The 60,948-nt window shown below is 45.8% G+C and overlaps 2 protein-coding genes across 32 annotated transcripts; one reads left to right on the top strand and one right to left on the bottom strand.

Moving 5' to 3' along the window:
• Positions 1 to 926: 926 nt before the first annotated feature.
• On the bottom strand, positions 927 to 6,430 carry THAP9 (THAP domain containing 9). 2 transcript variants are annotated; one of them, XM_075090331.1, is made up of 5 exons: positions 6,258 to 6,430; positions 5,784 to 5,979; positions 5,395 to 5,695; positions 4,450 to 4,600; positions 927 to 3,387 (listed from the first exon to the last, which is right to left on the bottom strand). In XM_075090331.1, exons 4-5 carry the CDS (start codon positions 4,566 to 4,568, stop codon positions 1,437 to 1,439), a joined length of 2,070 nt encoding a protein of 689 aa, XP_074946432.1. In that variant the 5' UTR covers positions 4,569 to 4,600; positions 5,395 to 5,695; positions 5,784 to 5,979; positions 6,258 to 6,430; the 3' UTR covers positions 927 to 1,436. The 2 variants fall into 2 exon arrangements, with proteins under 2 accessions (XP_074946432.1, XP_074946431.1); XM_075090330.1 differs by lacking the exon at positions 6,258 to 6,430 and adding an exon at positions 6,067 to 6,244.
• A 780-nt stretch (positions 6,431 to 7,210) lies between these two features.
• SEC31A (SEC31 homolog A, COPII component) lies at positions 7,211 to 52,045 on the top strand. Of its 30 annotated transcripts, none has more exons than XM_075090303.1 (29): positions 7,211 to 7,350; positions 7,993 to 8,075; positions 8,588 to 8,711; positions 11,684 to 11,882; positions 13,213 to 13,308; positions 15,229 to 15,369; positions 16,664 to 16,806; positions 17,787 to 17,886; positions 19,128 to 19,289; positions 19,471 to 19,623; positions 21,076 to 21,309; positions 21,909 to 21,983; positions 24,405 to 24,455; positions 25,173 to 25,250; positions 27,618 to 27,690; positions 28,342 to 28,520; positions 30,356 to 30,482; positions 31,491 to 31,636; positions 33,430 to 33,603; positions 34,164 to 34,337; positions 36,980 to 37,072; positions 37,751 to 37,880; positions 38,921 to 39,232; positions 42,766 to 42,804; positions 44,567 to 44,625; positions 46,766 to 47,038; positions 47,418 to 47,537; positions 50,458 to 50,529; positions 51,450 to 52,045. In XM_075090303.1, exons 2-29 carry the CDS (start codon positions 7,997 to 7,999, stop codon positions 51,627 to 51,629), a joined length of 3,786 nt encoding a protein of 1,261 aa, XP_074946404.1. In that variant the 5' UTR covers positions 7,211 to 7,350; positions 7,993 to 7,996; the 3' UTR covers positions 51,630 to 52,045. The 30 variants fall into 30 exon arrangements, with proteins under 30 accessions (XP_074946404.1, XP_074946401.1, XP_074946399.1 ...); XM_075090300.1 differs by having other exon boundaries at positions 42,766 to 42,813; XM_075090298.1 differs by having other exon boundaries at positions 38,921 to 39,277.
• The last annotated feature ends 8,903 nt before the right edge of the window (positions 52,046 to 60,948 follow it).

Below are 60,948 nucleotides of genomic sequence, written 5' to 3'. Positions count from 1 at the left end.
AATAGTTTCTTGCAGTCTTTTGTGGCTGGCATGGCTCCATGGCAGTGATAGATTCAACTAGCTTTGCATTAGGTAATTGGACTGGAAAAAAAGTCTAGAGGTTTTGGTTTGCTACTCCCAGCAGAACAAGTGAAGTTCTGTGGTGCTGCTGCTCTCAAAGCAGAGCCTGAGGAATTGAGTGCAGCAGCTGTGCTCCCACAAGTGGGTAGGACTAAGGGGAGGAAGAACCCAAACCAATGAGGGAAAGTTTTGTCAAGTCACTGGTAAGCAGGATGGCACCTTGAATATTATTCCTGCCCTGGGACATGGCAGTTTGCCATTTTTCATCTTACCTCCAACATGCAACTTGGAAGTAACCAAACAGCCAGAGTTTTGTGGATACCAGTTGCCTTCCATCTCTGTAGATGCAATTGCTGTTCTGTGTGGCAAAGGGAAGCTGCTTAGCAGCAGTTATGTCAAACTATTCCAGGTAAAGCACTGCAAACCAAAGCAGCTTCCTTGCCACAGAAATGAACTAAGAAGCCTGTCCTACTTGGTGGCATCAAATCTGTGATTCAAGTAATCAGTGGAAACAATATCTGAAAAGGAGACTGCCTTGTGCCCTGGGCTGTGGGATACATGCCAGCTCTGAGAAGATGGGGCCATGAGGCACAGTTGAGTGGGTGACCTGATGGGGCCATGTAACAGGACCTGAAACACTCACCCTCCAGCAGCATACCCACATGCTGGTGCCTGGGGCCCCTGGGCACAACAGCACTGCCACCTCACCTTCATGGACAACAGCCTTTTTGCTTTACCTCATTTGCAAAAAATGAGGCTTTAGTGGGTACAGTTTGATAGTGCAGTCCCACCTTCAGAGGATCTAGACTTAAACAGTTTTAGTGGTTTGAGACATGTAGGAGTAGAGATCAGAGCTTGTGTACAACTTGAGTGCCATTTTTTTTCTTTACATCTTTATTTTCCTTTTTAAGTAAAAGCTCTGCAAGCTTTCTGGCCTCCAGCTTTTTTAAAGATCTGCTTTGGTGAAATCGAATTACTAGCATGTGTGATCCCACCCAACTGCATGGAAGATGGATCAGTTTTCTCCTGGCAAGAGCACTCACAGCACTAAGCCACCTAGCACCTCCAGGTGACACTGCAGTGACCCCTACCACTTTCCCAGGCATCCTGAGCAACTGTTGCTCACCCTGACCTGCCATACAAGTCTCATGAAATACGTAGCTGCTTTGCAGGATTGGTGGATAGAACACAGGATTAGATGAATTTCCTTGCTTTGATCAGCCAAACTCTGATCAGATGGTTTGCAGTTACCACTTATCAACACCAGTTTTGCTGGCCAAATTATGGGAAGACACATCATTTCCTTGTGTGTTGTCTAGATGTGACCGTTGCTGAGCCTCAGTAAGGGATAGTACTCCTTGGAACAGCAGTAGTACTCATGACCCTGTGTGGGTTTGGCTTGACTGACAGCTGCCTAGTGGTGATGGAAGTAAACGTTTTCCCTTCAGTCTCTGCCTTCCACAAGGGTATTTCAAGTTGAGGTATTCGGCATGGTTTGTTCTGATGTTTAAATAACGTCGTGTTATTGCCTTTACTAAGATTGTGTAATGATTGTTGACACACAACTCACCATCAAATAAGTGGTTTGTGAGGGTGGGGAAGAGGGGACTTTCTCCCAGAAGCTCCTGGAAGACTTTCTGTTCTAGAGACAAATGCCATAGCTTGGTGTTGTTGCTGTCTCCTACTTTGCCATACCGGTTTAGGCCTTGTTCCAAAATGCTTGTTATGTGGTACACACTTGCTGAGGGCAGACTCACTCCACCTATCTTTTTTATGTACAGCACTGACCCACATCTTAGCCTGCTCTCATCTGACTCAAAGAGGGAAGCAAGACAAGCCTCGCATTGCAAGTCAGAGGCTAACTGCTCAGCAATGAAGCCTGCAGTGCAGGTGATGCTCTGTGCATGCAGTGATAGATCTGTCAGTGCATTACTCAGTGCAGAGCCACGCAAAAGCAGGCCTGCACAATAGGGGTACTCTGTTGCCAGTGTCCTCCCACAAGCTGGGTTATACTGAGCACGAATGCTGCCAAGGGTCAGATCTCTTCTACGAGACAGGGATATGTCCAAGGAACTCATGTTGTCTGAGCCATTGCTGTGTGGTGAGCCTGGTGCCAGGCTGCAGCTGGCCAGCAGTTTGTGATAAGCAGCCTGGAACACAGTGCAGGTGGGGCTCCCGCTGCTGCCACAGGCTTGCTGGAGGGCCCTGAGAAACACCTCCAGTGGGTCAAGGCTGAAGGCACAGGTCAGGAGGTGGTGGGAAGGATTCCCTTCTGGACATACATAGTTAGCATAAAGCCACTTGAGGCTTTCAGCATTGAGCAAGAAACTCAGAAACCCTAGTTTACGTTTGCTCTTAATAACGTATCTCCCCATGGAGTCTGTTAAGGTGACAAAGAAGCTCTTGGCCTCATTAAAGAGGTAGCTTATTTTGGTGTAATTTGTAGCTAGAAAAGGCCCTGTAAGTCTCCTTCTATAGGGACCTTTGCCATGAAATACATCGCACAGACAGCTCATCAAACGCACAAACTTGACAGTCCCACTGCAGTTCTGGAATGAGGCCAGACCCAGCTTCTGGAGGTGTTCCAGGGCATCAGCAACACCCTCACTGAACAACAGGGTAGCAAGGTTGACCTTAAGGTGGTAACTCTCCTCAATTCTAGGTCTGCCTGACTTAGGACTGCATGGGTCTAATACCCTCTGTTCCTGCAAAGCTGCCAGCTCCACCACATGCTGCCACCACACGGCATCACTGAGCCACTCTATCTTCTGGAAGCACTGCAGAGCATTCCTTATCAGCTGGAGCGCATGGCAAATGTCAAAGAAGTAGGTGATGCTGTGAGCAGAGCCAGGTGGATGCTGGAAAGTGCACTGAATCCTTTCGGGATCTATCCTGATCCCCAGAGCTCTGGCCGTCTCAGCACCACAAGCAGTGGCACCTGATGTTACAGCCAGCACCGTGATGCCTACGTTGTTCAGCTTACTGATGGTCTGACGAAGCAGCTGAGCAAGTAAGCAGCCGGATGTGCTGTTCACAAAGAAGTAGCCGAGTGGAGCTGTCCAGGGACTCGAGATGCCGACTGCCATGAGGATTATCACTTCTGAGGCCAGTGGGGCTTCATCAGCATCAAGGACGCCTGCTCCCAAGTCAACAAAGCCTGTCAGGTGCTGGGTCTGTGGGTCCCACTCCTGCTGCTTCTGCAGGGACATGTCTTGTACCATCAGAGCACAGTAGCAGTAGGCCTGTTCCCCTCTGTCCACCTTTTCCTGAAGGCGGAGAAAAATGTCATTGCTGAAGCCTGCAGCAGCCTCATTATTAGACAGCCAACTGGAAAAAAAGGGAGGGTGCCATTAGGAGATGTGATTCTGAGAAAACTGAAGCAACAGTCAGCACCTTTTACCACTTAGGACATGGTCAGCCATGTCCAGAGCTGTAGAGCAGGATAAGGCACAGAGTATAAAGCAAGCAGCCCTGCCTTTCTTAATGCACAGTCTGAGTTTCTTTTCCTCACACCTTAGTGTGGGTAGTAAATGCTGAGCCTACATACTTGCAATGGGTTACACAACTGAGTTGTGATCTAGAAATATCTCCCTTCTGTAACTTTGAAACAAGACACTTGTCAAGATTCACTAACTTCCCAGAGTCCTTATGAGGCAAGGTGAGGAAAGCCAAAGCTCTAGTCTAACTACTTTATGCAGTCCTTCGCTTTCTCATGTTTTGTTCTTGACTTCTCCCTTGTCCAGAAAACAGGCCTAAAGTTTTCCATGTATAGTCCTACTGGTTTTGATTTCCTCTACTGACACTTATTCCTGCCTTTATCTCCTCACTCAGTTTTGGCTGTTGGTGGAGTACTGGTGGAGCACCCTTCACACTGCCTCCTGCTGCTTCTTTTCAGGTCACCTTCCTTGTATTTGCCCTTCCTTCCACCACATGGCTCATCCCTCCCCTCTCACAAGTCTACGCTGGCACATACTCTTGCCCTGTGATGTGCAATGTGGTAAAGCACCTCTGCTTTTTTGTATTCTTCCTTCTTCCCCAGTGAAGTAAAACATATAGACCCTAGAGCAGCTGAGGTCCCAAAATGAACCTTTTTTCACACCCATACTCATCTGGGAATACTTAGCAAACTCCACGCTTACTTCAAAATTGTTAATGTGAGGAATGTGTTATTGTCATGCTGTGATCCACACACATAACCACATAGCAGCTCTCTGAGATGAGGGGTATCAATATTTCTTGACATTTGCTTTTCACTCTACTTCTGTCACTAAAACAAAGCAGGGAAAAACTACTACTCCCACTGAATGTTTTCAGGACAGATCTGCTACACCTATTTCTACATGAGTACCTGGAAACACATTCAGAAGGAATGAATGAATAAAAACTTGCTTTGTCAGGCTGTAAGGATGAGGGAGGGGAAAAATCTTCCGTAGATAATCATAGGCCTTAATATGGTAGAGGTGGAGAATACAAGCAAATTGCCTCATTTCTGGTGAGTAGTCTGCCATCTGCCTCCAGCTGTGCAACTCACAAGGCAAATCTGCTTGAAAAAAAACCCAAGAGGTCAGCTTTAGTAAAGCAAATAAATAGCTGATAACTTAAGAAGGATGAATAATACAGAGATATTGCAGAATACAAGGCAACAGCATAGCTGTTCTTCTCTTCTCCAAGCAACTGGAACCACTCAGTCCTGAAGTCTGGTGTGAAGTGTACAGCTCAAAAATGCTGCCGTCGTGCTTCGCCTCTTCCTCGGGATGGGCAGTGGCCAGGGAGTCCCACCATGCTGTCTAAGGCCAAGTTCCTGACACACCTTTCCCCTCTTTTCCTTTTGAATGTCATTCCACAGTTTTGAGTAGACTTGCGTCTTACATGTAGGTGCTGCTTAAAAATTGATATAACAGGAGATAAACCATTAACTTACAGTTGGCTCTGCAACTTGAAGTGGCTTCTTCAGGTTATATTATTAATGTTAACAGAGATTGCTTCTGGATAGTGGGAAAGACAAGGTCTTCCTAGCTAAATATACTATATTCTTGAGCCATCTGTCAGCTGAATGGTGGCATGGTTGTATTTAATAGCCTTAGTTACAGGTCTGACCTGAGCACCATAGCCAGCCTCATGTAATTGAATTTTTCAGGGAGACTTTAATTGTTTGCAGGATTGGTGGTTGCATTCCAGACCTACAGATTGCAAAGCCTTTGCACTATACCACTAGACATAGCAGTCTAACAATCAGGGATTATCGATACCATAAAGTCCAACAAATACATAAAACTGGGGTGAGGGAGTACAGACCACGAAGCACTCTGCCTTAGCAAACGCCCCCAGCAGTACCTGAAAAGTGGGCCTGCAGCAAACTCACGGTTTCCTCTGAAAGCTGCTGCCGATCTGCCAGTTCCCGGAGGACCGTCGCCAGCGTTCTGGGCCTGTGTGCGGGGGAGCATCTCCCATCCGCAAGGAGCTGCGGCTGCTGCTGCGGGGCCTCCAGCGGCGGCCGCGCCTCGCCGCCGGCTGCCTGCTGCTCCTGCAGGCTGTAGTTGTGGTCCCCAGCGGTGACTCCGGCGGGGGGGCTGGGGAGTGGCTGCTTCAGAGCTCGGGCGGCGGGCCCACTCCTCCGGCCGGCGCCCGGCGGCTCCTGGAAGGGAAGGGAGAGGGGAGGTCACCGCCCGCCGCCGCGGCCCGGCTCGGGGGAAGAGGGGAGCGCGACCGCCTCCGGCACGCACCGGCTGGGGGAAGCGGGAGGGCACGGCCCCCCGTCGCAGCTTCCGCCGCAGTCCGTAGCGCTCGAAGTCGGCCTCCGCGAAGTGCCGCGAGCAGAGGATGGCGCCGGGGCCGGGCCGCCAGGCCTGGCGGCTCCGCGGGTCCACACGGTTCACGGCGCGGATCCACTCGCGGCGCTGCGCAGCGTCCACCGGGAACCTGCGGCAGAGGGGAAGAGAGCGGGAGGCGCGGGCGGGGGCTGCGCAGGCGGCGCCCGGGGCTCCCGCGGGGAGCGGCCGCACTCACTGGTGGAAGGAGATGCCGCGCTCCCGGCTCCGCCCGTTGTCACGGGCGGTGCAGCCCAGCGCCGAGCAGCTCCGCGTCATGGCCGCCCCGCAGCCACCGCCGCGGCCCGCCACCACGCCCCACCACGGAACGCGCCCGCCCATTGGCTGCCGGCGCTCGACCTCCCAGTTTCCTCCTTCCCATTGGCTCACTTGTGAGCCACGACAGCCGAGCCTTCCCGGTGAAAGCTACTTCTGCGTTGGGCGCAGCGGCCGTTGCTGGTTTTCTTGTGGCAGTTCCGCCTCGGTTTGACGTCACAGAGAAGCAGGCGATGGGAATGAGAGGAGAACCAAGCCAACCGGTAGCGGCGGCGGAGGAAGAAGCAGCCAATGACAAGCAGTGATCCTTACAGCCAATAGGAGCAGCGCTTCTAGTCCCTATATATAGCGGGTGGGCGAAGGAAAAGATCTTTCTGGCGCCGCGCGGCGGTCGGTGGCGCGTAAGGGGTTCCAGGCTAGGGGATGCCCGCTAGCGGGGCTGCTCTCCGCGGCCCCTCGGCCTCGCCGGGGCAGGAGCTGCAGCCGCGCCATGGGGCCGCGACAACGCCCGTCCCGGGCACAGCACCGGCCCGCTGAGCGGCGGCGGAGTCCGGCAGCGGGAGGCGGCAGCGGAGCTGTGCTCCGGCTGCCATGAGAGGTGGGTCAGGGGCTGCGGCCGGAAGCGCCCCCAAGCCACGAGCCGCCCCCGCCGCCCCGGGCTGTGAAAGCCAGCAGGTCGCCGGGTGCGGCGGCTGGGTCGCGGCGTCACGCGTGTTGGTGCTATTCCCCCGCCCCGAAAGGCGGAGGAACCCCACCTCTCGTGGGCCTGGCCCCTGTCCAATGATGAGCCTTACTGCTGTTCACATCATGACCACGCCGTGATTATTGTCCATGAGCTGAGGAGGACAGGCGGCACCGGAGCCCCCGTGCTGCAGGCGCTTTCCCCCGGTCCGCCTGAGCCCCAGCGGGGCGGCCGCCCCTAACGCCTGTCTCTCTCTTCCCTAGGGCCGATCGCTGCTCCTGCCCCGAGAAACCCGGAGCAGACCCCGAAGAAGGAGGCTGCCACGTACACCCGTCCCCCCCCACACTGCCCTCCCACCGCGCACACACACCGTTCCCCCGTTTCTCGCCTAGGGCAAGGCGGAGCCCTGCTCTGCACCGCCCGGAAGCCGCGGGGCGCGCCCGGAAGCCGGCGGCGGGCGAGGGGCGGTGCCGCGGCTGCCACGTTGGAGCGGGCCGGGGCCGGTTGAGCGCCGGGAACGTGGAGGTGAGAAGAGGTGGGGGAAACCCTCGTTGTCCACCTTTTTTTTTTTCTTCTCTCAGCTCCTGTCGGAAACGGGGCCTCGGTACCGGTCGGCACGGCGGCGTTCAGGCGCCGGCGCCCGCTGGCCGTGCACCGTATTTTCGAGGAGGGGGGAGCCCCAGGGTGTTGAAATCAGAGCAAAAAAAATGAGAAGGTGGAGGCTTTTAAACTGTTTTTCGTCCTCTGATCTGGCTGGCTGCTGAGGTTGTTTGGTGGCGACGGTCTAGCGTGGGTTTTCTCGAGGGTGGGTTTCTTTCGCGGGTTAAGGCTGAAAGCTCTAAGAGCGACCGTTGTGTGCTGTGACGTTGCTCGAAGACGGTTTTTCAGAGCAGCTGAAGTTTTGCCCACATTATCGTGCGTTATGGTCTGTTCAGCAACCATCAGTCTCCTCTACGTGTCAATGTTATCCTGTCAGCGGAGAATTATTCCTCCCCTTCCCCCTAGGTGTCCCCTGGGGAGGGTGGCTTAGGTGTCTGTCTGGGATATCTTTAGGAAAATTATCACTCTTGCTGCATTTACCAAGTTCTAATGCAGCTGCTGGATCTCTGGCAGTGCAGTCTCTCCATGCTCTATTTAAATGTTACTTTTCTTGGTTTTATTTTTTAGTGAAATGAAGCTGAAGGAAATTGATCGTACTGCCATGCAGGCATGGAGCCCTGCCCAGCAGCACCCCATTTACCTGGCCACAGGTGAGTTTCTGGGAAGCATGTGCTAGCAGGCCTTGGGCTATGTGTGGTGGCTGCAATGAAGTGGTCATAACTGAAAGTTGTAGGAGTTATTTCGTGTCCTGAAGGCTGGAACAAGTATATGGTGCCTTTAGTGGAGTTTGCCAGTTGTGCTGTGCATGAAAACACGCTTTGCATTCTGCAAGTAACAGCCAGCATCCTCTTCTTTTTGCCAGGGTAACGTGACAGCAAGCCTAACCACTAGTTCACTGTCCCTTGCTGCTCGTTTGTAGCTTTGATCATTTTCTGTGCATCATCAGGGAGAAGCAGGCACTTGCCCAAAGCTTCTCCTGTTCTTATTGGTTAAGAAACCCCCAAAGGGGGAACCATGGGGAGGAGATGCAGAACTACATCTTAAATAACAGAAACCTGACCCCATCTTAGGGTCCTTTTTGCAAGGATGATGTTTTTAATGCCCCTCCTTGTGCTGCTTTTGCCTATCATGGCTTTCTCACTCCAAGCACACTTCTTTGTAGGTACATCAGCTCAGCAGCTGGATGCAACCTTCAGTACAAGTGCTTCTCTAGAAATATTTGAGCTGGATTTATCAGACCCTTCACTGGATATGAAGTCCTGCGCCACCTTCTCCTCCTCTCACAGGTAAGCAGTGGGGTTGTAAAGGAAAAGTAATGGCTCTGGTACTGTTGTACATGGTGCACATGGAAAGGCCGCTTCATGAGGTTTATCTACAGTTGTTAAGGAGAGGAACAGTGCTGAAGGATGAAGGCGTGTGAGTGCCACTGATGTGAGACAGTGAGGTGTCATTGTGAAGGCAGTGAGCTCGGACTCCAAGAAGTTGTAAGCAGCTCATGCTCTGACTTAAACCTAAAAAATATTATGTTGCCTGGCAGGTTTGAATATGTGCGCACATCGTTTATCTTGGGGAGCCCCTAGGATTCTCCAGAGAACAGAAGGAAATGTGAGATTATGAAAATGCAGTGGCAACTTTTCACATTGCCCCATCCTGTTTGCATTTAGGTATTTCAGGGAGATTCCTGTAACATAACTAAACGGGGTCATATTGTGTGTGTAGTGTCATACCTTGCCCCACAGCTGAAAAGTCAAGTTCCCGACTGTACAACTCCACTTAGCTCTTAGTTCCTTACCATGTGCTTGTCCAAAGAAATATTGTTAGCATCAGTGTCCTATTTCCATCGTGGCAGCACTTGTAGTGGCTCTCTGGTGGCTCGTCCAGTGGCTGCGCTCATTGTGGGTGAGCTGAAACAACACAGATGGAAGTGCAGGACCTTTCTGTGGGTAGAGAAAGGGGTGAAATTTTTCTCTGCCATTGGATTGGGTCCTTGAGTTTTTCATACCATCTAGTGTCATAAACACTCTTTCCCCTGGTGCTTGAAATGACGTGACTGGAGGTGCAGGCTATTACAGTATTTTGCTAGGACGGTCAAATGAGAATGTGCCGCTTCTAGAGAAGCAATTGCCATCTCCCCCACCCTGACATGAATAGAAATTAATTGGACTTGAGTCTTCGTTATCTGTTCTAAAGCTGTAACTTCAAGGCCTAAGGACCTATAACTGTTTCCTAAAGTTCTTGGCTAAACACAGTTTGCTGGGTTCCTAGAGGTTGTGTTGCCTATAAACAACTTGAGAGGCATTGAAATAGGGCACCTTTGCACTCAGTAAGATTGTGACCCTGCTTAGGGATGCTCTCCTGATTTGGGTAAATAACAGTTGTGGTAGCTTTTGCAGGAAGAAGCACAAGGTGTTAGGCAGCTGGCTTTGTGCCATGTCATTTTGGTTGTAATGATTCGTGGGGCTGGCAGAGCAGTTGTGCTGGCAGGCAGCTCACAATCTGTGCCCTGCAGTTGTCTGTGTTTCAGTATGTGGGGCTTGTGAGAAACAGCCACAGTCTCTGTTTAATGCCCTGGACTGTTGGCAAAGCTGATGTTAACACATCTTACTGACCCGCTCAGAGCAGGATGAGGTGTTTGATCTTTTAAAATTTCCTTGTTCTACCTTGTTTTAACTATGACTGTTTTTTCAAGGCTTGCCAAGTGACATTTGCTTACTGAATTTCAAAAAACATTCCTTGTAGCCAGGATGCAATCCTCCTTTGAAAGTACTTCCTTTGGTGAGCAACACGATTTGACTTTGCCCCAGAAAATGCATTACAAAGGGCATTGATTGTTGATTTTTATTTTATTTTTTTAAAAGATAACAAGAAGTGCTCTGACTAGCAATGTATATGTCAGGCTTTATTTTGGTTTGCAGCAAATGGAAATGTCCAGGTAATTAAACCCAAAGAGATGAATCCTGCAGTAGGCTTTGTTAATCGTTCTCCAAGGAAAGTTTTGCACTGCTTTTATAGTGCCATAGTTTGTCTTGGAAAGAGCAGAGGGCAAGAGGAAAGTAATTGCACAGTTAACTTTGTTTTTTGTTTATGACTGTTGTCTGCTTTCATTTTGGATTATTATAAATCCTGTTGAATGTTGCTGGCAGAGTGTGGACAACCCTTGCTGGTCACTCCATTTCTCATAACCTTGAATAGTTAGGTGCAGAAGTATAAAAATCGTACTCAGGGAAGGGTTCTGTCTGATATCACAGACCAATTTCCGTTCATAGCGTTGTTCTTTGGTTTACCCCCACTGTAATCTGAACACTATGCTAGGACACTGAGCATTTGGCTGTTACAGTATTTCTCACCCAGCATATGCTCAGCTTTCTGCAGTATCACGCTGAAGTTGCTGTGATTTAACTAAATTAATTTAAGGTTGTCCAGAGACATTGAAGAGATTAATAATAACATGGTGAATGCTAAAGTAACTCCTTGCCACCTTCCAGTCAATGTGGGTTTGCTTTCTGCTTGCATGAGAGCTGATATGTGACAGTGTGTCTTCTTATGTAGAAGAAATTCCTTCCTTGCATGGCTGAATACACAGGAATGCTATTTTGCTTATGCAGCAAATTCACTGAGTTGAAGGAATTTTGGGTATTTGCAGATGGTGTGAAAATGCTTCATTTCTGGAAGTATGTTTAATTCCTCTTAATTTAGCCTGGAAAATAGATTGTGGTCCAAGAGACGCATGTCTGTGATGTGAATAAACTACTTGCTGAGCCTCCAGTACGGCAGATTAAATGTTTGTACATCCAGAAGTACAGATATAGAAAAAGATGTGGAATTTTTCTAGTTCAACCTTTTTTCTCTCTTGTATGAAGAGTTGCTCACAAATAGTAGAGGTTTATGTCCAGGCAGTGGTTGGATGGGCTTACAGTCTTACTTTGATTACTCCTATTATTTTGCAAAGGTGAGCTCAAAATCAGGTGCAGTTGGGAGCGTTTACCTGTTTTTGCAGCCTGGAGATGAGAGATGTTGCTGGTTACCAGGTTATTGGTTGCGCATATTGTGACCCTGTGTCTGTTGCCTTTCTGACAGAAGGGGTTGCAAGTACAGAGACTCATTCCTAGAGAAATGCAGGCAGTGCTTTTCTCTGGTGTGTCTGCTCTGTTAGCAGCAGTCTAGAGGCTTTAGCTGGGGTGAGCAAAATGGGGTGCATCAGTGTTTGTGGAGCTGGTGGTGGGTGGTTGTAAACTGTGGGGACCTCTGTGTCTTACAGATACCACAAGCTGATCTGGGGGCCATACAACATGAGCTCAGGTGAGAGAGTCTCTGGAGTCCTGATTGCCGGAGGTGAAAATGGGAATGTCATTCTGTATGACCCAGCCAAAATCGTAGCTGGAGACACTGAAGTAATAATTGCCCAGAAGGACAAGCACACAGGACCAGTAAGAGCGCTCGATGTGAACATGTTCCAGGTTGGTTTTCTGCTGTTCTTCGTTACATACCGTCATAGATGAGTGGCCTGTCTTAACTTGTAACCTTAAACGTTTCTGTCTCTTTCTACTCCCCTGAAAAGCATGAACTAAATTTGGTGTTTGAGTGTCTGTTTGTATTTAGTTGGAAAAACCTGTCCTGTTACTGGAATTTAAAGGATGGGGAATCAGAGAGTTTAAAGTGTCTGGTTCATTCCTTCCCTTCATCAGTTTATGTTGTCAGTTTAGTGGGTCTTTTTAGCTCAGCGTACATATAAAATAGAGGTAGTCTTCTGTGGTGTTTTTAGCCAGTCTCATTTTTTAGGTCCTGTGTACCGTCCCAATATTGTTCTCATCACATGGGCAGTATTTACATGCTCTCACTAATGTTTCTGGTGACATCAGATTTTAGGTATCTCCTTTGGGGGTTGGGTAAAGTCTGTCTTCAAGACCTCTAAGTATTGTTACTTAGAAAGAGGAGACAAAACAGGAAACACAGCAACGTGGCCTCTTTAGCAGAAGAGCTCTCAAAACCAACAAGCTTTCCTCCATCACTAATGAGCGTTTACTTCCTTCTAGATTCAGTGGGTTGGTTTTTCCTTTTTTTCACCAGTTGTGCAAGAATTCATTTGAACTCATTTCCTAAGTAGCACTTCTGTCCCTACACACTTGCTTTTTCAGCAAGGCCACCCTGTGTTCATTGTGTCCTCTCTGAATTGCATCCTTTCTGTTTCTGCCTGTTATGAAGACAGGTCTTGCTTGTCACCAGCCGTGGGATGTGATCAAAGGGCGTTTGGTGCCCTATGCTTGTGTCGCCCTGCCTGGGCTTTTGCATCCCAGACACAGGATTGCTCTGGATGATTGCACTCACTGTGGGCGGGTGCTGTCCACTGTTGGAGGCACAAATGCCACGCTCCTTCCAGCCAGTCCCACGCATGTCGTGGTCTGCCTGGAGCAAAGCTCTGCAGTGGCAATAGCCTTGTCTGCCCCTGCCAAGAATTGTCACTGCTTTCCACTCACCTGTCTTTGGCTGTGCCCCCACAGCCTCCTCATGGGAGTTTGCTGTGCAGTGGAGGAGCACTCCACAAAACAGGAATTTTGGTCTTGGCATCCCAGTCTAGTGCACTGTATGGATTTTTTTAATTTACTCAGTCTTACCTGCAATCTCAAAAAAACCTTGTTTTTTCCCTAAGCTGCTCTCTGTGAGCCAAAGGCTATATCCTGAGCCGATAGGAGAAATAGGCACAGTCCTGTGGATCTCATGCCTTCCAGCAGCTAAGACTGTGAACTGATGCAGAAAATACTCTTTAATATCTATTAATGTGTCTTACAGACTAATCTGGTGGCCTCTGGAGCTAATGAATCTGAAATCTATATCTGGGACTTGAACAATTTTGCCATGCCAATGACACCAGGAGTGAAGACGCAGGTACCAGATTTGTATTTGTTACATACTGCAGAGCAGGCTAATGAAAAATATGCATGTCACTTAAGTTGAGAGCTCTTTGAAACCTGCAGTTTTAAAGCTCTCTCCAGGGAAGGGGAAGCCTTTTGAAGTCTAACTTGTGTAGCAGTTAATTGTAGTTAGCCATGAGCTACATTTCTGGCAATGTTAGATACAGTCCTTAAGGGGTGATAAAACAGATCTCTCCATATCAAAATAAAGAAAAATATATTCCTGCATGCTGTTCTTCAGTGGCTTTCCTGAAGGCCAACATAAATAGGCGTTCTATTGGTACTTAGTTTTTGTAATGTGCTTCTAGACTGTGGGGTTTGAGATTTTTCTCCTTGTGACATGCCTGTGACTGAAAGCATATGGCAGGAGCCCATGTCCTTAAGGACAGTACGCTCTGAGCGGCAGTATAGCTAGCTTTCAGTGAACACTTTTGGAAGTCAGTCAGTTGTGACAGCACTATTTTGCCACACTTTGTGTCTAGCTGTGATTTTTTTGCCCAGCTCCATACAAGGGTGACTGGACCCTGGAGTGCAGTTTCCTGGTTGTGCCTGGAAGTGCAAGCATGCAGAGGTCCCATGCAATGAGTGGTTTGCTCTGCTTCCCATGCAGCAGCCCTGGATGTGGAGTCAAGTTTATCCACAAGACACCTGCAGTTTCGGCTGGCTGCACAAGCAGTTGATTCATGTCTTCACATGCTGGGATTTTTTTCTAAAAAATTGTATTTGGCCAGGGAATGCTGAAGTATTCCCTTAGTCTTTGAGAAATGTTCCATTTTATCAAGCAACAAGTAATAATGAGCCAAGTATCTTAGGTTACACCACTTTTTAAATATCCATAACCATTACACATCTTCTAGTTTTCCTCTGCATGTTTCATTGCATACATGAATCTGAAGATCATGAAGGTACAGACTGAGGAAAATAGGAGGAAGACAAAAAGTAGCTACTGAGAAGTTGGAAGACGAGGCAGTAGGTTTGGCAGTTACCTTCATGGGTTTCAGGGAGTGTTTAATTGCTATACTTAAGGCCAGTGTTTAGCCTGTGTCTCTTAAATAAGATCTATGGGGAAAAACAATAGCCTTTTGTACTTTGTGCCTTGTGAAGAAAGAAGAATGGGAGGAAGTTGTTTCAATGAGTGTATGATTGTGTAGCTGTTACAAAATTGCACAAGAAGTTTGTGGTTACTGGCAAACGGGTTTGTTACAGCATGATAATTTGTAGACAACGAAGTGAGGAAATGGGGTAAGAAGTAATTTTCAGTTTCAAGATTTTTAGTTTAAATTCTGTGGGTTTGCATACTTGGTTTTATCTGACTCATTTATTATCATGTGGGAATTTTGGAGGACACTCACCTTAGAGATCCTCGTATAGGATTTTTTAATATTTAATAGTCATTTTTTTAGGCTGAGAAATCTTTTAGTCCATATGCCTAATGACAGCTGGAAATAATAGTGCAACAATGACTGGGTTAACTTTGGTTTTAATTCTCAGAATAAAAATAAGCAGTTAGAGGGGAATAAAAAAGCCCACAGAATTCCTCCAAGCAAACTTTTTTTGTAAGTCAAAACCTAGTAATTCAAGGCAATAGGGCAGTTCATGTACCCGCATATGCTTACATGGAGTAATTTCCTGTTCTTGAAGGCAGTTGTGCTTAGTCTTCTAATGTATCATACTGTAGATCAGAAAAATGCAGATGTTACAGAGAAATCCTAACAGCTTATAAATCAGGGTTTTCGGGCGTTCTACCCTACAGCATGTGTACATAGGAAACCAGAACACACATAGTACCTGGGATGAGTCTCCTTGCAGATTGGTCATTTAGCAAGTCCTGAAAATAACAGGTTTTGAGTCTTTGATTTGGAAAGGTTGTGACAGGCTGTTCTGTGTGCAACAGCCTCTTGAGGACATCAGCTGCATCGCATGGAACAAGCAAGTCCAGCACATCCTGGCATCCACCAGCCCTAGTGGCCGAGCTACCGTGTGGGATCTCAGGAAGAATGAACCCATCATCAAAGTCAGTGACCACAATAACCGGGTGAGTTAGCTATTGCATGGCTGCACAGGTCCTTGTGGAGAGGTGTGGGGCCCCACTTGGCATGTGGGGAGAGGTCATGGCACCCATTCTTACATGATATAAAGATACTGGTGTCTGGCCCAGTTTTATACAACATGCTAAATATCTAATGCGTTCTCTTAAAAGGCTATGTATATACAGACGGATTGTTAGCGTTTTAAACTAAAATGATCAGATGCAGATTGAAGCAAGGCACTCTGATTTCCTATCAGTGATAAGTTAGTTTGGAGGAAGCCATTACTGATTTGTTTGGGGCTACCACAGAAAGATTTTATTCAGCTAGGCAGAAATTACATGTTTTGTGTGGTGGAGACATAAGGTCACAGCTGATGTGCACATTTAGTTTCGCAGAGCAGGTGACGTCATGACTTAGTGCTCAGGCAGAGAGGGCTTCATTGACATTACGGGTGGGATGAGCACAAACGCTGAGTCCTGGCAGGACACTGATGACTGATAGAGCTGGGCCTGTGCTTCTGCTGATCTGAACATGGAAATGGGAGCAGGCTGCAGCAGAACTTGGGGAGGGCACGGTCTGTGGTAAAGAGTGCCACAGAGGAGTGTTGCCATTGAGCAGGTTACAGGGGACACTGCCTCCTATAGTTACAACCACCACACCTGCTCCTCAGGCAGTGTAAATGTAAAAAAGAGCCTGTTGAGCTTGTGGAGAGTGACATATTTGTATAAATCCTGTATATTTTAAATGGAACCTTGCTATTACAAACTCTGAAGATACAGTAAGAGTTCAAATCAAAATTTACTCATGGGTGCTCCTGAAGTAGCTGCTCAGTCCCTGCGCTCTTATTCTTATAAGTTGTGTAACTCTTAATGTTTTATGTATTTGTTGCCTAACATAACAGCAGCACAGTAGGCTGTCTTCAGCATGTGTAGTCTAGTGACACAATGTTCACGTGACAATAACCTCTGCCTAACAATGGTTTTTATTAAAATATCAATAAAAATATTAGAGAAAAAGGTTTGTACAGAGGGCTTTACAGTTTTCTGACACTAAAACATAGGATTGTGAACAAGACAGCACAAAGACATCTGTTTGAGAGGACTTTGGGAAACTAACTGCAAGTATCTTCACTCATGGAAATGACTGCAATCTGAATGCAGTCAGATATAATTCCCAGAAACACAGCTGCAAATTCCCTCGCAACTGTTGTACCATGCATGTAGGTGTAGGCTATTTGTCTTTTGTTTTGCTGCTTAGTTATTAGTTTAGTTTATACTGTGGCACGATGTTGTCCCTCAGATGCACTGCTCAGGCCTGGCATGGCACCCTGATGTTGCTACCCAGATGGTTTTGGCCTCAGAGGATGACAGGTTGCCTGTGATTCAGATGTGGGACCTAAGATTTGCCTCCTCACCACTTCGTGTGCTAGAAAGCCATACAAGGTACGAGCCTTATGTAGCCGGCTGTTCCATGGTGTTTGCACTGTTGATGACTGCGTACCAGTTTGTACATCTCGGTTCTTGCTCGGTTCCCTGTGAAGGCCCCTGTAGTTGGAGGCAGCAATTCCAGCAGTAGGCAGTGTTATGTGCTGGCTTGCTGGCTAGCCAACTCTCTGTCCTGAAAAGCTTGCCTTTTGGGGGCCTGCTGGTTTGAAGGGAACACACCTCACCCACCCACCCACTGACCCCCTGGCAAAAACCCACCTTCCTACTGAAATACTGAGGTTGCTAGTTTGTTTCTGTGCTTTTCGAGAAGGAGCTGAGCAACAAAGAGTTAGTGGTTGATTTTGCCTGAATACTGGACTGAGGGTATACCTGGGCACATCCTCACATGTGGGCATGCACAGTCTCTCTGCCCCTCAGTCCCGTAAATGCCTTAAATTTGGGTATAAGGAAATATTTTGTTAATTTTTTGTCCATCCTCAATTGTTAGTGAAACTTTCCTTATTGCCCAAAACCAGCACTTGATTTAAGGAGAGAGAACAGCAATTGAGTCTGTGTAGCTGCTTCTACCAAAACTGCTGCTGGTGGTTCTGCTGACTTGAATCTCCTGCTAATAAAAAGAAGCTGACAAACTTTGCAGTCACTGACCTTACCTACAGGTTTGCACACTGTATGTTAATGATACTTCAGGCAAGCCATTTTGTTACATTCGTGTCCAGGTTCTCCCACATGACTGTTGCATTTAATTTTCAGGTACAATGGCTGCACTTTCATACCACTTCATGCAGAAAATAGAAAACATCTATTCCAATAAATGAAGTGCTGATAACATTGAAAAGTTTCTCCTTTTGTAAGAGGAAGGAAGAGAAGGGCATTTTGAGGTGGAATGCTCAGTTAATGTAGAAACTCAACTTATAAATATGCTTTATCACCATTTTGCACTTATATTCAACTTTTTTTGGTTATGACATTTCACACAGGGGTGTACTGGCCATTGCTTGGAGTATGGCGGATTCGGAGCTGCTACTTAGCTGTGGAAAGGATGCTAAAATTCTCTGCTCCAACCCTAACACGGGCGAGGTATTATACAGACACCGGTTTAAAAAAATCTGTGTTCAGAGGTGGCACAATGGCATATGCAAAGCAGGTGTTGGTGTGCTTGCATTCCTAGGAATGGTGCTTCTGTGGGATGTTCCTCCCTGTCCTGTGTACTTGCATTTGGTTTGTGTGCATTCTGAGCTTGTTTTTGTTTCGGTGGTGTGGGATTCCTTCCTAGTATTGCCCATATTCTGTATTTGTCCTTACTGCTGCTCTCCTGCTAAATAGTAAGATCCCTGCTCTTTATAAGGGATAGGAAGGGCCCCACTTAAACTAAGTATTTGCTTCCTACTCCTTTAGTTTGGGCCCAATGTGGCTGAATTACTGTTGCAATTGCCTTTCTTCTGTAAGTGTAAGAACTTTTATCCAGACCAGAAGGATTTTGTAGGTTACTACAATAGTGGCAGATCAGTGACAGCTACTTGAATGTGTTCCACCCAACCCTTTTGGGCCTGGGATACCTTTCAAAGGGGATGCAGATTCTTTTTTCAGACAATTTGAGTGTTTGCCCCTAGACCACAAGAAAGGGCTTCAGGCACACTGGAGGGCTTCTTGCCTGCAGTGGGCAGTAATCCCACAGGACAGTGAGAAGTGTTTCTAAAATTCAGACGTTGGCCCAAAAGTGCAAAAGCTGTGGGGTGGTAAATGAGTTATCTGAGCTGGATCCTGTGCTGTTAGGAAGGCTCTACATGTGGAGGAATCACACTACATGCTTTTATTAAAAATAAAAGAGTCTCCTGGGAGACAGTGAGACAGCATTTTGCTCTTCGAGTTTCTCCTAGTTTATGGTTAAATGTCTGCTACAGTGGTGGGTTTGTCTGTTCCAGGGCAGGAGAGCATGTCTACCCAGAGTGCAGGTTTTAACTTTCCCAATTTTCCTCCAAAACCGTGTCTCCATGTAGTGTGCAGAGGTACCCTGATTAGCTCTGAATGAACTAGTAAGCTCACAGCATGCAGTGGGACAGCGCAGGCATACTGGGCCTGCGTAGTTTGTCCTGTGTGGATTAAACAGAAGATTTAATGGGAGGAGAAGGAAGTTGAATCGTGGTGCATGATAATCTGTTTGGCAATTGTCAGGGTTTGCCCACTGTTAGTGGAGTGGTGATGTGGAGGCTGCTGGGGAGGAAGAACAGACCAGTCTCAGGGCAGGCAAGAGAATTGCTGCTGTTGGATTTAGTGCTTCAAAAAAGCCCTGATTTGTCAGACTTGTTTTTGCTGCCCAGGTGCTGTATGAGTTGCCCACAAACACACAGTGGTGCTATGATATCCAGTGGTGTCCCAGGAACCATGCTGTCTTGTCTGCGGCTTCGTTCGATGGGCGGATCAGCATTTACTCCATCATGGGAGGCAGCATGGATGGCTTGAGGCAGAAGCAAGTTGACCAGGTATTGAGAAATGTTCAACTCAACATAGACAGAACAGGTGGGAGAACATGGGTTCATAGGAAGTCTTCAGGGACTGTATGCAGCCTTGCTTGCAGGAGTACCAGTCCAGTGCAAATAAATGCCTGTGGTTAGTTGATTGGAGATATATACCACTTTTGTTTTTTCTCCTATGTTATCGAAGCTTTCATCGTCTTTTGGCAACCTTGATCCATTTGGTACGGGACAGCCCCTCCCGCCCCTGCAGCTTCCCCAGCAGACTGTCCCACAGAGTGTTCTTTTGCCCCTAAAGAAACCACCCAAATGGATCCGGCGACCTGTAGGAGCATCATTCTCGGTAAGCAGGAGATATGGCTGGGCATGGTTAGCCAGGCAGGGAGGGAGATAGTGGTGGCACCTGCAAAACACTTTAGGAAGAGAAGGGTTCAATGTTGTGTTCTACCTTGGGAGAACTTCCCATGTTTGTTGTCATGGTGGGAGATGCTTGCAGCAGCTTCCAGACTGAGTGCTTGGGACAGCAAGCCAGCAAAAGCATTGACAAAAATGCTTGGGAAAAACAAACGAGGTTGTGTCTTGCCAACAAGCACCTGTTTCTTTCTGTTTGGGATTAGGACTTTGCTTTTATTTATGTGCAGTGCCTGCTTGGGAGTAAACAAATGTACATTGGGAGGGTGGAAGTATCTGACATGTGAGTGCAGTTTGAAGCTATTATGTGAGAGTCGGTGTGGTGGAGAATACTTAGGTTAGTTCTGATCAAGGTAGCAGGAGTTGCTGTAGCAGCACAAGGATAGACTCCTCCATGGCTGGTTGATTTACAGAGGAGCCAGGTGACAGGGTGGCAAGACCCTGCTTTTTGTGAGAGCAGTGTCATCTGCTTTTTGGCTCCACCTTTGGCTTATGTTCTAGACTCGTAGGCCATTTCTTAGCGATCTTCTGAAGACTTTAGTCTGTCTGCTTGAAATTGATTTCTTTGCTGAAATACTGCTCAATTTTCAGCACTGTATGTCTGCCTATTCATGATCTGATGCACAAATTAAATGCACTTTTCTCACATGAAAGAGGAGTGATGTCCCCTAGCCACTGAAGACTCTGTCATTTTATAATGGTGTTTATTCCCTTACGCATCCTTGTCTTCCAGCTGTCAGTATTTTTCTTGGCTAGTCTTTTTCGCTTTTTGTAATGCTGACTTTGTTATTTATTGGGCTGACCTGTGTAAATTAACTTTGAGCTATAGAATGAAATAATATTATAAGCCCCTTCCAGTTTTTTTTCTTCTGTTGATTTAATTTCTCTCCAAATGGTGACACTACGTAAGTAGTGCCCATCTCACAGTAGGTTTTTAATTGGAAAACAGCCTGCCAAGACCAGGGCAGACATCATGCCTAAGCATTTATTAACAATGCATAGATTTCTTTGGTGATTATATTGCAGTATCATTAGATAGTCCATTTATGCTGGGCACTGTACAGACCCACAGCCCCAGTTCTCAGTTTCTAGTCAGTCTTTTGCCTGAGGAAAAAAAACAGGTACAGGAGTAGCTGTACTCATAAATCTTATTAAATGTGTAGCCACTTATCCAGCAGCTTCTTACATGTGTAGAAATACGGGGTGGTAGAAAAAAAACCAATTGATGTCAGGAATGTTTGTCCATTGGATGATAAGCCTATGCTTATCTATATTATATTCTATGTAAGATCATGTGTATACTTATGTGTATGTGCATACTTTTTCATATACACTCTAGTGTATACTTTTATTTTTATATACTGCATGTGTGCCTCAATTCTAGTTCGGAGGCAAGCTGGTTACATTTGAGAATGCCAAGTCTCAGCAGCAGCCAGGCATGGAGCAGCAGCAGCATCACTATGTCTACGTGAGCCAGGTTGTTACAGAGAAGGAGTTCCTGGCCCGCTCGAACCAGCTGCAGGAGGCTGTGCAGTCTGAAGGCTTTGTCAGCTACTGTCAGAAGAAAATCGACACGGCCCAGGCAGACTTTGAGAAAAATGTGTGGGCCTTCTTAAAGGTAACAGCAGAACAGCAGTTCAGGAGTTCCCTGCTGACTTGGAAAGCCAGTGCAGAAATGGTTCCTTCTGTGCATTATGGTGTTTTCACAGAAGATATGCTGGGAACCAAAAGCATAGGCTGTGGGAATAGTGCCCATAAGCCCTGTCATTGGAGGTGGCTCACCAGAAGGAGAGGGTCCTCAGGGCCAGGGGTGTTTGCAGGGTTTATGAGAAATCATGGCAGAAGCCCAGGCTTGGGAGAAGGTATCGTTTGTTTTTTGACATCCCCCATCAGTACATCTTTGTACAGGGAGCTGGTGAGAAGGGATAAAACTTTGGGACAGCTTTAGATGTGCTTTTCCCTTCTCACTATGAACATTTAGAGGTTTCAAAGTGAAGCAGGTAAGCAGATTTTTCACATACGTAACCAGATTGAAGCCTGGCCTGCCTGCTTGGGTGACTGAGTCGCTGAAGACCTTTTCAGCTCTCTTTATTACACACAGTCTCCACAGTCACTAGCTCTCACTGGGTAATTTGTGCCAGTCAAGTGAAGTGCCAGTAACGGAGAAAGTGAAAAATTGTGAATTGCAATATATTCTTTAACTTCTGTTTTTTAAAGGTGAACTTTGAAGGAGAGTCACGTGTTAAATACCTTGAGCTCTTGGGATATAGGAAAGATGATCTGAGAAAGAAGGTAAATGTGCCTGGAAGCTGTGCTTGTGTTAAATGCTTTACTGTTGGATGTATTCGCAGAGTACAGCCTAAAATGTTGATGATGTCATGTATGGTTGAAGTACTTGTTTTCCTGTGGGACTAGACAAGCAATTACCAGTATCCACAGGCTATTCAATACAATAAACATTCTTATACAACATTATTTTCAGTCTGTTTCCCAGCAGATATTATTTCTGTGTTTCAACTCTCCTAACAGCCATAATACAAGTGTTAAACAGAAGCTCTGGCACCATGATTAAACATGGCTGACTTGAATAGTTGTGTTGTTTAAGGAATTCCTTTGTTCCAGAGGACACTAGAAATCTTCCTCTGCTCTTGAAATTTTGTCTAGATAAACAACTTGAGAGTAACTTCAGAATTCTTATCGCAAGCAGTTTGCTTTGTTGGATTTTTTTGTTAGCTATGTCATCTTGCAATATGGATGTTCAAAGAAAATGTCAAAGCAGACAACAGACTTCACAGGCATGTCTGTATCTGACTGTCCAATGTTGATCTGAAATTCTAACCCATCAAGAAACTTTGATATTTGTTGCTTCAAGCTATTTATGTAACTTTATTTGACATCCTTCTACTCCAGCATCATGGAATTTGATCTTGTTTTAGGCTTTCTAGTTGAAGAACATGTAAGCAGTCTTCAGGGTTTCACTAACTACCTTGGAAAAGCTAGAGTAGTCCCTTTTTTGTGTGGGTTGCCATTCACTTTTACCAAAAAAAGAAAATAAAGATCAAATCTAGTTGCATTTGGAAAGGCAATATGTGGATTACCAGGAAGCAACTTGCTTCCTTAAGTATAGAGCTTTGTTCCAAGTTGGAAGAAGATTCTTATCTCAGTGTTACAGGGGGATACCTGCTGTGTGTTTTGGCTCTTTGTTGCTTTCAATGCTGTACCCAGGAATTGTGTAGTATTTCTTCAGTTCTGATTCAGTGGGTTTGAATGTTTGACTCATTTTCATTGTATAAAGCTAATGTTTTCCAAGAGTGGCTCCATAAAAATGTCATTATGGTTATGAATTAAATGGCCTCCAGGGCAAACTTAATATGATTACAGAAAAAAAATCGTGGTTTTACTAATAGTCTGTCCTCAGCTTCTAAATTTTTGTTGTATGAGTCAAAGGCAAGCACAGCAAGGGAAATTCTGTTTTTTGAAAAGCAGATCTCAACTAGAAAATCCAGCTGAAATTTAGTAGTGGTCCTGCAGAGTGGCCTCATGCAGACTGGAGCCCACTGCTGCTGTTGCTCTAGGTTTGATATGCCCTGTGCATGGAGAGAAGCTGGGAAAATGGGCATAGCTGAACTGAGTGGCCTGAAATGCAGGGCCTACCCCATCATTTCAGTCTTTGAGAAACAGATGAGGGGAGCTGCAAGGCCATATTTTCATGTAGCTATTTCTCGACAAAGCATTCCACATTGAAGTTGAATCTGTGTTTTTTAGTTTCAAGAAACAATGCAGGACAGCTTGTCTGAAAATTTGTGATACCCAGATGATAAACTCACTAAATCACAACTTGTTTTTCATGTTACTGGTAGGGTAAGGAAAGTAAAAAAGGGTCACAGATTTCAGATCCTTAGAATAAGCTGTTAAGAACATGGTATTTTGGTTTTATCTACTTAAAACCTATAATTCTTAAATGCAAGTCCTGGATTTCTTCTTTCTGTTGTAAATCAATGATTAAAAAAATAAAGAGAAAATGATCTCCAGCAATTTGAGCTCAGCTGTTTGTGAAAACGAGCCTACAAGGGTAAAATAAAGCCTGTGATACTAAAAGCAGTAGATTAACATTAGCAGCATTAGGAAACCCCAACTCCCAGATGTTGAACTAACGTATTTTCTGCCTTTATTCTAGATTCTATACATTAAATTGGTGTTTTTGGAAGCCCTAATTGAATCTGGAGTCATGATTTGCTTTGCAAAGCAGTAAAAGCTGGGCATTTTAACTCTTCCATATCTTGGAAAATCCTAGCCCACAGCTATATGCCTGCTGTGCTTGAAACCACAACTTCCTGACAAGCTCCCTGCTCCACAAGGATTTCACTGCTTCATTTTCCCTAATCAGAGCAGACAGTTTTGTCCTGCATACTCTGATACTATTTTTATTAATTTTTAGTTTCCAGCAGCTCTAATGAGGTTTGTGGCCCCTGACTTTAAAATTTAATTGTTAATTCATGGAGCAGCTGTTGGTTTCCATCAGAGCTTGGGGTGTAGGGGGCTTAGCAGTAAATCCATCACCAGGCTGGGAAAGGAAATGGCTTCGGTTTTGTGTTAACTGTTCTGCAAGCAACATATTAGCTACATGCGCCAGTTTTGCAATCCAAGAGATTAATGAGAGGTTTACCTCTCTGAAATAAAAGGACACTTACTTAAATCTTGGTTGTTTTCTAGATTACATCTGCTCTGAATAAAGAGGGCCTTGCAGATGGTGACTTGGGAGAGGTAAGCAAACACAATTTTTCTTTCCACTTGGTAGCTGTCCCAAAGTAAGTCACAAATAACCCAGCCTATGACAAGTTCCTACATTCATTAGGATGAAGGTAGGTACTTAAAAAAAAAAAAAAACAACCACTTTTTTCCACTCAAATGTCACCCCCACCTTTCTCAGCAAAGGGCTCTCAGTGATGTCCCTCCACCTCTCCTTTTTGCTGCCTGTGTCTTGCCCACTGTGACACTTTTTGCTGCCTGTGAGGCAAGGCAGAGCCTTGCTGCTTGGCAGCTGGTTTCAAGAGCAGCACCTTTCCTAGGCTTTAAAAAAAGCAGGACTGAGAGTGTGGTCCTGTATCACTTGCCTGCAAGAGCGATAAATACAGTTCAGGTGTTGCCTGTTGTAATTGCCTGAGTCTACAATGGAGGGACTGCATTGCTTTTGTGCCATAGACATTTCAGATGTCATCTGTAGTTGCCTAATGAGGAAGAAAAGTTTTGCTACATGTTTTCAGGTAGCTAAATGAAAACAGCACAAAGTACTGTGTAATGACAAAGCAAGGAAATGGAGGGCCTCTACCATGTTTGTCATACTCAAGCATATATTGCCAATGCATTTCTGTGATTTGCAGTCTGGTTCTGGCTATTGTTGGTGGCAAGGTGGCTATACTCTGCACTGCAAAGTATTTCTTCCTCTTTTGCTTTTTTTATGGCATCTTCTCTCTGCTGAAGGCGCCCAAAGAATCTGATGAATCTGAGCTGAACAAGGGGGACGAAGCCCAGGCTACAGAGGAGCAGTTCTTGGGAGAGGTATCTGTTGCGCTCTAGACTGACCCTGTTGACCTCCTTCCTGTGTATTCACTTCGTTACTATTAATAGCATTTTCTTTTGTTGGCTTTTCCTAGTGCTGAGGTTATATGGAAACACAAGAAGTTATTTAGAATAAGTAAAATATGGGCTATTGTTAAGTTGCTTGAGATTTTTTTCATCAGCCTCAGACATCATGTGAACAGGTTTTGGTGGCAATGAAGAATGAGCTCATTTTGTAACAGTCCAGTTGGCACCAGACTCAAGGACTCTATCCTGCTGTAGCTTTTACTCTGACATTTCCCTAACACATACTAAATGATCTGCTGCCACAACTCTAATGCATTCCCTTCCCTGCCTGCCTCATTGCTTTCTTCCCTCCCTCTCGTTGATTATTACCAAGCCATCAGCTTATTACTGTGCCGTTTCTAGGTATAACTGTTTGCAGAGACATAGCTGTGATACTGGAGGAGTGGGGGAACATTCATTCTCTAGACTGCTCTGACCAAGACCACAGTGCCATCCATCCCCTTTGCACCTGAACAGCAAATATCAGGGTTTTGGCAGCTAGCTGTCTCATGAATGTCTGTTGCAACAGCTCAGCCAGGTTTACCACAGGTGGTTTGTGCTCCACCACATCTGCCTTTGGCATCCTACAGTGTTTGTTAATTTCTGTCCATTTGAGCAACATTGTTTTCAGTCCTGTTTTAAATATAGGGACAGGTCTATAATTAGAACTAAGGACACAGCCTCTGCTGTGGGAGCTTAATAGCACTGAAAATACTAGTATCACTGTGTTGAAACAGCCAGCTTCATTTTCCCCCATTCCCTTAGTCTCCCTCTTGGGTTAGAATTTGAGCTGTTAGCCCAAAACTGCCTATGCTCCCTGTGCTGAAACCTGTGCTTGGTGCCTGTCTGCAGTTGTCTGAAGATGAGGGCAGTGGTTTATGGCTCATGCATTTTTGAGAGGTGCACTTGTTGACTCCATGTAACAGCCCATTTAAGGACACCAAAACAGAGTGCTCTCCTTAGTTTTGGTTGCTTGTTAATTCATTAGACACTGTAGTGGCAGACACATGTATCTGACTGCGTAAAGATTTTGCTGTATGCAGTCATGAAGATATTAGATGTCTCATAACAAATGTCTCTTCTAGGAGAGAATTCACAGCCAAACATGAACTCAGCCTACCAGCATGGGTAGTAAATATTTGTGAGATTGGCCTGAAGCCACTGATGATGCATCGTGGAGTACTGTCACATCCATAAAGTAACTGGATAGTCACAACATGCTCTCAGCTGATACCAAACACACATCACGCATTATCTGACAGCAAAATAATTTTCCTGACACAGCCTCCTTTCATGACCCAAACATAAAGGTTGTTTCAACTTACCTCCCCATCCCAAATGCCTGTTCTTGGTTGAATGTGTACTTGTTTTTCATCCTCAGAAGTACAATTTCACTTGTCAGCGTATAGGCAGGGTGTTCTCAGCACACTCTTGAATTCCCACTGCACGTACTAGTGCACTGGCTTATGACAGAGGAGGCAGCCGTTGGGACAGTTTTTGCACTCTTCCCAGGCTGTGCTGTGAAAATTGATGGTGGAGAGAGACTTCCCTGACCTGAATGTTTCTAGAGATGTGGCATCTACCACCTCTCTGGGCATCCCATTCCAGTGTTTCACCACCCTCCTAGTAAAAAAATTTTTCCTTATCCAGTCTAAATCTACACTCCTTCAGTTTAAAACCATTACCCCTTGTCCTGTCACAACAGGCCTTGCTAAAGAGACTGCCTCCGTCTTTCCTTTAGTCCCCCTTTAAGTACTGAAAGGCCACAATAAAGTCTCCCCGCAGCCTTCTCTTCTCCAGGCTGAGCACCTCTAACTCAGCCTTTCTTCATACATAGATGCAAGTATGCAAGTCAGTTCCCAATACCCAGATGTTTGGTTGCTGGTGTTTGCAATCTCTAGGTATGCACACTTGTGTTTGCCTTCGCTGGTGGTTGGAAATCTGGGGCTGCCAGCACTTTTTCTCCTTGGCATCCATTTTAAAAAATTGTCCACTCTGCCCAGAACAATGATTTTTTTAATGGTGTGTTTACATGCACTGGAGGTCCTTTGATAAGCCCAGGCCTTTCTCAATGTGCTTAGGAGGTGACTGTGCAGGTGCCAGGGGAAGTTGACTATCCTGTGCTGAAACAGTGTTCTAACAAATGACAGGGATACTTTTTCCTTCTAAGTTAATTACCTCTTAGGTAACTGGTAGTCTGAAGGTCTATCTTTAAATTGTAGTGCGAGAGCCATATTTTTGTGTGTGTATATTCCAAGTGCTTACATAACATCAAAAAATTATGCTTTTCCTTTCTCTTAGAGGGTAAAGGACCATAAACAAGAAGCTGAAGATTTGGGATCTGCAAAGACATTTAACATCTCTGTTAGTGGAGGTAAAAAACCCCTTTATGTTGATTTCATTGTATGTGCTGGTATTTATAAATATTGATGTTGATACTGGTGTTCCAGTGAGAAGGCAATTTCTGCACAGATTGTGAAGGCTTATCATGGCTTACCTCTAACTCCAATTCATTTCACAGCAGTCTAGAGGCACTTGAAAATACAGCTTCTTTAGGGAAGGGAACGAAGTATACAGCACTTATATAGCCCATTGCTGAAATGCAGCTACTCTGAGTGATTTCTGGTATAAAAGAACACACATGTTCAGGCTTGAAGTGCTAACATCGCTGTATGTACAGAAACTCCCATGGGATCTTGAATAACACAGAAGCCATTGACCCCTGTCTAGGTTTGACTTTGTTTCTTGCACTGTATGCAGGGTAGCTGTTTCAGAAGTCATTTAGGCCTCTAGCATCTGCAGCAAGGTAAGTGATGCTTGACAGTGCCCCACCTGATGTGGCTGTGACCATAGTGTGTTTGAGACTGGAGCTGAACTTGAGCATCCCTGAACGTACCTGACCTGGAGCAGGCTGGTTTGCAGAGAACCTTGCACAGCATTGTACAGTTGGACAGAATCACCTGATGTTGCACATTTAACTGACTTCAGTTGCCATCATTTGAAATGCACTTCTCTCTTGTTGCAGATGTGGATGGTTTGATTACCCAGGCTTTGCTGACGGGTAACTTTGAGAGCGCAGTAGATCTCTGCTTGCACGATAACCGCATGGCTGACGCCATTATCTTGGCCATCGCAGGTGGACAAGAGCTGCTTTCTAGGACACAGGAAAAGTACTTTGCCAAGATGCAGAGCAAAATTACCAGGGTATGTTTTTTTCAGTTAAGAAACAACATGCATGTAGGCCATGCAACTCCTTTTTTCACCTTAAGAGTTTTCTTGCCATTTCATAGGTCTATTTCTGTGAGAAGCTGGTAAGTATTCAAGTCATCCACAAGATCTCAGAGCTGAAGGATTTCTGTTATCCTTTTTTAATGCATTGATAAGGAGAGAAGAGGCATACTACCTAGATATCAGTACACAAGAAGAGTATTCTTTTCCTTGTCTTCGGTGACTCTTGAGTTGCATATACCCTAATAGATTCTTGTTGACAAATATCTTAAACAGCACATATTTCAGTCTGTTATCTTGTCGCATTTCTAGAGTCACACATGACCCGTGCTCAGTACCAGCAGCATTATGTTGATTTCTGCCTGTGATCAGGCTTAAGGGTCTTGGTGGTGCTTCATTTCACTGCATGCACAGAAGAGTGCTAAGTATGCCCAGGGAAGATCAGTCACCCTTTGTCTGGGAGATAGTATGTTATGGCCAGCTGATTATTATTATTTTCAGCTTTTTGCAATGCTAGAGATTGCTGATGCTGCTTGGTCAAATCTTTCTTCATTACTACTGGTGTAAGAAAATAGCAACAGGAGGATGAAACAGGAGAAGTGGCCTTAAAAGACAAATGGCCACTTTCAGAGAAAGTTGCTCGTGGTTACTTTTTAGCAGTCCATTGTCAAAGAAGGGTGTTTTATACAGTAGCAGGAGGCAGCCTATAAAATGGGCATGTGCTTTCCTGGAGCAGGGCTGAAGGCCACAAAGCACAGTCACTAGGGCATGCAGCACCACAGGCTGGGGTCTGTAAGTGAGATTTTGCTGGTCATTGCTTGTGATCCAGTTTGAGATAGGAACAATTTGCATTTCTGATAGTGGACAAGTGAAAAGAGGAAAATCTCAAGTATTAAGACTGCAGGATTTCTTCTCCAACCCCAACTCCTTTCCTGCCTCAGGCCTAACCAGAATTTTGTAGTGCATGGGAAGTTTTTTCATTGCAGTTCATCCTTTGGGAAGAGATATTTTTATGGAGAGCTAAACAGTTATCTGTGCCTGTGCTAACGAGTGTTGACCTTGCATTTGTTGTTCAGGTGTGTTCTTTTCTTGTCCCAAACTGCATGCTTACTGCTTGTTCAGCTGTTTCTGAGCTTGAAGTCTTGGCATGACAAGGGTTTTGTTCACTAAATAGCAGCCCAGTTGCCAAGTCTGTCTTTTGCCTGAAGCGAAATAAGCAGAGGCAGACTCTGAGATGCAAGGAACTGGAATTTTGTTCTGAGAGCTTGTGGACAGGCAGCCTGTGTGCATGGGTGCAGGGTAGGGATACTGCAGCCAGCTCAGGTTGATATTGCTGTCAACTTGCTTCTTCCTTCAAGCAGCCTTTTCAACTGCCCCTCACTGGTCAGACTGAGGCCAAGAGCTTAAAGCTGAATTAAACAGTTTGGCAAATAAAATTCATGCCCCTTGCTGGGCATTGTGTAGAAAGATTTATAGCTAAATACTTGGTATGTTATCTTTGTCTGCAGAAACAGTGCTGAAAACCATCTGCAGCAATCCCAGCTTGCAGAGATTTGTGCATTCTTTTCTTGCATGTTTTGTAGCAAGAATAATTGGCCTGTCTGTGTTAATCTCAGATTGTTTTGTGATTTTCACTGAACTTTTGAAGTAAAATGTACTCTTGTGCAGCTATTGAACTGGAATGCAGTATCTGCTGTGACCATGGATACAGCGGGGATGAGTACACTTGAATAGATACAAATTATACTATCTCCTAAAAACCAAAGGAAATCCTACCAAGATCTTAACTGTGGTCTCTCCTTCTGGTCTAGCTCATCACTGCAGTGGTAATGAAGAACTGGAAAGAGATTGTGCGGTCCTGTGATCTGCAGAATTGGAGAGAGGCTTTGGCTGCTGTGCTCACTTATGCTAGGCCAGATGAGTTTGCAGCCCTTTGTGGTAAGGACACTTTACACGCTGGATGTCCTTTATTCCACTTACAGCAAAACTGAACTTTACCATGGTGGTCTTCCTTCCAGTAAATTATTGTAATGCCTCGCTAGCTTCTTTGATGGATAATTTAGTTCTTTGGTCCTGTTGCAGAGGAGGAGAGGAACATCTGGGGTGCTGTGTTTCCAGTATGTTCCCTGATTTTCTAAGCACAGAACCCAGACCCTTGTGAGCAGCTGTGTCCTGGCATCACCTACGTAGTGCACAGCTCTGGTCCCTTACTGTTTCCAGATGGGTAATGGTGATGATGATGTGACAGGTGTCTCAGTCAAGGGGCAGTGTCTTGAAGTGTTTGTGCATGGGACACAAGTGGAAATGTTTCAGGGAAGTGCTTCACTCTTCTTTCACAAGAGAATTTTCACCTCTTGGAAGGAGTAGTCTCTCACAGGCAGTGACCATGCCTGCCCTCATGTGTGCTGCGTGGCAGCAGCTGGCTGGGTTGAATCCACAGGGAGGTTATATTACCAATAGCTGTATGTCTGACACCCCTGTGACTCTCAGATGCCAGCCACGGTGTCTACGGAGCTGTACAACTCACTTAGCATACATCAGCCCAGAGCAGTACCACAGCTTTGTTGCTCACAGTTCATTGGCCGATTGTACACTTGGGTCACGCTCCTGCAAAAAGTGGGTGGCAGAGGTGAGAATCAAACTCTGGCCTCCTGTCCTTTGTCATGTTGGCAGATGGACTGTCCCCTCTGATGTGTCTCAGGTTTGCAGACATTTGATAAGTCCTTGCTGCCATGACATTAACTGCTTCTGAAGAGCCATGGGCTCCCATGAGATAATCTGTGCTAGATATCCAAGTATGTCCTTACTGGTGGAGCCCAGAGGCAATATCCCTTCTCACTATGCCAGGCAGAGTCACAACAGGCATTGCAGGATTCCCCAGCCTCAAGAGTGGCGGAGGGATTGCCAGTGATTCACCAGCATCATCTTTGTTCATATTTTTCCTAGATCTCCTGGGTAACAGGCTGGAGAGTGAGGGAGACACCCTTCTGCAGACACAGGCTTGTCTCTGTTACATTTGTGCTGGCAATGTGGAAAAACTCGTTGCTTGTTGGACCAAAGCTCAGGATGGAAATAGCCCCTTGTCCCTTCAGGTTGGTAATTCTGTTAAGAAAGTTTTGGAAGTAACACACTGCAATTATTTGGTGCTTAAATCAAATGATCTAGTGATGCTGTCTGATATCTGCATGCGTCTCAGGATGCAAACCTCTTCCTTCTGGAACAGGTGACTTTTGTAGAAATAACACATAAGTATGATATTGGAAAATGTGTTGTGAAGCACAATGGCCCTTTTGTCTGCTCTGTTCTTTGGGTAGTCATGCTAATATGCTTCTTGTGTAAAAAAAGTAGGGCTTAAAGTGTTTTGGTAAAGAAGAGGCTTTGAATGCTTCCATCTTTTGCAATAGGGGAATATTTGGATGGTTTTGCTTTTGAAAGGGATGGCTTTGGTATTCAGGGGAAGAAATCTAGTAAATTAGAGTTAAATCGGAGAGAAAACCGTAGGAAGGCTCTCATGCAAGTTTTCTCTAGGGCGTTGTGCGTACAGGGTTTGGTTTCCAACAGTGAAATATATTGCATATAGCAAACATCTTGGGGGAATAGGATTGATGACAGTGAGATGAAGCTCTTATGGATTAATTTATTTATAGTATACTCTTAGTTTCTTCCATCTGCTTAGGGCCTTTGAAGAAGTTTTAGAAAGTACTTAAAGTAATGTTACCTGGCAGTGCTGAGAGTCTCTGTTTAGTTAATTGAAGGATTTTTGCTTTGCATTATTAACTGTTTCCATTTTTGAATTATCAAAATTACTTTCCAGCCTCTTGATTGTGTGCGCTTCCTTTACAGATTTACCTTTGGTTTGAATTTGCATTTTGATTGCATTGCATTGCTTTGCTCTCTTGGACAATAAAATTGAAAAATATTGTTGGAGTCATAATTAGGCTGCTTGCTTAGTGTGATGTGGAATTGCTGAAACTCGTAGAAGCTGCTGGTTATCTTTTTTTGGTTTTGCCTTTTCTGAAGTGCTGATTTGTTGGGAAAAACAAAAATGTATTACTGAACAGTCAGTTAACGGTCCTTATCAGTGACGTATGGTTGAAATCCTATGTGGTACCCTCATTAAATCTGTTACAAGATTTTGAAGAGGGATTGCATGTTAATACTCCAAATATCAATTTGCCAATATCTTCCAATATAATAATGAGAACATCATGAGAAAATGGACTAGAAAATGTTCCTGTAACTTCGCACTAGGAGGAAACCCAACCAAGACCAGCTCTGGTGTTTGGGGTTGTGCAAGGAAGACAAGATATGGAGTATTCCTGGTTAATATCAGGAGAACCATCTTGGTAGTAATAACCAGAAAACCATGGACAATTCTCCCACGGGAGTTGTTAGATCCTTTTGATTAAGATGGTTAAGAACTGACTGACTAAAATGCTGCAAACAAAGTGCAGCACCCCAGCACTAATAGTGGTGATGGTCGTGATGTTTTCCATTCACTCTCATGGCCCTCACCAAGTATTTTTCTGAAAGCATACTCTTTTGGAGGACATGCTTAGTGCTGATAGGGCTCTGAAACCCTGTTTAAAAGCAGTTCTTTTGGCTTTGAACTGTACCAGATGTGCTGCTGGCTTGGGTCTGTTAGAAGCCACTTGGTGCGTGGTTGCTGTTCTATCATCTCACGTGCTAGGAAAGTCATGCCTTTGTTGCAGCTGTAACTGTCCAAGAAAACTGCACTTGTCTTGGGCTTCCTGTCAGGTGAGAGGGGTTCTGCAGGGCTGCCCTGAGGAACAGCTCTCAATGACAGTTATTAGCCAGGTCCTACTTTACCCTGTTGTTCTCATTTGTGGGGTTGTTTTGTTTTGTTTGTTTCCTGAACTTCCAGGATTTAATAGAGAAAGTCGTGATCCTGCGCAAAGCTGTGCAGCTCACCCAGGCTGTGGACCCTAATGCTGTGGGGGCCCTTTTGGCTGAGAAGATGAGCCAATACGCCAATCTCCTGGCTGCCCAGGGCAGCATTGCTGCAGCTTTGACCTTCCTCCCTGTGAATACCAACCAGGTACAGGGCCTTCAGGTTTTTTACTCCCTTTCTCTGTGTGAACAGGTGTACTTTGAGCAAAGGTCTCTGTATGGTGCAGTTAGTAGCAGGACTGCCATTTGAAATGCACCTTGGGTTGTGGCGGTCAGGCTGTTTCACTTCTCCCTGCATTGGCCTCAGTGAGCTGCCAGAAGTACATGGTCTTGTTCTTCTCCCTCTTTGTTTCACACCCTTGTCCTTACAGCCAGTGCCTGCCAGAGGGGCAGCTGTCCTTCCTGGAAGCCAGACACAGTGAAACATATACCTTGACACTTGTTTGTTTTCTGTTGTTTTCTCATCTTCCATCAGCTGGTATTTATAGACAGGCTGGCTTGGGAATGATACAGCCCAAGATGGGAGGCAGGCACACATAAGGCAGTTCCAAAGGCCCCATGTCTTGTGCAGAAAAGACTTATTCCAAACAAATAGAGCAGGCTTCTGAAAGAGAGCTCATCAGTGTGTGGCCAGTCAGCCTCTTGGTGTGATGCACTGGTTGACAGGTAGTGCCATTAACCTTCCTTCACTGTCTCTTCTGGTTGCAGCCAAACATCACGCTGTTGCGGGACAGGCTTTGCAGAGCCCAAGGGGAGCTCCCAGTGGGACAGGAGGCCCTCAAGGCACCGTATGAGAGACAGCCCATGCCCAAAGGACCAGCTGGCCCTGTGGCTGGACAGATGCAAGGGCCGCAGGCTCCAGCCCAGCAGTATTACCAACAGGTAAATGGGTTTGGGCAGTTAGGGAGGGACATGGTGCTTGAGTTCTGGAGAGTGATGGATAGAGGGATTTTTTTCCTTTCTCTTGACCTGAGCTGGGGCTGTATGATGTACTTCTACCGAGAGCCTTGTGGTGAAAGTCATTGGTGCTGCTTTTGAATCAGTACAGATGCTTCCTTTACTCCTTGTCTGGAAACATTGGTTAAACATCTTGTCATGTAGCCTGCTTCTGAAGATTAGGTGTTTTCCCCCTTTGTTTCAAAATGTGCTTCAGTGTGAAGAATGATTATGTGGGAGAGCACTGCAAGATTTTTCTGTGCTTGCTCTCATAGTCCCTGATGTCATCCCATCCCTGCAGGCCTTGGGGCTTGCTCTTGCTGCTCACCAACCTCTTCCGGGGCTGATTATTTCCACCCCCAGCTCCGATGTTGGCTGCAGAAGTTGCTGAGCAATGGTAACAGCAAACTGAGGGCATGTTTTTGCAGTTGTGGGTACAGCCTACTATGAAAACACCTTCCCAGCCAGGTGTAAGGGGGCATAAGCAGCATGGGCAGGGCGTGAGACAGGAGTGGGGAGGCAGGCCTGGACTGAGAGTGAGCTGTACTAGAAGACAGACTTGGTGAGTATGGGACTAATAAGGGAGCTGGGGGCTGTGCAGGAAGGAAGGGGAGAAATGGGGGAGGCAGATGCCCTGGTTTTACCTCTAGCCTGAAGATGACACTGCATGATGCCACGTTGGCTGTTACCAGAGTGTGGTTGTGGTGGGCAGCCCTGGCTGTGTGCATGCTTAAAGAGCATTGCCAAGTCCTTAATCCCTCAGCACAGTGCTGCAGCTCACCCGACGTGGCTCTACACAAGGGCTCTGGACTGGGCTTTTCTGAGAGCAGAGCTGTATTAGTGCTGCAGGTCTCCTTACAGAGAGGAGACTGGCACAAGCAGAGGCATGTCTCTGTCAGTGCTGTCCTTCAAGCACTGCCTGCCAGAAAAATGAGGGCAGGAAGGAACAAGGGCTGAAAAGTGGGGGGGGAGTTGGGCTTTGTTCTGTCTGTCTTGATGTCAACAATTTTGTGTGCCTTCACTTTCTGTCCATGGTGTTAACAAGGTAGATTTCAGAAGGGACAAAGCCTTCATCCTGTTCATACAAGACTACCTTGCTAATGCATTTAAAATCATATGCAATGGCATTATTGTTAATAATTAACTACTATTCTTTCCTGTGTCTTTGACCTTCCTCCTTGTAACCAATTAATTGCCTTGAGAAGCAATGCTGCATATTTTCCATTTGACTGTGGAAAATAGCAGCTGTCCTCTAGATGGTGTGATCTTAGTAATGTGTTTTAAACCAGGGTTCCCTCTTTCTCCTACTATTTCAGGAATGTCTTGTGCTATTGTTTAAGCAAGCCCTGCTCATTAATAAAAGGCTGGGAGTATCCCAACCCCACGATCACACTGTGAGTTACCCACCCCGTGTTCGTGGCTTTCCAGTGAGTTATGCTCAGCAGGAAGGGCTTGAAAGGGACAGGTGCCATGTCAGAAAGGTGCCTAGCAGTATGCTGATGAACCAGAATGGAATGAAATTACATATTTGAGTCTTAGGATACTTGTTTTGTTTGGATTCCTTTTAAGGTGTTCGCAGGGCTTGTTCTAGCTTGAGGCAGCCTTTAATTGCTGTCCCAAATGGGAACATGTACTTAAAACTCAGTTTCCTTTCAGCATAGGTTTTTTGAACCCTCTTTTTCGTCTGAAAAAAAACAGGCATGAAAGGGGATGGAAGAGTCTTTTAGATTACTCCAGTGATGAGTTATGCAGACATTAGTAGTGGTTGTTGTACGGCTGACTGCACCATTAGCCTTGCACTGCACAGACAGACTGAAGCCAGCTGAGGCAGCCAAGACTTCAGGGCCACAGCTTTCCCTCTGCCTGCAGTCAGGTGGGCGTCAGGCTCCTGACCCCAGCTGTGCATCCCACTACTAGGCAGCACACTCTCTCCTTGCTCAGGGATGTCACAGGCATAGGAGTTTCTTGTTTTCTGTCCCATCAGAAAGGTGGTAGTGGTTGTGTGGAAAGGAAAGGCTTTGGAGTGGCAGAGAAGGAAGACAGAGGAAAGGAGATGTGGGAGACTGGCTGGGAAGCAATTAGCATTAAGGTGTATGCTTGTGCATGTGCAAGAGCTGAATATCAGATTTTTAACCTTTTTTAATTCATCTTATGCTTGATTTAAACAGACTGCTTTTGTGTGAGGCAGTATGTTTGCATTTAACATGGAACTTGGGACTTCCAGCTGTGGCTAGAGATGCTCAGTGTCATGCAGTATCCAGCGAGGAGCTTCTGCAATAGGAAGATGTGATGAAATAGGCAGACCTGGCTCACTGACGTGTGTAACACTGCACTTGCTCCACAGCCTGTTGTAGCCGTGTCTCCACAGTGCTTCATCTTCATTCTGCAATTGACTTCAGCTCCGATGCAGAGTGATTTTGTCTGTCCTGAATGCACTTTTCCTTCTTCCTCTGAGATTTTATGGCTGTGTTACAAGTGCCAGCATGCAAACCTGTTTGTGTTCACTTCTTTGCATCTCATTTTGTGAAACCCTTTAGACTTTTTTATTGTTTTGTTTTCCATGATTGGTATTTCTTTGTTCAATTCAGGTTAGAATTGCCCCTACTGTCACTACCTGGAGTAACAAAACTCCTACTGCCCTTCCCAGCCATCCTCCTGCAGGCTGTCCCTCTGACACACAGGTATAACCTTCATTATTCCTCTCTGAGCCCCTGCTCCACCCCAATATGTCCCCGATGTAGTCTGTGTGCTTGACATAGTCTGGTGTGGATAGGCGGAAGGAGCAGATATGTGCTCTGGTTTTGCTCCTTTGCATCTCATGTTACATTTTCTTTTTTCTTTTTTTTACCAGCGCCCAGATGAGTGACTAGAAAGCCTTGAGTGGGAGCTCAGTGTGTTCTGAGCTCCCCCATCCCCCCCACCCCCAGGCTTTGCTCCACACTGGAATATTTGAAGTGTGATAGTATTTTTCCTTTCCCTCTTTTCCATGGAAATTAGGAGCTTTAAAGTTAACGTTTAAGTTGTTGAAAGCTGTGGATGGAGGGTGGTCTTGGACTGCCTGAATAACGGGCAGCACTGGCAAGGACCATTCCTTATGCAGGAAGGTACGTGCTGCTCTGCTGCTGCTGAAGTCACTGCACATACAAGCTGTGCTTTCAGTGTTATGCTGGGCACCCTAAGGCGCTGGGGTGGTTGGAGGCATTTTCCCCTGTGCTAGCAGCTCTTCCAGGGAATGATGTTTCAGGCCTTGAAATGTGAACTGATCATTTTGTTACAGTTTTCCTTCAGCACTGCATTACCATTGCTGACTAAATCCTATCTCTCCCTACCCTTTATCCTGCAATCTTTTTTTTTTACAGGGGGACAACGCACCTCCTCCAGGGTTTATTATACCAGGTGCCGTTAACCCTAACATGCCACCACAGCAAGCCACATCTTCCAATTACAGCATGTACTCACAAGCAGGGGCCCGGCCAACGTACCCACAGAGTGAGTAGCAGCAGCTCCCCTCTCCCTCCCACCTGGATGAGCCAGCCAGGTGATGAGGCTGAATTTACTTGGGGATAGCCAGTCCCCTCTTTGGGGTTGGGAGGGTTCAGACGGAGCTAGTTCCATGCTTGTTGGGGAGAAAAAAAGCTCATGAGATGACATCTGAGGATAGCAATTTCTTGGTGGGGTCCAGACATCAGGCACCCTCTGTCAGACACCATCTCCTCTGCTGAGAAGGTGTCTGCCCACAGCTTAGATTCACTCCTCAGCTGGCCCTTCCCAAGTGTGTGCTAGGGTCAGAAATCCACCAGTGTGAGTCCTGAAGAAGCAGTACGGGCCTGGCAAAGAGGGACCCATCTCATCTGTGTGTGGCTGGGCCGTCCAGTTCTCACTGGGACTCCATGAAGATGAGAAAGGGGATGAGGAGACAAGGGCAGTAGTAGAGGTGAGTGAGGAAGCAGGCAGAGCACTGAAACACTCAAATCAGGGGGCTGAAAGTACAGGCACCAGGAGGAAAAATGGACGTAGATGAGCAGAGCAGAGAAGAGACAGTGAAGTTAAGCTGCAGGGCCCGCAGTGAAAGGCTGTGAGCTTACATTCACTTCCAGAGACTGCTGTTCACTTCCTTGGCCTAGGCTTTCCCTTTGTGCAAACCTGGAACAGGGGTTTCCCTTCCCTGAGAGGCACTGTGAGGATTGCAGTGGTCCAGAAAACATCCAGAGCAGCAGCATCCATGTACCCCAGCCCCACCCTGAGTGGCATGGTGGCTCTGGGCTGGAGAGTGTGGGGGAGAATAGGAGTCCATACAACCAATGCAGTTCTTTCTCTGGCTCCCCGCTCCCAGTGGCAGGCTGAGGTTTTGAGCAGTCCTGCAAGTGCAGCCAGAGTTGTGGGAGCCGGTATTTGGCTGGACAGGTAAGTTGTTTGAGGGGGAAGAGGCAGGAGGAGAGGAGATTCAGGTGGAGACGAAGCAGAGGCAGATGAAACCTGCTCCTCTGTTATGAACTCACTGACTCAATGTCTTTTCTCCCTCTTTGTAGTGTATCAGGCTGCACAGCAGTACTCTTGTGGAACAGAGGGACCAGCTCTCTATCAGCCCCAGCAGCCTATAGCTGTCCCTGCTTCAGCCTCTTACCCGAACCCTGCCCCTAACACCACCCCTTCCTACCTGCCCTCTGCCGCTGCCCACTCAATGCCCTCCATGCTGTACCCTGGGCAGCCTCAACTCTCCCCGACAAGCCTGAATCCCATCTCTTCCTTCCCTCTTCCTTCTTCTGGCGCATCCTTTCAGCATGGCAGGACAGGACCTCCAGCAACTTCTGTGGCTTATGCATTACCTACTGGACCAACAGGTACTCTGCCTGCAGCCAGTGACCTTCCTGCATCCCAGAGAACAGGTCTGCGCTTGGACTGGGGTGGGGCAGGCAGGGGGAGGGAAGGGTTTGCTCTATTACTCAGCTAAATATGCACCTTTTCTTTGTGACTGCTCTGTACAAAGTTTGCTTGTGCTTAGAGGTCAATTCAAAGCATTTCTAAAACACATCATCTTCCCTGTGCATCTGGCGTTGATACAGCCATGTTGCTGCAGTGAGCACTTGATGAGCAGCGTGAGCAGTCGTCTTTTTCTTGCAAAACAGACCTTGCCACAAACACAGAGCTTTTGTCTTGCCCAAGACAGGGTGCTACAGCATTGTCTTTTTATGAGGCTGTCATATATACTGTGGATGGATGGTGGCACAGTTTTAACCTTGTGAGGCTGCCATCAAAACCTCTTATGAGGCTGGAGAGCAAAATACCAGAATGATCAAGTTTTCCTAACTGCTGCAGAGATGATGATCCCAATTCTCCTCGCAGAATAATTTTGCAGATATAATTTGTCCCTAGTCTGTGAGCAGCATTTCAAGGCTGGGATTGGCAGCGTATTTAATTCAAACAGCATTTCCTGTGGCATCAGTTCTTCCATTATTTTTTTTCCTAACCATTTAGTGCAATGGGATTTACTATAGCTGTGAATGCCTTAAAAGATAATTAGAAGTGATTTAGAAATGCTTTGACATGTCTCTTTCATGAATGTTAATCAAAAACATGTGTGGCTGACATAAGAGCATGTTTGAGCACGTACTGTGAGAGCATTCACTGAGGTGGGACTTGGTGTCTCCTTGTGACTGCCTGCGTGTAACTGTTTGCCATGGGATGGTGACCTCGCTTATTGTAACAAACCTGTCTCTTCATTTAGCGCCCTGTGAAACAACAGCTTTGCATATGTCAGACTGTGCAGGAAGTATGGGCTGTCCTTTTCTAAACCTGGGCATAAACATACTTCACATCCAGGTGGTCCAGCTGGAGAGTCAAGGACCAGACCTGGGAAGCAGGAGCAGAGGGAATGTTATGCAGGATTTGAGATATGTTCCAGGGATGCTGACTCTGCTGGCAGGCCCTAAGGACTGCACTGTGACTCCCTTTCTTCTTTTAAAAGTCTGTTAGGGGTGATACAGTGCAGAAAAAGCATAGTTAGTGTCTTTGTGTTGGCAGCAGCAGTCCTATGAGTGGTACTCCTGGCATCTGTGAGGCTGGGAGCTCACATCTTTCATGGCATTGCCTTTGCAAACACAGTTGTGTTTTGGGGAGAAATGGTCTTTAGCTCTGTCAAGAAATAGAGAGGACTGGTGTAGGGCAGCCACCAGGGCTGCAAGAGGAGAAGACGCCTTTTCTCTCCGTCCTACAGCCAGATTCAGTGTCTTCTGTTCCTGGAGATGCTGTACTGTGACCTCTCCTGACTGCATGTTACAGGGTATGTCAGACTCATATCTCTAAGCCAGAGAAATTATTAAATTGGACAGAGGAAGAAGTGTTGGATAGGGTTCTAGGCCTGGGATGTGAAGCAGCGCATCATAATGTAGACAGCATAGTTCCTGCATCTCCAAATAAATGCAAGGAATACGAAGATTGTTCTTTATCAATTTTACTACTATGCTTGTGCCACTGACAGGCACTTCAGATCTGTCACTTGCTAAGTTTCTTGCGTTAACAGCGAAGTAACATGGTCCATGTGGCGCACTCAGAGCAGGTGAAGCTCTGTACTCTGGACAATAGAAATTAGGGACATTAACGGCAACACCAGTTGATTTGTAAAATTGTGTAATCCACATAGACAGTAGTCTAACACACCGTGCCTATGTCATTTTAATGTAAGGGGAATTGAAGCAGTCATTATCTGCATTGCCTTGCAAGATTTCCTTTCAAAATTAAAAGTTGTCCATACTAGGCTTTTTATAAAACTTTCTGAGAACTGTCAGTGCTGCTTGTGTTTTTCCCAGCAGCTGTGGTGAGAAGGCAGCCAGTACAACCTTCAGAAACCCGAATGCGGGCATCACCTCTGATTCCTGGCAAACACCAGCCTTGGGCTGAAATGCAGGGGTGGACTCCAGGGCACAGTGAGGTGCCAAGGCCAGGTGGCTCATGCATGTGGGTTGCTGGGACGCAACTGCTGCCTGCAGCTGGAGAACTGTGGAAAAAAGATAAGAGGTATCTGAAGAGCACACTTTTCCAATTTTTAGATTACACCATTCAAAAAACATATAAACAAGAACTAAAAAAACCTTGCTTTGTAAATGCAGAAATTATAGTGTACATGCTTAACATGCTTAACCACCAACATATTTTCCAGAGTAACTGCATTGCTCATTGGCATGAGGTCCCATAGAACCAGCGAAATCTGCAGCCAGTAGATCTCACCTGTAGCTCTGAATGTTCCAGTGCAGAACAACAGCGATGCTGATCTTGGCTTTGAAGTGGGGGGTGTGTGTGTGTGTGTGTGTGTGTGTGGTGATGATCTAGTCTGGGAACATCATGTTTCACTTTGCAAATGTGTAAGGGAGGAAGGAAAAAAGATCTCAAATTTCAGGTCCTGAAAAGCACCTGACCTTTGAACTGGCTTAGATTTAAAGATGCACTTAAAAAGAAACAGTTCTATGAATATCTTCTGTTTTAGGCAAATGCGTATAACATCAGTATGTTAAGTTGTGCTTGGAGCTTCATTAAGCAAGAAAAGCCCACGTTTAATTTCATTTTCAACCTATCTCACTTTGTTTTGCAATAGATCTTTGAACCTGCTTTCAAGGGTGTTTTAATTTTCAGAGTTTTGAATATTGTTCAAAATTGCGATAGAGCAATTCTGAGCTAAGGAAAGGGTTTGCACCAGAACTATAAGCGCATCAGACCAAACCCAGGGGCAGAAGTTATCACATCACCGATATTCCTCTTCTCTTTGAAATGACGAAGGCTTTGTTGGCTGTTTTGCCATTTGGATTTGTTGCTCAGTCTGAGCAGGCAACGTGTCTTTTCACATGGCTGTAAAGCTGCTGTGTGAACATACCTTTTTTATTTTTTTTTTTCCCCCCCTCACTGGGCTGGATGCAGTTGAGAGTGTGCCTTGATTTGGGAAAATAGTTGGCATCCACCTTGAAGTCAAGTACTTTACGCATTTTCTGCAAAGCTTTCTGGAATGGTCAAATGATGGTGAGAAGATACGTTGCTAAGAGTAATGGTCTGTTGGCTGCACTGGCTGGTAGCAATAGAAAATGAGAACACAGGAAGAGATAAGAAAGTGGGCCAGGACTCTACAATATGTGTTAGGAACAACTAGAAACACTGATTTACTGCATGAAAAGTGCAATAGGCTTGTTTTAAGGGAAGGCAGACAAAAGCAGTTCCATGGGATGGTTTGGACAAATGACTAGTCTCTAAACTGGCATTGTAATTAGGCTTTTTTTTTTCCTGACTTCTTGTGCTTATTGGAACTAAATCGCTGATCAAAACTTACAGACCAATTGTTTTATTATTTTCAAAGAAAATCTTTTTTTAGTTCTTTGCATTTTATCTGCAGAAAGCCTACCAACTCAAGACCAGGCCTCTCCCTTCGCAGGTGAACTAGGTACAACCTAACCTGAGAACAATTACAGCCACTACATGAAATTAATTGAACAGACACCAATAATGCATATGTTCTTCAGAGAACGTTAAGTGCAATGCTGTTTGTCAGTTAGACTTTAATCAAATCAATTTTTAATTCCTTAATTAAAACCAATAACATATCTGGAGTTTTTAACCACAGAAACAAATGCTGGTTTTTCTTCTTTAAAGCAAATTATTCCAGGAAATTAACAGCAGTAACAGTCTGGGAGATTTTCTTAACATGTTGCCATTATCAGCACTGCAGAAGTTAGACTTCCTAATCAGAAATACTCTGGAATTTTCTGGATGGGGAGGAACAGAGGAGCCCCTGGGGCACATGGCTGTTGGGAGATGGTACTGGCTTTGGTTAAAGAGAAAGCAGATGTGAAAGGGGTTTTAAATGGTTTTTCATTTACCCCTTTAACATGCTCTGGATGGGGAACTTGTTTAACAAAAGCTCAGGAGCAAATGAAATTTGAGACAAATTGAGCAAATTCTGCAGTGACGTTAAGCTCTGCTGTCTAAGGTGAATTCATCATCTGCTAAGTTGAAAAACACTGTGGTGAAAAAGTCCATTGAGTAGGGATTTGGTGTTGTTGGCTTTTTACGGCTTTGTGCAATAAATCCTGATTACTCAGGGAGGCTGCACTAATGCTGAGACAAAATGCTGTGGTCCCAATTACACACACTCTGTGATGAGATGGGGAACTACTTCTAATGCATGAACGTGAGCTTTGGTGTACAAATCTTGCAGCTGCACAGAGTGTGCTTTCCTAGAAGAACAGAAGGTTTGGTACAGAACAACACCCTGGACGCAAAGTGAATCTGCTCAGGCATCCTCAGTGCTTCTTCCTGTTTCAAACCTGTTTTTGCCCTTGGTGCAAAAAGCTAGATTTTGCCACCTTGCTCCAGCAGCTCTGCTCTGCTTTTGGGACACAAAGCACCCATAAACATGCTGTAGCTGGCAGGGGAAACCTGCTTTTATGGCTATTTCGTGTCTCCAGGGTGGCTGGGTGAATCTGGCCTGAAACGTTTAAGGCTCCTGTTGCCTCTTATGCCTCTTCCTTCTGTATTTTCTTGCTGGGGAACATGTCTTAACTGTCACTTAGAAATCCATCCCAGTACACAATCACCGCAGCAGCTTTTGGGAAGTGGATGCAGCTTAATTGGTGTTCTTATTCACCCATGGTTTCTGACATCTCTGCTGCTGATTAATGTTTATAATAATGTTACAGTGATCATGGAAAAAGAAAAAGTTCAAAACCAGTTCACATTTATTCTCATATGATACAGATAGGAGAAACTTTACACTGGTAACTGAAGCTGTCTTCACATACACAGTCTGTGTAGCAGAACTGTGTTTTGGGCATGGTAGGCAACTGCCTGCTGTTTTCAAAGGGCATGTCTGCTCAAAGTTTTTTTACCTCCAAGAGAAGTAGCTAATTAAAAAAAAAAAATCAACTTCTGTCAAACTTGAGAACAGTTGGTCAAGATGCCAAACCTGCACAGTGGGTGCAGAGCCCAAAGGGTCTGATGTCTGGGGTATTGGGAGGCTTTGGCTGGCACAGGAGCTGTTCTGGCCCCTGGTGAAGGGCAGAGAAGCAGGCAGGTGAGAGTAGGCTCTGCCAAGTCCCTGCCAGTAGAGCTGTGGTGGGGAGCTGGCCCAACTGACGTGAAGAAGGTGTCACTGCCCTCCTCCGAGGTACTTAGTCTCTGTTTGCTTTCTGTCCCAGGGCCTCAGAATGGCTGGAATGACCCTCCCGCCCTGAACAGAGCTGCCAAGAAGAAGAAGGTACTCTAAGAAATCCTGTCTTGACACAACTGAGTGCTCACCACTTGAAAAGCAGAAACTTAAGCTGCTCCTGGGAGGCATGTTGGCAGAAGGAAAAAGAAGGGTTAGCAGCAAACAAAAAGCTGCACCTTGTGAGCAGAAATGGCCTTTATATCTCTCCAATGTGCATTATCTCTCTCGAAATATTTAAGCCTCTGAAGAGATGGTGGCTTTTTGCTGAAGTTTTGGTTGTTAATAACAACATTGATCTTGGTTTGAGGGAAGAAAACGCCTTGGACTATTTTCAACTTCAGTAAAGCAGAGGTGTTTTGCAGGAGGTGATACTTACATGAAATGATGAGGCTGTGCAAGTTGTTATAGATTACTGAGTTTGCTGGAGCTGGAAGCAATTTATCCTGATGAGGGGTCTGACCCTGAGAGATCTGCTGAGAGTAAGGCAATTTTCATGATGGAGACAATGCAGTTTTGTAAAACAGATTTAGATTGCACTGGGGGCAGTTGGCACACAGCAGAGTGAGCCTTTTCATCCCCTGGTGCTGCTGTAGTCTTGCATGTCTCCACAGCAGTCAGTGTCATCTGCTGCTCTCTGAGCCTGGTGCATTTGGGGCGCAAAGAATCAGTCTGGAGTGTGTAAAGTGTGGGGAGAAAAAAAAACGGTTGGGGCAGGCAAGATAAGTTGTGGGTGAAGGTGAATGCAGAAGTCTTCCTTACTCTTTGGGTTTTAGTCTCTGCAGTTAAGATGAAGAAGCTTTTGGAGGATGGATAGCGGATGCTTTGTGCCCCAGTGCTGGGACATTTACTGCTAGCATATTGCCTTTCAGGGCTTCCAGCTCTTAAGTAGAAGGAGGAAAATTGTCAATGAGAATAAGTGCTGGACCTGAGAGCTCAAGAAGCAGCCTTCTGCAAACAGGATTTTTGCTGCTGCTGTGCATGTGTGTCACAGCCAGAATTTCTGCCATAGCCAGGGCTTGAGGGTTGGCTGCCTTCTAAATGAGGAGTAATGTTTGTTGCATTCCCTGTTGGGTATTTAAGAGACTTCTGTCAAAACATCTGTTTGTTTCCCTTATGTCCACTATATGAGGGTGTGGTTTAGGGTATTATAAAATTACTCACCACATGAGCTATTTAAAATAGAAGGTCTGGCATTTCAAGCTGCACCATAATTAGCAACTGTTTTCCACCTAACTAAGAACTTGTCCAACACTCAGAAGTTTATTGCTCTTGATTCATTGCTTCTATAACTGAGTTTGGTACTGTATTGGGAATATGTTTCTTGCTGTCCCAAACCACTAGCTTAATTCTGGCATCATTCATTCAGGGAAGAATTCAAGGTTCCGTAATCTTTCCTTTTTTCCATGCACGCCTGAAGAAATGTGCACATTCCCATGGGAGCTCTTTCTTTTGTTTGGATTCTTGTACAGTGTGTAGTACGGGCCAGTAGCTCATTTTGTTGTTTCCTGCCTCTACCAAATGTTTCTGAAACACCCTGCATACAGACTGGCAGTTGCTTAGGGATGAATCTGAAATGCTCTCATAATCTGTCTAAGCACAAACCTGTTTGCCAGAAGCTTAAAAGGCTTTCAGAAGCTTTATTGGTGCATGTTGCTAGCTGTGACCTATGTACTGCGTGGACAAAAATGTACACTTTAAAAGTGAGATAAAAAAATACAATGATCCAATAGCAAGAATGGATGTAGGTGTGGGTTAGTTTCCATTAGTGAAACTCTTCTGTTAGTGCTGGTCTGCCAAACCTCTGTTTTGTGCCCTTAGCAGGGGAAGAGTGGCTCTGGTTTGAGGTGGTTGTAACTCAGCTTTTGTGGTCATGGGCAGGCTGGGCACAATGCTCCTGCCCTTTGTGGGCAGGAGGATAGGCAGAGCACACAGGACTGGAAACACTGGAGGATATTTCTTCCCTGGGGCATTTTTTACTGTGTAGCTGCAGCCAGAGGAATGAGTTTGTTTAGCCAGAGCGAAATCCTATATTGCCTGTCCCTGTTATTCTTACATCCTGGGGGCTCAGCGCTCTGCTTGGCAGAGCTCTCAGTTTCTGTGGGTTGGGAAGTCTGTAGGAGCTGGGTGTTGTGCTCTGCCTGCAGCCACTGAAGCATAAATGCACTGTTGTTTTGGGTTTTTTCCCCAGGTCCCTGACAATTTCCTGCCCCCGGTTCCCATCACGTCCCCTATCATGAATCCACTGGCGGATCAGCAGTCTCAGATGCAGCAGCCTCCAGCTCCAGCACCACCCACGGGCACACCCAGCTTTCAGCCTTCGTACCTCCCCACAGGGCAGCCGGTGCTGCAGGGTGGCTACCCACCTGCTCCCCAGCCCCTGGGGCCATGCATCATGCCACCCACTGTTTCAAAACCCAGCATGGAGGGGGCACCTGGGGCCCCAATAGGCAATGCCATCCAGGTAACATAGCCCCAGCATTGCAGTTTTGGTTTGTATATCAGCAGAGCCTTGCAGGCTGAGATCCTGTTGTCAGGCATTTCTTGTACATCCAAAGTGTACTGCAGAGTTTATACCATGCTGGCATTTTGCTACTGTAATCTCCACCTAGACACTACCTTTTTACATTTAATACTCTAGTCAGTATGGACCAACAAGCTGCTTCCTTCTGCAACTTCACAGCTCTCCAGAGGGAGCGAAAGCAGATGCTCATGTCACCTCCACACACCCACAGGGAAGAAATAGGAGTTGTGCAAAGCTGGCTAATAATGCCACTTGGTTTACTTGAAAACAATACATGGTCACAGTGACCTGGAAAAGCTTCACCTGCTCTGTCTCTCAGCAGGTGCAGGCACTGCCCACGGAGAAGATTACCAAGAAGCCCATCCCTGAGGAGCACCTTATTCTGAAGACTGCATTTGAAGCTCTTATCCAGAGGTGCCTGCTGTCTGCCTCCGATCCAGTAGGTCTCTGTGGTGTTCTTAGAGTACCTCTTTGTTTGGGTGAATGTGCTGATACCTGCAGCACAGCTAGCCATCACAGCCTCTCCTGAGATAGCTTTCTCCTTCTAAAGGCTGCTTCAACCAGCCACAAGCAATGTGTAGAAAAGCCATATGCCCATAGGATGTGGCAATCTGGGGCTGGAGCACAGCCCAGCTGCCTGAGCACTTTGAATCTGGTCCTTAGAACCCTCAGCGTGGTGCTGTTTGGAACACAAAGCACAATGGTGCTGTTTATGGGCAGGGAATAAACCTGTCACAGCCCTCTCTGCTGCTCTCTTCTAAGGAGGAGGGTTGGACTTGGTTACAGTTGAGGTTTGGATGTTGGTCGCTTAAAAAAAATTAAATAAATTAAAAATTCTAAAAACCTTCAGGAAGGGCTGTCCTTTCTGTCACCTGACTGTGGAGGCATACCCTGTACATTTGCTTAACTGCATCTTAGAATTCAAAGCAGGAAGCAGCTGGTATTATGCCAGGTCTGAGCTGAGGCTCACATATGTGAGTACATGCCTTAGGTTTTGATCTGTCATTTGTGATTCCTGATAACAAATGCATTTCAGAAGGAAATGATGGGTAGCAGAGAAGTGGAAGATTATGTATGAGCTTTAACATGACCACTGGAGTTGGATAGGAAAAACATTTCCTGTGGCAGTCAGTATTTTGTAAATGAGCCATCTGTCTCAAAGCTTCTCATTTATTTCCAGTGGTCAGTAAATAACACGCTACCACAAAGCCCAGATGCTGACTGTTCAGCTCGTGCCTGCTGCATGTTGAAAGGTGGATGATGAAGACAGGCTGGTGGTGTGCAGAGGGCTTTGTGCATTAGATGTGCTTGGTCAACAGCACAGACTCACATTCCTGTTCCTGGTGACTGGGAGCTGAGCTGTCTGAGGGCTCTGTGGCAGTGGCTGTGGGAGTATATTGGGCATTTGGTGTCACTTCTGTCTTATCCACTGTACAATTTCAGCTGGCTCCGTAGTTTAAATTTTACATTTGCATGTATGTACTCTTCCTTTTCCCTGTGGGTCTCAGCCCAGCAGTTCAGGGTGGACTCACCTGCACACTTCTTTACAGAAACTTTTTGAGGCCATAGCCCTTTCTTTGGACAGACCTCAAGGTTTGGTAGCATTTGATCACTCAGAATCCTTCCTTTAAAGGTTAGGCTGTAGAGTGCAAGGACAGAAGCCATATACTGCATGGACCCTTTGACCTTTTCTTCCTCTGAGTGCCCCTTCTCCCAGACACACAAAGAAGGCAGAAGCATTCAGTTCACATCTGCACCCAGGGATTGCTTCTTCTGCTCTGCCAACACATTTGCTTGCTTCTTTTTAAGTCTCTCTCATTTTCTTAGGCAGACCAAGCATTTCCAGTTTACAGTGCTGAGAGACGCCTCCCTGACTGTATACATCAGCTATTGTAAGAACAAATGCAGACACTACTCAGTTCCTATGTTCCAAAGGGGAAAATTGGAACAGGAAGCAAAGAGTGAGGAGAACAATCAGTTTACGCTTCTTCCACCTAATTTCCTCTGGCTGGACAGATGTCTTGCTGTTTACTAAACAGCAGTTTATTCCTCTTTGCCCTAGTTGGCCATCTGAAAAATGAAAATAGCATGTACACTTTTTCACAGGTTTTGAAACAAATGTTCTGAAATGGTATATCTGAGAGAGGTAGTCCAAAAGAATTAGCCAGTTTCTTATCTGTTCCTCCTGGAGTCATTTTTCCTTACTTGTCTCAGTTCCTTGACAACATAATTACGGCTGAGGGGTTTTCCACACATGGCTGAGAACCACATGCTGTGTTCTCCGTCATGCCCTTTGCCATTTGAACACCTTTCCCTAACTTCTAGCACAACAGGCAGCCATCACTGTGTCTTTACCCCTGAGTTAGAGCATTCCCATATAGTTTGTTGTTTTCTCGATGGGCAATTATTTGATCCAGGGAAACTTTTCCATTTGCCAGGGGAAATGGCACTGTCCTAAATGAAGATGGATTGAGGTGCATACTGATTTAGGAGGAAGTTCCATTACTCTTGTGCACTGCAGCCATTTCTCCTGCTATTGAGCACCTTCCTTTTTGTGCCTCTTTAATTGTAACCTTGATGCTTTATTACTGTTTTATTATTCTGGATTAAAATGTTCAATTTCTGTAGCTGTTTGTTTAAAAAAAAGTGGATAAAAATGCATCTCTCTAGCAGCTGCTGTGGCACTCCATATGGAATATACTGGGTTATTTTTAAAGCCTTTGGTGGCAAAACATCAGTGGGTGGCTTACTCTATAAAATCATGGAAGCATAAAGGATCTGTAAGGACAGTTTGGGTCCTTAGGCTATTAGTTTTTCTGTTGACAGTCAAAACTTAGAAACACCTGATTTTACTTATCACATAATGAAATAATTAGGATTTGCCAAAAACGATGACTGAGTTGTACACACTTGGGCTTCAGTGACTGCATGTGCCCTTAAGCTCTCACTGACATTGCTGGATACTTGATTCCTGTAATAACTTTATCCAGCTATCATTATGCTTTTCCAGTGAACCATAGAAAAAAATTCTGGCTGCAACTCAGAATTCTGTCACTTTCCATATCTGCTACACCAGTGGGTTTTGCAAAAGACCAGTGGCTTTTTGGGATGCACCTCTGCAGTTCACTATTCTCTGTAGCTAATTAGAGTGGTTAGATGTGGAGAACTACAGTCATATCACGTGGTCTTTCCTAGCAAAATCGGGGAAAAAAGTACAGAGCAAAGAATTCAAATGATGTGTTAGGAAAATGTCTTTGAGAAGGGAATTTCATGTGCTGCATGGACCTCTCTGCAATGATATCGGGTCAGTATGGTGTTCTTAAAATCACTATGTTTTAATGTATTTATTTCTTTTGCAGCAAACCAAGAGGAAACTAGATGATGCAAATAAACGTCTGGAATTTCTATATGACAAACTTAGGGAACAGACAGTAAGTTCTGTATTATGGGTTGTTCCTTCCCATTCCCCATCAAATATTGCAGGTATGGCCAAGAACTTTGTAGGTGGTGTGGACCCCTCTGCAATATGTAGCAAGTGCTAGTTCTTTCTTTGGAAACATGCTTCAAATACATTTATTGTATGCTTCCATGCATTTCCCATGGCTAGATAGTGCTTGGCACCAGTGCCAGATGTTAGTGTTTTAAGGTCATGTAATGAGTTTTATAATGCTGTGTAGGGACTATGCCGAGCTCCTTGCAGTAGGCACTGGGTGAACGCATCCAGAGGGTCCCTGTCCCCAGCTTCTGGCAGAATGAGCCAACACAGCAAGTTCCCAGCAGGAAGTGAGACACATGCAGCTTGGGGTAAAAAAAAAAAATAAACCCAGAAGATTTAGATGTTGGAGGCTTCCTGACTTCACTGGAAGGCACATGTACAAGTACTTTTGAAGACCCAGTAATTTTTCCAAAACCTTCCAGGAGGTCTGTGGCAGAGTAGACTGGATCTCTTAGTACCTTAGGATTAGACAGGTCTAATCCTCTCATTATCAGGCCATCTTTGCTGAGCAATTAACTTTATCCCAAAGGCATAAAAGCTCAGTAGGTTTTTCATGTGCCGCAGTCTGTCACAGCAAGTCTCCCACCTCAGGGAATTGCATCCAGGAGCTGGCAGTGAAGGCTTGCAGGGCTTTGCAGTACTGCAGAGAAGGTACATTCTGGTTGAAGTCTGCTTACATACTTCCCAGTGACTGTTCCCAGTGTAGTGCAGCTCTGAAGATGGCTATCTTTAAAGAAACTAATTGCTGCACCTTCCTGAGGGCCACATGTTACACTCAGGATTTGTGTCTTTCTAGCACTAGTGTACACACTGTTTTTTCTTTCCGCTGACCTGCTTTGCCTGGCTTCCTTGCAGCTCTCTCCAACCATCATTAGTGGTTTGCACAACATTGTGAAGAGCATCGAAACCCGCAACTACCAGGAAGGGCTGAACATCCACACGCACATAGTCAGCACCAGCAACTTCAGTGAGACCTCTGCTTTCATGCCTGTTCTGAAAGTTGTCCTCACCCAGGCCAACAAGCTGAGTGTCTGAAGTAACCCTGCATTCGCAAAGCCTTGACGGTTGCTTTTTTCCAAAGAAGTGCATGTCTACAGCAAACATGCAGGAAAAGGGACCAAATGCTAGTCCTTAAGGCATGTTGCAGTAGAGTGCTGACAAATGGCGTTACACTATCCCTGCGGAACACTTTGTTCTAGGAGGGCTGTGGAGCCCTGGTGCTTTTATTGTAATCCTTTTCCCATCCATAATGATTCTTCCCTACAAATAGTATATTCAATTGATGATGTCCCATATTGTCAATTTTTAGATGCATGTTATACTGCTGAACAGTGGCTTTTAATAACAAATATATATATTACACCTATCTTGTTGTTTTATCAGACCCCAAAGCAGATTATTCCCTTCCACCCCACTGTTCCTTATCCACCAGATTAAAGAGTCTGATCGTATTATAAGTGTATTTGGTCTTTCATTTTATGAAACTGCTTGGAGTTCTGTTATTAAAATTTACATGTTAAATAGCTCAATTTTGCACTAGGGTAAAATAAAGGCTAATGTGATATTTTCAATAAATGTTAATTTATTAAAATGTATTCCTATGAAGTGCAACTTAGAGCTTTTGAACCTGGAGTACAGTGGGACAGCTTTCTCTTGTGACTTAGGTGTGAGGATATGTTTTTTTTCTTCCATGCTTATCACTAAAAGCTCCTTTTAACATTTATACTGAGAGATTTACAGTTCAAGGAAAGGTTTAGCAAGGAGTCTGAACACATCTGTGTGTAATTTAAAAGCTAAGAGCAGAAATATAATCATAGAGGACTTTTCCAACCTTTATGGTTCTAAGATCAAGTTCAACTGTCAACCCAACACTACCCTGCCCCCTAACCTCTGTCCTGAAGTGCTGTGTCTACACATTTTTTTAACATCTCTCTGGGCAACCTGTTCCAATGCCTGACCGCTCTGGCCCAATTGGGTGTCATCTGCAAACTTACTGAGGGCACATTCAATCCCCTTGTCCAGATCATTGATAAAGACATTAAACAAGACTGGCCCCAACACTGAATGCTGGGAAACCCTGCTTGTGACTGGCTGCCAACTGGATCTAGCTCCATTCACCACAACTCTGTGGCCTTGGCCATCCAGCAGTTTTTTACCCAGCAAAGAGTAACCCAGTCTAAGCCATGAGCTGCCAGTTTCTCCAGAAGAATGCTGTGGGAGACAGTGTCAAAGGCATTGCTAAAGTCCAGGTAGGTAACATCCACAGCCTTTCCCTCATCCACTAGGCAGGTCACCTGGTCATAGAAGATCAGGATGGTCAGGCAGGACCTGCCTTTCATGAAGCCATGCTGGCTGGGCCTGATCCCCTGGTTGTCCTGCACTTGCCTGGTGAGCACACTCAAGATAAACCACTCCACAGCCTTCCCCAGTACCAAGGTCAGGCTGACCAGTCTGTAGTTCCCCGGATCTTCCTTCCGGCCCTTCTTGTAGATGGGCATCACATCAGCAAGTTTCCAGCCATCTGGGGTGCCCTCCCCTGTTAACCAGGACTACTGATAAAATATGGAGAGTGGCTTGGCAAGCTCCTCCACCAGCTCCCTCACTACTCTTGGGTGGATCCCCCACAGCCCCATAGACTTGTGAGTGTCCAGGTGGTGCAGCAGGTTGTAAACTGCTTCCTCCTGGATTATGGGGGTTTATTTTGCTCCCCATCCCTGCCTTCCAGCTCAGGGGGCTGAATATCCTGGAGATAACTGGTCTGACTATTAAAGACTGAGGCAAAGAAGGCATTAAGTACCTCAACCTTTTCCTCATCCTCAGTGGCAGTGTTCCCCACTACATCCAATAGAGGATGAAGATGCTTTTTGTTGTTAATGTATTTTAAAAACATTTTTTGTTACTCTTTACAACAGTGGCCAGATTGAGTTCTAGCTGGGCTTTTGCCATTCTCATTTTCTCTCTGCATGACCTAACAAGATCCCTGTACAGGATCCTCTACAGGAGTCCAGGAAGGCTGGGCATTCTTCAAGAAGTAAGTCTTAAAGGCGCAGGAGCAGGCTGTCCCCTTGTGCCGCAAGACAAACTGGCGGGGAAGATGACCGGCCTGGTTAAACAGGGACCTTTTGCTGAGACTCAGGAAAAAAAGGGAGTTTACCACTTTTAGAAGGGGCAGGCACCAACCCCTGAGCCATGTGTTAATATCAGGTGAGTTTTCGTGATCCTTTCAGTGTTCTTCCTTACCACTGATGGGATTGAGGAAATCACTAGCTGTGCTACTGATCCTTCAATCACCCCAGTGCCTTGAAGTCCCTTTTGATCGCTTTTGGGCTTCTCTCTGCAACCTCATCACTGCCAACCTGCATAACGAACAGTGGGTAATAACCAGAGGGCCATACCAGACATGGGAGTTTCCTAGTAACATCTCTGACCTGAGCCCCAGGGAGGCAGCAGACTTCCCTGTGGGATGGGTCTGGTCGGCATATTGGGCCCTCTATCCCCCTCAGAAGGGAATCGCCTACAACAGTTAGCCTCCTTTTCTTCTTAATAGGGGCAGCCATAATGCGCAGGGCTCACCAACTCTCCCTAGGCAACCTGCCCCCCCGACGGACCTTTGCCTACATCCTCATTTGCCTGGCCCTCGAGTTCCAGAGCCCCATATCTGGTGTGTAAGGGCAGCTGGGAAGGTGAGGGAGGCCAGGAGGGGATTCACCTGCCACCCTGAGCAGGGACCTATTTCCATTCCCCCATCTCTTAGGTCCCCTCCTTCTACTTGGTGACAAGAGGCTAGGGAACCCTCTGCTCTTTGTGGAGCCTCCATCATCCACTGCCTTGGTCTCAGGGACAGTAGGGTGCAGCTCCACCACTCCATCCTCCTCTCACACTCCCTGATGCTCCTTAACCTTTCCACTTCCTCCTTCACCTCTGCCACGAGGCAGAGTAGATCATCCACCTGGTCACACCGAAAGCAGCTGCTGTCCCTGCTGCCATCCAGTATGAGTGCCAGGCTCAGGCACTGCCTGCAGACAGAGACCTGGGCAGCTGCATGGTTGTGTGGGGGCTCCACCTGGGTCACCACAATCATTCTGGCAATGGCTTTCAGGCAAGTGGAAGCCATAGTTAGGGCCTCCCCTAGCGGGGGATGACTACTAGCTGAATTGCACTTTAAAGCCAGGAATGGGGCTGTGCCCTGCCCGCAGGAACTGCTGCACCATGCTCTGCTTGCCATGCTCCTGGGGGCTGCTCTTGTGTGTGATGGGATTTGGCTGCCATCACTCGTGTGCCCCCCACGCTGAGCCGGAGCTGCTGCTGTCAGGAGCTCACTCCTTCCTGCTCTGGGTGGGGGCTGGGCTACCCTCTCCCTGTGCTTTTGCCTTCGTGGTTTGCTGCTTTAGGAAGGGTCCCCTGGTGCAATCCTCTGCTCCGGAGCCCTTCACTTCTGTGCAGAGAGGTTTAAGACACCTGTACAGAGACACGGACATTTACTGTGTAAACAAGGTGAGAATTGTTTCTTGCAGTCCCCTGAACCTGGAGATCGCTGCCTCTGCTGCACTGCTTACCACTGTGAGGCCATGCTGTGCTGTGAAACTGCAGGCATGCTCCTGCTGGCCATTAGCAAATTGGGTCGGATGAGACACAGCACAGTGTCCTTTACTGTGGCACAGCTGGAGTTGGCTTTAAGTTTTAAAAGCTTGAAATAGTGTGCCACGAATAGCAAGTATGTCTAGGAAGAACAGTAGTTGGAAGAAATGTCCAGGTTTTAAAAAAAAAAAAAAAAAAAGGGCAGTTTTGCCTGAAAGCTACCTAAAATATCGGTGCCTGTGGCATGTAGATTTGGCAATATATACTGCAAGAAATGTTATAAATAATAATGTAAATCATTACTGACTTTGGTGACTTAAGCTGATTATGAGTTACAGATTTTTCAGGCAAAATAGTTCCATTCCTCTGACAAAATTAAACTTAATTTTATTTCCTTTCCAGCATTTTCTGACCTCACAAGCTTTTATAATGGGTGAATATAAAGCATCAATTTGGCATTGCTTTCTTTCAAGGGATTAAAAACCAGCTGGAGTTATTTTCTTTCCCTTGATCTAGGTTACAGGTTTCTAAGCAGTGTTGTAAGTAGATTGTATTCTGCTCCTGTCATTTGGAAGGTTTGCAGGTATCCTTCTTTATTCATCCATGCCCTTAATAAAAACCCCTTACACAGTAGGCTCTGGTATTGGCTGAATCACATAAAAAATGTAGAAGTATGTTAATGCTGCCAGAAACTGGTAATAAGAGGCAGTCTACCTCTGGGAAAAATATTTAGGTCACCAGCCCTCCTCCTGATTTCTGGGACCACATTGTCTAGTAAATATTTCACAGCACCTGCCAACACAGATGTGAATAGTAACAGCTCGGTGTGCTCCACCTTTCTTCCCCCAGGACTGCTTTCTGCAAGCTTGGAATGAAATGCTGGGGTGCACATAATGGGGAAGGCAGGAGGAAAGAGGCAGCACAGAAGCAGAAATGTTGCCATCTGCAGCAAAAACAGAATTCAGATAGCTTAGTACCCCAGAATCTCTGCACATGTGGAAAGGACTGCTGCACTGAACCTCGGAGCAAACTGCGCATGATCTGGCCAGAGAAACACAGACCCTTGTGTCTTGATTCAAGATAGGAAAAAACAAATTTTAAAAGAAAGAACACGTTCAAAGGTAAACAGGAATTAATAAAAAAAACCTCAGTGGGGTGAAAAGCAGGTGTGCTGGTCTGGCCTGATGTTTCTATGATACAAAAGGAAAGCAAAAGAGGATGCCACTACTTCAGGGCCAAACTGGCGGGTGGGAGGTGCTGTGAGAAGGCTAGAAAGGGAATTCAGAAGCTGCTCTTACATATGCTCTCACTGAGTGCTTTTGGGAGTACTCCTGGACAAGAAGCCGGAGTGGTGGCAAGCAGTGCTTGTGAAGGGCGTGCAGATGGTCCACAGTTTGTGAAGCTGGCTGTTCTGGCAGTAACAACTGGGGAGACTGACAACAGTGACAGACATGGGATGCACTCCAGTAAGTGCCGTATACAGGGTTGTGAGCAAAAGCATTGCTGTAAATTGGAAGCTCATAAGTTGGGAATAAAAGGAGCAGCAGGACCTGAGAGGATTAGCTGAGAACAGCCCCTCAGTACGATGTGGCTTTGTAAAAGCCAAGAAACGCTTAATGGAATTGCACAAGTCTTCGTGAGACTTCCATCCATGTAAAACAGGATGCCAAGTGAGAAGGGACTCTGAGGCATGCAGATGTTGGGGACTGAAGAGTTTGTTTAACGGGAAGAGACTAAATAAACTTAGCTTTGCTCATCTAGTGAAAAGTACAACAGAATCAGGTTGTTCAGAGCTAAAGAGCAGTGTTAGCATGAGAACAAATATGCTATGAGCTGATCATGAATAAGCTTGATCTGGAAACTGCAGTTGTCAAAAATGAGACCACACGATCAGAGAGAAACACTGGTTTTTTGAGGTGATAGTATCTTTGGGTAGGTGATGTTGCACCACCAGCCTGGACATTGCATGTCAGCAACAGAGTAACCTCGCTCTCCTTGCTGAAAGGAAAGCTGTCCTCTGCCTCGGACATCCTCAGGAGCTCAAGACCAGAAAACTGTTCTGCCCAAGTACATAACAGGAGTGGATGCGAAAGCCTGCTACTTCTGTCCTGAGAGCAGCTGAGATGAATAATAGTGGTTAATCAGTTATGCTGCCATCTGTTCATATCTTCAAGGAATGACAAGCAATTAGCCACCCATCTGACATTATAAATGCCAATGGCCATCTTTGGTTACAGAAGGCAATGAAGCCCTGCCAGTTTAAGCTGGTAAAAGAATTTGGCCCCAAATAGCCTAATTTTGATCTCACTGAGTGAGAAGAGATTTATACCATGGCATTAACACCAACAAAACTACTCCTCTTTGCAGCCACCCAAGGCTGTAGAATTATAATAAAAAGGGATGGAAGGAAATTCAAAGATGTAATCTATGGCAGTGTGGGTGTTGTCCAACAGCAGCTGACACAAGGAGGTATCTTGCTACTTCAGCTATCGCCATCCAGGCAAAAGCACCAGTAGGACAGTTTGTGGGAAAGGGCAGTGTTAATGCAGTTCACTCCTGCTGCCAAGGCAAATAAGTGAGGATATAACAGGGGCAGCACTGCAGAGCAGGCTGACTATGGGCAGAACGTCTTAAGTACTTGAGTGAAAACCTTTTTCTGCCTGTAAAGCACTGTAATGGATTTACCTTAGTTTTGCTGGCAGAATTCAAAGGTCAGCATTAGACATGAATGTTGGAGATTGTCTTTTAATCATTGCAGCATTTCTAGCCTGTGCAATGTTTACATCCGATTTGTTCTGTGTTGTGCCTTGTGGATAACATAGTTCCCTAACATACAGATTGAGAATGTGAGTTTACTGTTTAGTAACCATGTTTTCTCTGCCCAGAAGGGAGCATATGCTAGACTGACTGGGCTACTGAGAGAGAAGGGAGGGGGATCTTGCTGCCATAGCTGTTTCCCCAAAACAGTGTGGAGGGGAGGGGGAATGTTTTGGGAAGCATGGCAGAGACAGCATGCAGAGCACATGCAGGCTCCCCTCAGCTTTGTCCTCACCCTCACCACCATGCTGGTCCTTTGCTTCAGCAGCACAATCCCTACCATATCATTAGCCTGGCTGAAACTCTGTTATGCCTGAGAGGGGAAAAAAGGAGTCAGATATTTCCCTCCACTGTCCCCCCCACCATATCTGCAATCCCACATGGCTCCTCACCCATAAGGTTCATTGTTCTGAGCCACATTAAACATCCATTGCAAAGACAGGGCAGCATGTATAGAGCCAGGCATGGCTCAAAGCTAAAGGGAAAAACAGGTGTATATGGCCAAATGTCTGCCACTGACTGATTCTGCCTCCCCTGCAGGGGATGCTGAGCATGCTGTTGGGGTGCCTGGTGCTGAACTGAGTCGGTCAGCCTTGAACAAGAGCCAAGGCCACTGTCAAACTATACTGAGAAGTGTAATAAATAATGTACTGATACCAGGGACAGTTTCAACATGTCCCATCTAAATGGGGAGGCTCAGGGTAATCTCCCAGTCTTGACTTGCTGTATGCTGAGTTGGTCATTCCCATGTTTCCTCTGTCAGTCCTGCAGATCAGACACACATCACCAAATGGCCAGGCAGGGTGTATGGGTACATTTAATGCAACCCTCAGTCAAAAGAGGCCAAACCAATCAAAATTCCTACAAGCTTTAGAGCTGCAAGTTAGCCAGAAGAGAGTCTAATTAAAAGTGGGTTTATTAAGGAGCACCCTAAAAAGGCAACTGCAGCTGACCTCACCAGTAACTCCGTGACTGCATGGACAGCACAAGGTAGACTTCTTGGAAACCTGTTGCTCAACTTCTTTGCTAGGTACACAAAAAGCATTTCAATACATAAGCATTGAGCACATATTTCTTGTCCCTCTGATGTTTTAGGCTTTGTTTTCTATACCACCACAATGCTTTGGGGGTCATTACTTCATTTTACATGGCAAGAGGAAAGGAAAAACTAGGCCACTCCTGTCAACATTTTAAATAGCTCTGTATTGAGATGTGATGGGGCAGGCAGCAGTAGCATTAAAATAATACTCAGTGTGTCCTCATGAACTGTTCGCTACCTTTCATCGTCTCTGCCCTCTTTTCTTTCTTCCAGGTGGACAATTCTAGAAGAATGTTAAAATACATCAAAACCAATCTTGGGTTTAATTATATACTGTCTACTGATTCACTTGCCTCAGGAGGTGTAGTTAGTAATTAATCAGCAGTGCAGACTAATGTGTTTTGTACCAATATCACTCAGAAAGCTGCTCTCCCCTGGGTCCAGGTCCATGTCCCTAGCAATCGCCCATCAGGAGTTGAAGCCAGTGCAGTGCAACAAGCTGTTAGAGCTGGTGTCTGCCTGCCTCCCCCTGCCATGCCGCTTTCAAACACTGGCAAGGACCTCTTTCTGAACTCCTTTGTGTGGCTTTCTGAAGGCCAAAAGTGGTAACATTTCAGGTCAAATAACTAAGGAAGGACAAGTAAATTCTGGAGCTATACAATGTTAGAGCTCAGTTTTTGCTATGTATCTTAAACCTTTGTGATAATAAAAAATTGTAAAACTCTGTCTAAGACATTGCAAAGCCTTTCAAGCCCTTTGCAGCCTCATCTTGAGAGTACCGTTGCAGCCTAACTCACCTCAGTAAGGCAAAGAGCCCCTAGGTCTCATGCTATTTAGCGGGAAGGCTTTTTCATGGGATAGGCATCACCCTGACAGCTGCTGCTGCCCGCCTGTGTGTTACTACGCAGAGCACAGCACAAAAGGCAGGGGCCGGTCACAGGTTTAAGTAGATGCCCCTGTGCTACCCTCTGCAAAGTGAGAAATAAAACCATATTTTCTTTGTGGGGCAGTACCTAACTCCAGCAGCACCACTGGATCCCTGCAAGTCCACGATGTTTTCAACTGGAATAGGAAGCACCACAAGATTTAGGTCTTTGGCCTTTGTTCTTGCATTGGTTATATGACACACAGTTATGTTGGTGGAGAGTAACCTGTAACCTCCTCTCTCCCAGCAAGGCAGAGGATTTTTTGCCTGTCCCCATCAGCAGTGGGAATTTGCCAGTGAGATATTCACACCATAGGCAGCATTTCTCACTTCAGGGCAGATGATGGATGAGCCCTCCTTCGCCGGTGAGGCTGCAAAAGAATGTGCATTCACTTGCAGAGTGCACTGAAGCAATACTCAAAGCCTGCACCTACCTGTTAAGCAACCTGGTGCAGCATGTCAGCCAGGTTCAGAAAGGCAGCCTCTGTCCCGGTGGGATCACACGCTTGCACGCTGCCTGCAAGCAGGTTTGAGCCTGTAGTCCGGTCCTCTCACCCATCAGTGAGATCTGAGACAAAAAGAGTGAGACTCATTTGAAGTTAGCTCTCTTATAGAGAGCACCAAGGGGTACTTGGTATGTCACCCAGACCACAGCTAAATGTCAGATGCCTCTTTCACCTGCACAGAAGAGGCATTATTGCAGCAAAGGAGGCCAAATTCAGTGAGCCGACAGACATGCATGACAGTGGAAAGTCCAGCTGGGATTGCCAACAAAGGCAAGATGTGCAGAGAAGGGGGAGGCTATAACCTTTGTCTTCAAACACTGCCTTGAGTTCTCATTTCCAGTGTGTCTGCAGTTACTACACCTTCCCCATTAACTGCATCAGACAAAACCAAGTACTTTCCAGATTTCTAAACTACACTCAGGCATTTTTTTTCAGCCTTGCACATCCTTAGCTTTTAAAAATAAGAACCCTGGAGTGGGTTCATATTTT

This window comes from Phalacrocorax aristotelis, chromosome 4 (assembly GCF_949628215.1).
Source record: "Phalacrocorax aristotelis chromosome 4, bGulAri2.1, whole genome shotgun sequence".
NCBI lineage: Eukaryota > Metazoa > Chordata > Aves > Suliformes > Phalacrocoracidae > Phalacrocorax > Phalacrocorax aristotelis.
Note: the sequence above shows the minus strand (reverse complement) of the source record. Positions and strands in the feature narration are given on the sequence as shown.

Bases quoted from the DNA above. Each gene is read 5' to 3' on its own strand.
- THAP9 (XM_075090330.1), bottom strand. From the start codon at position 6,209: ATGGGCGGGCGCGTTCCGTGGTGGGGCGTGGTGGCGGGCCGCGGCGGT. The intron at 4,601-5,394 runs GTACTGCTGGGG...TTTTTCAAGCAG, and splicing joins GCTGCAGGCCCACTTTTCAG to ATTTGCCTTGTGAGTTGCAC. The intron at 3,388-4,449 runs GCAAGTTTTTAT...CTTTTTTTCCAG, and splicing joins CATCCTTACAGCCTGACAAA to TTGGCTGTCTAATAATGAGG.
- SEC31A (XM_075090296.1), top strand. From the start codon at position 7,997: ATGAAGCTGAAGGAAATTGATCGTACTGCCATGCAGGCATGGAGCCCT. The intron at 37,881-38,920 runs GTGAGTAGCAGC...CCCTCTTTGTAG, and splicing joins CCGGCCAACGTACCCACAGA to TGTATCAGGCTGCACAGCAG. The intron at 44,626-46,765 runs GTACTCTAAGAA...TTTTTTCCCCAG, and splicing joins GAGCTGCCAAGAAGAAGAAG to GTCCCTGACAATTTCCTGCC.